The sequence below is a fragment of the Equus asinus genome, chromosome 16 (assembly GCF_041296235.1).
Source record: "Equus asinus isolate D_3611 breed Donkey chromosome 16, EquAss-T2T_v2, whole genome shotgun sequence".
In the NCBI taxonomy this organism is placed as follows: Eukaryota; Metazoa; Chordata; class Mammalia; order Perissodactyla; family Equidae; genus Equus; species Equus asinus.
In genome coordinates this window covers 23281927-23354015 of record NC_091805.1, presented here as the reverse complement: position 1 = coordinate 23354015, position 72089 = coordinate 23281927, and the positions used below count along the sequence as shown (strand labels likewise).

General features: G+C 40.0%; 1 long non-coding RNA gene and 1 pseudogene across 1 annotated transcript; both read right to left on the bottom strand.

Annotated features, from left to right (window-relative positions):
- Positions 1–28260: 28260 nt before the first annotated feature.
- Positions 28261–33564, bottom strand: LOC139040354 (pre-mRNA-processing-splicing factor 8 pseudogene; annotated as a pseudogene).
- Positions 33565–35378: 1814 nt separating this feature from the next.
- On the bottom strand, positions 35379–61626 carry LOC139040379 (uncharacterized). Its single transcript, XR_011494834.1, has 5 exons — positions 61493–61626; positions 59344–59805; positions 37099–37230; positions 36257–36363; positions 35379–35747 (listed from the first exon to the last, which is right to left on the bottom strand). It is a non-coding gene; the product is annotated as an uncharacterized lncRNA (long non-coding RNA).
- Positions 61627–72089: the final 10463 nt, after the last annotated feature.

Here is a 72089-nt window from a genome sequence, read left to right as displayed (position 1 = left end):
AAACTGTGAAGGAAAATATATTCCAAGGGGAATTCTGTACAAGGTCATGGAAACTTCAGGAAACTTGGTGAGAAATGCAAATAGTTTAGTGCTGATGGCAGAGTAGCAAGAGATAAAATTGGAAAGAAAGGCAGGAATCCAATCAAGAAGACAATTTGCCCTCAGGATAGAGTGGTGAAGGAGACAGATGAGCAGATCATAGAACAAGTATGCAGATAGTGCTTAATACGTGCCAGGCACTGGTGTAAGTGCTCTACACCTATTAACTCACTTATCCTACTTCTGAGATAGCTTCTATCATTATCCTCATTGTACAGATGAGGAAACTGAAGCACAAAGCGATTAAATAACTTTCCTACACAGTTAGCAAGTGGTGGAGCCAGGGCTGGAAGCCAGGCAGGGTAGCTCCAGAGCCCATCTGTGCCCTTACCTACCAACCCTAGAGCAGGAATCAGACCTGAGATGATGACAATTGAGATAAGTGTTGTGAAAGAAAAGAATAGGGGGCAGTGAGAACCATTTCTAGGATGGGGAAACCTTAGACGAATTGAGGGTAAACGATCTTCCCATGATCACACTTCATGAGCAGCTGAGCTGAGTTCTAAATCTGGATCTCCACACTCCCAGGTCAGTTCTGGACTCCCTTCTCTTCTCTGGTGTTGCAGTCTTCAAAAGCCTGAAATTGAAAGTCGAAAAAGGAGTTAACCATGAGTCGACTAACAGGGCCTTATTGTGGGAGAGAAAGAGTTCTCGCTGGAATTCCAGGCAAGAACTTTGGGTCCTGCCTCACTCATTAACCACTATGAGACCCCAGGTGGGTGGGTGGAATGCTGTGCCTCAGTTTTCCCCTTTGTAAAATGAGAGTATGGTACTAGATAAGTGCTGTGACCTTGACACCTCTCATGTTTTGTGGCCTTAATACCAGATCGGTCTTTCAATGGGGTTGTGAACACTTCCCTGAGCCTTTAAGACATTTGTCGGAGGCCACAAAACTACACTGCTTGAAAGAACAATGTATTTTAAGTGTATCTTATGCTCAAAAAATAGTTATCCTTTAAGGGATAAGCCTATATATCTGTAAATAGCAAAACCAATCCTGTTCAAATGAGGACAGCTATAGCAGAACACTCTAAACTATCAAAAACATTTGGCTTGACTGGAGGTAAGGCAAACCAATACCTCTTAGTGGGCAACTGTGCCCAGCACCACACCCAGCCATGTAGACACTTGAACAACTTTTATTTCCCTTCTCTGCTTGTCTCTTGGTGGCTGCTTTCTCATGAACTTGTTGTCCTACTTCTTCTTGTTTTTTATGACTGTGGGCAATCACAATTACCAATTGCCTCCCTTCAAAGTATATGAGCCACTTAGACTTTTTTTTTTGTATTTTGATGTGACTCCCCACTTCTGCAAAAAGACTTTTTACCAAGTACCAATATGCATACCTATCTGCAAATGGGCACATTTCTAAACATTTGTCAGGCAAATTAGCATTGGTTTGATTGAAGACCCCAGGTCCCAGGTCTCCAGCCTTTGGGAACATGAAAATGTTTGAGATAAAAATAGAAGCTAAGCTTCCCAGGACTGATTGGTGTGTCTTTAGACATCTAACACTCTTAGACATCAAATGCATCATCATTGTGACATTGGTGAATATAAATGGGCTGGCAAAATCTTTTAGATGAGGAAAAATTGAGATTTGATTGATCGACTCTCTCTGCAATATAGATGGACTCAAACGTAAATGTAAATTCATCCATCCTGGAAAGTTATAAAGGGATTCTCGGAGCATAGTCACGTCAAAAATAAACCAGCATTTATTGAGCACTAACTTTATGCCAGTGATACGCTAAGCATTCTATGTATTTTTTTACAGTTAATTCTTACAACGACTCTGTGAGGTTTGTATTATAATCTTCATTTTCCAAAGGAAGAAACTGAGATTTGGAGAATTTAGGTGACAACCAAGGAGTCACTGGGAAAAGACAGCTGATCCAAACGGATGACTGACACTGGAGGGCTTGAGTGAGGGGAGGTAAGGCTCTCCTCTCTGGGGTGGCTGCTGTAACAAATGACCACAAACTTGGGGACTTAAAACACAGAAAGTAATCCTGTCACAGCTCTGGAGGCCAGAAGCCCAAAATCAGTCTCAATGGGCTGAAGTCAAGGTTCAGCAGAGCTGTGCTCTCTCCCAAGACTCCAAGGGGCAATCCATCCTGGCCTCTTCGAGCTTCTGCTGACGGCCGGCATTTCTTGGTGTGCGGCTATCACTCCCATCTCCAAGGCCAGCATTCTCAAATCTCTCTCCGCTCTGCCTCCACATTGTGTTCTCCTCTTGTGTGTGTGTTACATCTTGCTCTGCTTCTGTCTTAAAAAATTACATGTGATTGCATTTAGGGCCCACCTGGATAACGTGGGATAATTTCCTCATCTTAAGATCCTCAATTTCATCACATTTTTTACCATATAAGATAATATTCACGAGTCCGGGGGTGAGGACCTATTATCTTTGGGGGCCATTATTCAGCCTACTACAAAGGGAAACAACGTTCTCCTCCACCTGAAACGTCCAGTTGTACCTGTCTCTCTCTTCTGGCCTTGACTGATGTTGCACAACAGTGGTATAGGGTCACAAACCCTTGTCCACAGTTCTGAAATCCTAAAAACTCTGAAAGCTGAAATATTTTTCCATAAATTTGGTACAAATTCAGTGGCAGTGAAAGCTGATGTAAACTGACATGAGACTCTTTATGCTCTCTGTTTATCCCCTTAGCACGACTATTCATACATTCACTATGGAAATATTAATTTCTTGTGTTACTGGATGTACTACTAGGGATATTATGTAATTTACATTATTACTATTCTAAAATCTAAGAAGATCTGAACTCTGAAATATCTTTGATCCCAAGAGTTTTAGATAAGGGATTGTGAACCTATGGTAAGATAGGAGCTAGAAATAACCCCAAAGGGTTTCAGAAATGGTGGAACCTGTAAGACAAACTGAAAATTTCTTAAGGACCCTAGAGTACAGCAGGAGCCTTCAGGGACGCAGGGAACCAACACATTTAGGAAGCCCTAAGGAAGCGGTTAAAAAATGATTTCTAGGAAGATAATAAGTGTCATAGATAAATATGCGAGTAATGGAAAGAAAGACAAGGTATTCAGAGTGTAACCCTTTCATCCCTTTATCTCCCAAATTGTTCGGATCTCCCAGACTCTCCCCAAGTACCAGGGTTGGAGCCCCAGTCCCTGACTCATAGGCAACATCTCCTGCTGTGCCCATGAGAGAAGGTGCCAACAACGGGGTGGCAGCTGGTCTGCCTGGCTTATGTCCTGAAACACCAGTGAGGCCACTGCCTCAGGCTCTGCACAAAGCCCATCAGAGAAGGGCTTCCCCTTGTCCACTTGAAGAGCCTCTTCCAAGCTCATAATGAGATCATGGTTGTTAGGGCCAGGAGAATCTCAGATTTTTACCACCTGATGGACTCATCCTTTCCCTGCTGCCATCACTACCACCACCGCCATCACCACCGCCACCACCAGCACCATTCTTTCCCTCTTGAATATTGTTCAGTCTCCCTTATACCTTCTAAAAATAGGCCCCAGTACACCTAGTTCCTTGCCTCCAAAACACACACACCTTGGAGAGGAGATGCCCTCAGCACCTTTGAGAGGATGGTCTCCTTGTAGATAATCACACAATCAAACACCCTCACTCACATTTACCTTCCTTGGAATAATCTAAATACAGAGCCTTAAAGGTTATTACCAACAAAAAAAAAACCTCTCATTTTTAATCTCTAGTGAGCTTCCTAACATTCTCTTCTTGGGTCAGCCATTTTGAAAATGCATAACCTTAGTCAAGGAGAACTTAGATGGCTGAAGAGAACGAATCCATCATGTCAGAAAGAAAAGAATCAGTCAAAAAATGTGAACTACTTTGGAAAGATGAAAAAAGTCTAGTAGCATCATTTCCCTTTGGAAAAGATAATATATTGTTTATGGAGATATCCAGAAGGAAATTATACTATCTCACTTGGTGATTCACTCAAGTTTGTCATAAACATTCTTCTCCTTCTGTTTCCACTTATCATCAATATAAATGACATCCCTTCATGGTCTGGATGTGATTTTAAGTTGGCCTCCAAACTCTTTATTGGTATTATAAAGGAATGAGAGATTCCACACAAGTAAAATTTTCAAAGAAGTGAAACATACTTTTGTAAAAGTCAAAAGTGGAAATAAAATTGTACTCATGTTAATGGAAATATTTGAGGCCCCTTTCACTGCTTTCATAAGGAAGGGATAGGTGGTGCTGGCTTCTGGTGATCTGACGTGCAGCAACTCCTAGTAATGGAGCTAGCTTGCTACACCCATAGGATCAGCCATTAGCAGAAAGAGCAGGACAGTGACAAACAAGTGGCCCCAAGTGATTCCAGCAGCAGCCTAAGAGGCTTCACAAGAGTTCCCTGAGTCTAGACTGAGACTCACACTCTGGCTCACGTATCCACAGACTCCCCCTGCAGATCTGCAACAGACAACAGATAGCAGCACTGAGCCCTTAGGGTCTGAGAGGAAGACCGTGGAGCTCAAAGTAACGAGAAAAGGTGGAAAATGTTGAGACCAAGGTTTCAGTGTGACTGAGAAAACACACCTAAAAACAAATTTTTGAAAAACATTTTGAGCAATTACACCAACATTTGAATAAGTGTACAGCATCCCAAGGGAATGGAAACTGCTTGTTAGAAGGGACAGCCTCTTGGGAAGAGCATCAGCTTAGGAGTTAGAGGACCTTGGTTCTTGTCCCTAGTTCTGTCCTTATTAACTGGATCTGTTGTTCAGGGAAAGACAGTCAATCTCATTGATCCTCAATCTTCAGCTGTAACAGTTAAAAAAAAATAATAATAGCCCTGCTATTATATATGACAGCACTTTGAAACTACAATGAGTTAATATATAGGAAGTGTTTTATACATTCCAAAGTACAACACACATAAATCTTTGCTATTATAAATAAGAAATGCTCATTGTGTATTAAAACAGCAGTCTCATTTCTTTATGATTGTATAGGACACACCTTCTCTAAAGTTTCCATTGGAAGGATAAAACCTCTAGTAATTGTTGAGATTCACTAAAACTTGCCACAGACCTGGATCAAATTTAATTTTGATAGAGTTTCCTACCATTTAAGTAATGCTTTGAGCCTCTGCTGACATTGTGAAGAGTAGCAAGATGAGAGAATCCACATTTTTAAATGTAACTTATATGTGGGTCAAAGTCTGTATTCCTTGAATAACCTCAGGGTGGAAGGGAAGGGTGAGATGGCAGGTCAGGAAAACAGAAAGCCTTTATTCTCGATGGTGGCTGGAAAGGCAACATCTTGGCCTCCATGACTTACTATGGAAACCATGATAAGAAAAAGAGGAGAACAAAAACATGGTCCATGAGCTCTTCGTAAAGACGGCACGCCACCCCACCAGCCTCCAAAGTCTTCTCAGAATGTCTGTGGAAACTTTTCCAAAGGATTCCTCCTGATTCTGTGACGCCAAAATTCCCCTCACTTGCCAATGCGAAAAAATGTCAAGAAATAAATTAATAACTTTGTTTAATATTTATGCTATTCCCTCATATTAAATATAATTTATGTGATTGGTTTTTGTATTGTCCCGTTTAATTATGTATACTTGAAGAGGCTTTATATTATACATGGTTATCATTTATAATTAATTAATTCAATATGGAGTTTGTGTTCATGCCTATAAAACATTGGGCACAAGGCCCTGTGTCAAGAACGTAATTCTCCTCTATATCATTCTCGCTGCAAGAAAATCAGGCTTAATTTACAGCATATTTTCTGGAAATATCTAATCCTAAATGCAAGCATACTTTCTTTGTTCTGAACATAATTTAATGTTTTCTTGATGAATTGGGGAGTTAGGAAAGAGCAGGTAAAATGTGGATAGGGTGTCACCAGTGCTGATTTTTGTAAGTCAGGCTACCTGAGGTTAGTTTTCTCATCAAACTGATGTCCTAAAGGTCACTAGTAAACTTCAAATTACGAAAACCAAGATTTTACTTCTTTTCTCATTCTGCTTAAGATTTCTATGATAACCTCTTCCTTCTTAAAAATATTCCCTCCCTTGCTCATGATACTGCTTGCTCATAGTCTTATGGGTATCCCTCTGGCTGCTCCTCCTCACTCTCCCACATTGGCTTTTCTTCCATCACTCACTCTTTCCTGTACCATGCTGGGCCAACCTGGGCCTGGTTCTCTTCTTACACTACATAATGTCTTTGAAAACTCCCAACCACTGTCATGGATTCAAGTATTCTCTATATGATAGCACCCAAAACTCTAGCTCTATCCTTAACTGCTCTCCACATACCCTTATTTGCACATCAGTAGGATATTTCAACCCAAATTTTCGATTTATCTAAAACACAAGCAATTAATCTCTCTCTTCCTGTGAACCACGGTTAACAGCTTCATTATCCCTTCCCTCCCAAGTGTCATCAACTTTGAAGTCTTCCTTATCCAATCAAATCCCAGTCATCCCATGCCTATAATATTTCATAGCATACTCTTCATTCCACTACTATTTCCTTTGTTCAGTCTCTTACCTATCAACTGAGAGAAGAGAAGGAACATTTTCAAGTGCTCACTAGACACTCTATATACATTTTCTATTCATTCCTTCAAGAACCATATAACACTGCTATTATTTTCATCATCATTTTTCTGTGGAAAAACTGAGTCTCAGAGAGATCCAAATGTTTGCTAAAGTTTACAGAGCTAAAATGGAACTGGAATGTAGGTCTGACTAGAAATCTCAGTGTCTCCCTACCTCCCATCTTGGCATTTCTTCATCTCAACCAGACTCCCCACCACTGGTCTCTCTTCTCCCCTAGACCAGTCTTTTCAAGCACTGGTCTCCAACCATTTTCGATGGAGCAGCTCAGTAGTCCAGAGGCCAGGTATAACTTTTATGCCCTCACAGTGTTTTGGTCAACATTCTAAAATTTACAAATCCTACCACTCCAACAAAAAACCCATAGTCTCTCTTTTATTTAAAATGTCAGACAGTCCTGGAATGCTAGGCCCAGTTTCTCACACAGTAATAATCGATTGATTCAACCTAAGTGCTGGCCTCAACCTTTTGACCTGGCTGTCACTCTCCAGTTCACCAGGCTCCATCACTCCCAGCTATCTGTCAAACATGGCCAGTATCAGTTTATTACTGAGTTTTCTTCATTAAGTTTATATTATTGCATTTCTAAGAACAAGTTGTTTCATTTAACGATGTTACTTCTGTCATTTGAGTTAGGAATCCCTAGTCTGTAAGTGTAGTAGTCAGCTCGAGCTGCCATAGCAAAATATCCCAGACTGGGTGGCTTAAACAACAGGAATTGATTTTCTCACAGTGCTGGAGGCTGGAAGCCCAAGACTGGGATGCCAGCATGGTCAGGTTCTGGTGAGAGCTCTCTTCCTAGCTTACAGATGGCCACCTTCTGGCTGAGTGCTCACACGGCCTGTCCTCAGTGCATGAATGTGGAGAGAGAGAGAGCTTTCTCTTCCTTTTCTTACAAAGTCACCAATCCTATTGAACTAGGACCCCACCCTTATAACCTTATCCAACCTTAATTACCTCCCAAATGCCTTATCTCCAAATAGTTACTTTAAGAGTAAGGAGTTTAACATATGAATTGGGGGCAGATAATTCAGTCCATATCAAAAAACTTAATAACAATAATTGTTGAGTACCTACTATGTACCAGACAGTGTTCTAAGTACTTCACATGTATTACTTCATTTAATCCTCACAATAATTCTATGAGATGGGTATTGTATATCATTTCCTCCATTTTCCAAATGGAGAGGAAGGAGGGAGAGGTCATGTAATTTCCCCAAATCCCAAAACTAGTAGATGGCAGAGCCAGAATTTGAACCCAGCTAGTCGTATTCTTAACTTCTATTTAGCGTTGCTTTTTTTAAACTCCCCAGACTTTAAAAGTGGAGCTTTCTTTCTCAACCCCAGCATTCACTGACTCCTCAGGTAAATGAAACGCTAGTCGTTTTCTGGTTGATCCTTATGGTTGTCATCCCTTCTCTTAGCTCATGCCCGTCCCTTCCCTGAGACCCTTCCCTCCCCTTCCCCTGAGGTTGTACAGACTTTTCCTCACCCTCCAAGATCCTCATCAAGTTCCATCTCCGCTGTGACCTTTACCTGACTTCTGAAACCTCTGACATATCTGCACTCTCTCCTCTCACTGCTCGCCAACCCTTGATTCTTTATTCCTGCTGTAAGTGTTACAACCCTGTTAATTCATAAGGGGTGTGTGTGTATGTTTCCAATCAATGGAAATGTATATGTATGTGAAAGCGAATCCAATGACTTTTCATCTTTGTCTCCCCAAGACTGACACACAGGGAGGGTTCGAGACATGTTTGTTATAGTAAATTGTATTGAAGTGTTTTTACATTTTCCCCCAGTTTTACTGAGACATAATTGACATACAACACTGTATTCATTTAAGGTGTTCAACACAATGATTTGATGTATGCAGTCACCAGATGACCCCTGAAATGCCCTCCAGTCTAAACCCTGTCCTTTTCAGATACATGTATATGAGGCATACGCCCCTCTGCTCAAAATGCCCTCATTCTGTTGAACTTTTATATGTCATTCTTTTTATCAATTTTTTTGATTTTTAAGTTGTTGTTTCTCCTCCTTTATAATCAGGGGAATCATTTTTCCATTTGATGTGGTTTTGATTTTGGGGGAGGATGGAGGTAGGCCTAAATAGGGCTCCTTTTTTCTGGATACTCTCATAATCTAGGTGCTTGAGCTTTCTGGAAGTCTTACTTTCACCTAGATGAGATATTGCTTGTCCTTAATTTTTTCTCATATCACTTTGGATTTTTCTTTTTTCACCTGTAATGGAAACAGAAGGCCAGAGCTGGCCTGGAGTGGATGCACTTACTGCAGAGACCTCACTCAATAAGGAGTATTATCCCGGCTGAGACAAAGTCCCATATTAAATAAACTAAGTCTATTTTGTTCAACAGTATCTAATGAATCAGCTTGTAAAGCGTGTTGGGCTGAAGGCTTCATGTAATGGAGTGCTTACCTGCCCTGGTCACAATTTCATATGTATTTCTCTCAGGGGGTGGATATGAGTATGCAATGAAAGGAGAGAAATCAGTATCTGGGGAGGAGGTAGAACAGCAGAAAAAAGGGAAAAGCCAAAGGTTTGTGCAATGTGTCAGCCATTTGTTTTAACTTGCAATTTCACCAAATGTCTCATCACATAATAACTGATGTTGGGTAACACTGCATTTTTCAGAGCGCTATCATGTACACTATGTAATTTCATCCTCAGTGTGAGTTTATAAAGTATCATTATTCTTATTAATGTCCTCATTTTATAGAATCTCAGAGAGGTTTAAAGACCCACCTGAGGTCACAGAGCCAATAAATAGTGGAGTCAGGATTTGAATCCAGATCCACGAACCTCAAACCCTAGACCTTCCCATGAGACTACAGCGTCTCAGATATACTCAGTCAGCTGGTTGGCATTTCATTGTCAGTTACACCCCTTGCTCTCCTACTGGCAGCAGGCCAACAGGACGAGCAACAGAAAGATTCAGATCATCCCCAAGCTGAAAAAAACCAGCATCTGAGGAATCCAGAGCTAACTGGGTAATAATCAGGGACAGTGGTGGCGACAACCAGAGAATTTTCCATTACAGTCTTACATGCTAGCATACTGGGATCTCTGCCCCTTTGAGAAGCCATCATTTGGATAATTCCTTTAATCCCACCCTGGTCATTGCACCTGGTGCTCTTGTAGGAGGATTTACACTGCCCACGACCTATGCATGCTCATGGACATGTGTAAAATCCAGTTGGAACATAGTATGTGAAGATGAAATGTGGTGCTTACTGGGTCAAACGATATCCTACAAGAAATATTAGCCTTCCACACTGACAAACTAGTCACTCAGTGCTGTGCCCCCTCCTGGCCCTTTTGTGTATATCTTATCTCCATTAGCTTTCACTACATTGTATTAAAACAAATATCTCAAGGCCTCTATTCTTCTCATGTGGTTTTTGATATCAGGGACTCATATTCATTTTTGTATTTCCATTGCCCAATTCACCACCTGCTATTGGAAAGAACCTTTATGTCTCCATACCTCCGGTTCCTATCAGGAGGAACGGCCATGAGTGCAGCACTCCAGGCTTCTGTCTGGCTCCTCATTGACTGCTTTTCCTCCTCCACGCCCACCTGGAAGAAGAGGGGGTAACTTCTCTAGTTGGCAAGTGTGATGGGTCATTTTATGTACCGACTTGACTGGGCCATGGGGTGCCCAGACATTTGGTCACACATTACTCTGAGTGTCTGTGCGAGCGTTTCTGGGTGAGATTGACATTTGGATCTCTAGACTGAGAAAAGCAGATTGCGCCCCCTAACGTGGGTGGGCCTCATCTTGTCAGCTGAAGAACTGAATAGAACAAAAGGCTGAGTGAAAAAGAACGCCTTCTGTCTGACTGTTGAGCTCGGACATTGGTCTTTTCCAGCCTTTAGACTCATTCTGAAATGTTGGCTCTTTTTGGGTCTCAGGCCCACTGGCGCTCATACTACCACTACACATCTGCTCTCCTGGGTATCCAGCTTGCCAACTGTAGATCTTGGGACTTCTTAGCCTCCATAATCATGTGAGCCGATTTCTTATAATGTCTTTTTATATGATTATGTATATGTATATGTATATATACATACGTATATATACACATCTCATAGCTTCTGTTCCTCTGGAGAACCCTGACTAACACAGCAAGTCTGGCAGACAATCATGGAATGCTTGGGAAGGAGTCAGCCTGCCTTCAGGAATCGATATTCTCTCTCTATGGTGTCGAAAGCTTAGTGAGCAAATTGGGCAACAAATTTAACTCAGAGAGTGGTGATTATGTCAGCAAGTCTATATGTCCATTTCTGCAATCAGCTTTCTCAGTAATAACGTTGATGTTTTGATCTGCATCTCTCTGACCGTGCGTCTATCTTTGAAATGTTCTAAACAAGAAGCAGGGAAGGGGGGTATTATTTATGGAGACTCTAAAACTCCAATGAAGGTGCTTAAGAAATGTTTCTGGATGAAAGAAATGAATGAATGTATAATAGAATGTCTGATCCATACCCTTCGTAAGGGTACATCTTTCATAGAGAAGATGGGTTTGCCTAGTGCTCCATGGGTACTGTCCTTAATGGTCAAGAACTTGTACGTTTGAGTCTCACAAGCATATATGTGGCATGTAGCTCTGTTAAAAACCCTTAGTGGGAGAAATAGAGGAGGCTTTGACCTTTAATGGGTAAGCATTACAGGCTATTCCATACGTATCCACACCTTTACTTTTCTGTATGTGTCAACGCTTGACTTATAGGTAGTCTTAGTCTATTATTTAATTATAAAATTTCCTTTGGAATGGCCATCTAGAAAAAATAGCCCTGCTTCTCCAGGAATGTGCTCTGACTTAGTAACATTATTTTTCGGTATATGTGTTTATGAGCAGGGAGAATGGAAAAGAAAAGAAAGAAAGAATATGCGCATGTAATCAGAAAACGTGAAAGTTTCCTGTGGATTCTTAGAGAGAGCTTAGTAGCTGACTCTGAGATAGAATTGCAGTAATTCTTGTTATCTGTCAGTTCCATTATAAAAAGGACAGTGATGGATATAAGGGGACCAAAACTCCCCTTCACCAAAAAATTTCCAGAATATGAGAGCTAAAGGATATCAGTGCCCCCCAGGAGCCAATGAGGATAGGGTACTGTAATGACAGTTTTTGGTTTACATCATCTGACCAGAAGGGAAAAGGAGGAAGGGAGATTGTGAAGGAAGCAGGGTGGGGCTACGTAAAACATACACATTACAGATAAAATCACTCTGCGCTATGAACACTTCACTCCCGGCTATTGAAATGGAATTTTAAGAATGATCGTTAAAGACTGTGACTCAAGAGTAAGGCTCCTTCCTTGCGTTGAAATGCAGGCTTCTCCTCCAGCGAGTCCCCCACTGACGGGCCTTGCCCCCCAGCACTAATGACAGCTTCCTCACCACGAGCATCGCTACAACTACAGCCGCTGCCAGAAATGTCTGGCACCAGATTCCTCTCCAACTCAGCTCCTAATGCCATTACATCTTCTACAACAGCTGCACTGATACCTCAGTGAGCCATTGGAGCACTTCGGAACAGATAAAGAACTGCCATTTACTTGTGCCCAACACTAATCCAAACATGGTCTTTCACAAAATGATCTAAAGAAAACAGCCAACTGGGCTGCTAACAAAAAGTTTACCAATGAGGCTTTCAAGCAGAACGTCTTCCCACCACCATGTGCAAAGATATGCTCCAGATATCACACGTGGAGGGGAGAACGGAGAGCAAGATGTCCTTACAGGTTCTCCCCCACGCACAATATAGAGGGTTTGCTTTCTTTCTCGTCTATGTGGTCACCTTCAGCTCAGTTCTTTCTAGTGGATAATCTGTGATTGAATGGTCAAACACAGTCACATACTCTCATCCACGAGCCGTCAGTATAACCTCCTCACCAACTACCTGGAGGACAGAGATAAATAGTAATATGCCCCTTCCTCTTCTTTAACAGTCTAGTTGGCAGTGAGATATTTACACGAAAACATGCAAACACACGTTTTAGACGCTCCGCCTGACCTCCGCTTGGGGCAAAGTGGGGTTTCAAAGGAGAAAGCAGGCATCTGCGTTTGGGAAGAGGCAGGGAAGGGAATGGTATGGATATCAACTTAAAGATGACCTGGTCCAGTGGTTTTGCAGCTGTGCTTCTCTGGGTGCTAGGGTGCCTCAGCAAAGGAGATGCTGGGCCTCGCTCGGGCAACTTCAAACAGAAAGCGTCACTCTTTGGCAATTCTATATATTGAAATGCTAAATGAGGCACTGTTAAAAAAAGTTATTGTCAACACCTGGCATACAAATTCTGCAAGATGGATATTTTATTAGGAAAAGTACAGGATTTGCTGTTTGGGAGGGAAAGTGAGACTGAAAGCTGGAGTCTGGAAGGCCGCAAAGAGAGGGCTCAATCTCTGCGTAAGAAATAGAAATCTGTGATGGTCAGAGAGGGAAAGAAGGGGCAGGGAGGGAGGAGTGCAGGGAGAAGAGGCAACATGACCAGAAGCTTAAGTGCAAGTTTTTAAAAAAGGACAAAACCGTTTAGCAGCATGAATAGCTAATAGGACATTTATTTGTTTGTGAACACCTTCATCTTCCCAAAATCATCATGAAATCTTCTATCCACTCAAAGAGTCATGTAACTGTTGTTGCTGTTGTTTTTAGTGGAAATGAAGATGAAGAGCTAAATTTTATGCTCGAGTCAATGAAGCACAGAACAGGCAAAGCACGACCCCCCCGCCGTGGCCGTGGGGCCCACAGGAGGAGGTCCGGGATTGTACTCCCACATAGTGTGGGCTGAAGCTTGAGTCATCTTTTCTAGATCTTAAAGGCCTAGGAGATCCTAACGTTGGAGCTGAATTTTTCCAAAATTTCATTGGAAAAAAAAAAAAGTATGTTAGGTTTGCAGCTAAAACAGGTTTGAAATCCATTTATCTAAGCCAATCCCTGATTTAATGATGCAAGACCACAGGCTCCAGTGAGCTGAAGGGGTCCGTGTGAGGTCAAGCTCCAGGCTCTTACAAGCAGAGCCGGGACTGGAACCCAGTTCCTCTGACCCAGGGGAAGCCAGGCCTCTGTCCGCTACTGTGTTGGCTTCAAGTTCAGCAATCTGCTTGCTGTGACCTCAGTGTTTCGAGGCAGCAGAAAGGTTAAATGCCAACAAGTCCTGGGCTCAATCCAGCAGCACAGCGTGGCACGGCAAAAAGAACACGGGCTTAGACTCAGAGAGGCTCCATGGATTTTGCTGTGCAATCTTGGGCGAGTGCTTTCATCTTGCTGAGCCTCCGGTTATCACCCATAAATGGAACAATAACGCTTCTCATGCAGGCGGGAGTTTTAAAAAATTTAATAAAGCTGTATATGTAAAGTATATGCCACATAGTAAGCAATGGATAAATGGAAGCAATTATTATTGCTATCAAATGGAGACCTTTACAAATGTACCACAAGATTTATTTTTAAACGCTTCTTGCTTAATTATAAGGCTAATACATTTTCATTATCAATAATTGAGAAAATATAAGGGAAATAAACTTTTTTAAAAAAAAGGCCTTTCCACATTCCTACTACCCTGTTAGCATGCTGGTGTGTTTCAACAGGAATGATTTAGAATGTGCCGTTTCTTGTGCCTTGTAACCTTCCAAGAGCACTCAATTTAGAATAAAAAATTGGCAGGAACGCAGTCTGTTCTAAAACCAATTTCTTGTTTGTTTTTTATTTTAAGGGGTAGTGGGAGGAGAGAAATTATACACAGATATAAACTATGTCAATACAAACATTATCACATTTTAAAATCATATTTTCATCCTTTTTTACAACTAGATTTGCAGAGTGCTTTATGGTCCATTAAAAAAGTGCTCATATCACATCTTTTTTGATGCTCTTAACAGCCCAGGGCAGTAGGAACTATTATTATACACATTTTACAGATGAGGAAATTGAGGATCAGGAAAGTTAAATGATTGACTCCACGTCTTTCAGGTGGTGAGAGCTTGGACCGAAGCCGAGGATTTCTGACTCAAAGCTGGTACCTCTCTGCTAATTATCCATACCAAAGAGAACTTTCTCTAATTAGCCTTACTCATCTGAATGGCCTCAAAGATAAACTAGGAAAGATCACAGAGAGCAAGTGAAAGCATGGAAGTGCAACTCAGGAGGTCTCCGTGAAGTGCCATTTTCATATCGGCAAATCGCTCACCCTTTCTCGTTTAAGCGTTCCTCAATGGTCCAATGAGAGGACGTGGCCTCTTGGGGGAAGGGCTGTACCTTCTAATGTTAAATTTTATCATTTTAAGGCACATGAAAAACTTACATCTTTCTAACTTGTGAAAACATGTTTGATATGATGCTTAAAAAAATATATCCCCTCTAAAAATCTAAAAGACTACAATAAGACACCTTCCACTTAAAATATTAAGAATCTCCAATCCGGCCCAAGTAACAGGATGTACCAGTTCAAGTCCCAGGCCTGGATCGCCCATAGCCCCTGGGAGGGGAGCTCTTTTTGAGAATCTACTGGGCTGTGGGCCCCAACTGGGCAGTGAGAACTCAGCCAAATATGAGGATCTCAAGTGGAATTCCAAATGCGCATAACTTTCTCCAAGAGTGTGATGCTCGCCCCATTGAGTCCTGAAGACTGTTTGGTGATGTGCTGTCTTGTTATTAGCCAGATATCAATTTGGGATTTTCAGAACATATATACTTTGGGGACCAGATTTTACGAGAGATGCTGAGATTGTCTAAATACCTTTTGTGGGGAGCTGGGGGAAGAATCACTGAATTTAGCTGGATTCTCTGGATCTTAACATGGGAGGCTGAATTCTTAATCCAAGAAACTCGTGTGTTGATGTAGTCGCCGGTATCCAGGACTGCCAGCCAGGTAAACTCAGACACCAGCCCCTGTTAAATACAGATGAACTGCCGCTCATGTCCTCCTGATCCTAAGACTTTGCTGACCTCAGGCTGTAGCAGCTTCTCCATTCCCAGAAGTCCCAGGAAGGACGTGGGCCCAGCTGTTGCATTGCAAAGGGAGGGGGATGTTGTAGCTCTCTGCTGTGCTGAAACAGCAAGGCCCTTCTTCTGACCACGTTCCATTTTCTAGAATGTTGAACACACTCAAAGAAGATGATTTTCTAAGCCACACACTAAACCAAATAACCATATTTTTCCTTTGGGTTGTATTTATATTTCTCAGGCGGCTTTCAAGGCCCCCACCCATCTAGATAACCTCTCCTACCATTCGTTTGCCCGGGATTGCCTATCCTGCCAGGTGAACTCTATTCCCCCCTCTTCACCCTCCTCACAATGGAAATAACTCGCACCTCTTTACCACCTAAAGGCCTTTACAGACTTCAAATCTCAAAAACAGTCACGTCTTCTCCAGGAAGTCTTCCCTGGTTAGCACGCTAACATCCATCGAGAGCTGCCACCTTAGATGCTTACAGCACCTATCATCGGTGCCATGCCTTGGTTCTTAATCATATTCATTACCCAGCTGTATCCTGTGTGTGCTGTGCAGCTCATCAGCTCAACCAGATTATCGTTTCCTTAAGAACAAGCACTCTGTCATTGAGTGATCCAGTGCACATTGAGAGAGGCATAAGGCTATGGAGTGGAGAGGCCAGGCTTTGTTGACAGATGCCTTGGTGTGAATCCAGCCATATCCCTTACTGGTATGTGACCTTGGTCAGGGACCTAATATCTCTGTGTACCCCTGTTTTCTCATCTGCAAAGTGGGGAATATGACAGTACCTGCCTCACAAGGTTGTCAGCAGGATTTTAGGAGTGTTTTCAGGTAACACGCTCAGAATAAGACCTGGCATGTCTTAAAGCATTCAGTGTTAGCCGTGGCATGTAGGAAGGGCTCAACCTACCTCCTGCTCCGTGCTGTGGGCCAGGGTACACATACGCACAAATTCCATCAAGGAATGGGGAGTGGAGACGGAGGGCAGACCTGGACTCAAATAATGAGACTACAACATGATCAGCACGATCGTAGAGGAAAGTACCAGAAACTGAGCATTCCCCAGTGCCTGACCCAGGGCGTTGCTGCATTAGGTGCACAGTCCACGAGGAACGATGATTTGATTTGAGCGGTGCTGCTGGAAATCTATTAAGTTAGTAATCACATACACAGTACCTCAAAAGAGTCCTTTAGTGGCTTTATAATGCAGAAACCACAGACGGGTTCAATTTGGCAGTGTTATTAAGCAAATAAATGGATTTTTAGATATTTAACTTCTAATCATATGTGAACTTCAGGAAGCTAAATGCTCCAATGACACTGCTAAATACCTCTTTGTTACGAAGCCACAGTTTGACTTTTGAGGCAAAGTTGAGGGCCTAAATCCAGCCCCATTAGTTCATATTTTGTCCAAAATGCAGTTTATAATGAAGCCAGCAAATTAGGTCCCTTGACCATAAACCTCACAGAAGGAAAGCAAACAGAGCATGAATCAAAAAAGGCTTTAGACAGCGGTTGGCTATTAGTAACATATAAATTCAGTGTAAAATCAAAGGCGGGGCTGGGGGGAGTAAATTCAGTGGTAACAGCGGCCACATAACAACACCGGCAAGCTGAATACAAATAATCATCATCATCATAATAATGTACTCTTTCATTATGTTTTTGACAAAATGACAAGCTCAGGAAGTTTGAGTGAGCCTCATTTTTAACTCACTGCCACTGTCCTTAACACGTCAGCAGCAGCTTGTACCGAGTTGTTACGGGCCGGGCCGTATGGTGTGGAAACATCACAAGCGCTCCGAGACCCTGTCTGTATTTCGGAACAATGGGGTGAGTCACGGTTAGCCACAAGTGCGATTCTGTTACCACTGGCGGTTTGTATGGCCAAACTTGCACAACTCTGCCTGAATCATGTTAATTAAGTTTTGAGTGCTGCTATTTAAAGGTATTTAATTCTCCCCTGGAGTTACATCAGTGGGAACTTGGCCCATGGCTTTCAAAGGAGTTTGAAAACTCACAGGCTGGCCCAACTGTTTTCCTACATATTTCGAGAGTGTTAGAACACACTGCTGTTTCTCCACGAATGTGGAAGCTTCTTCCCGGCCTCTGCGGTCTATTGGCTAAATTCATATTGACAGATACTTCAGAGCATGGATTATTGAGCTAATAGACCACAACGACTCACTATTGTGTACGTCAGAACTGTCACGCCCGTTTATAAGGCAGATCTGTTCCATGTGACTGAAAAGAAAGAGATATAACAGAGACTTCGTTCGAAAAGCCACCTTCCAAAACGCCGAGGATGTTAGTCTCAGAGAATCATCTGTCTAGAAAACCTGCAGTACTCCAAGAACACTCATGCCTCATAATGGCCTATAAATGTTTTTGTAAGAGTTCCAAAAAAGTACACAACCAGTGCATTTCTGTTTTCTATTTTGGTGCCTTAAAAAAAAGAGTAAAAATAGCCAAAGGGCTGGGGTTTTTTTTCCCCTTTGACAATTTGTGAAAAAAAAAGAAAAAGTTCACTCTAAGGCTGAAACTTCGCATGCCAAGTTTTTGCTTGGAACTAATTTTTATGGCAAAGTTATAAAGCCCCTGAAAAGGGGGGTTTCAAATGGAAATGCTGACACAGCTTTACTCTCTCGGTGGCAAGAAGGGGGGGGGTGGTAATGCCTGTTTGTACTTTGTTGACTTTGTCTCTTCAGAAGAGGAGCTGGCTGGCCCAGCTCCGGGCGTTATACACTGCTGACAAATGTATGCCTATTCACACCTTCTGACTATCTGGGTTTTGCAAAAAGTGTGCAAGGAACCCTCCTTTGAAATGAATCTGTCACCCATTGTGGGAGAGGACAGACTTTCTCCTACTTTTAATGGATTTTATTGTCCCAGAGACACACTTTCCCTGGATTTAACAGCAGTAACCACCAACAGAAAGCGGGGAGCGGTCCAAGCTTCCTCTTTAATTCTTCTTTAAATCTTCGTTTTTGACCATTGTCTGCAGGTAAAACTAGAAAAGCTGGTGATGAGTTGGTCGTGCAGCTTCAATGACCACGTGCATTACTTGGGGACAGGGATGTGGGAGGATCCGCACTACCTTTAGTCCCCATCGCTGCTAGTGTCTTAAGGTGGACGTCTAATGAACTTATTTTGATTTGAAGTAGAAAGGCTATAGCTGGGAGCTGTTGAGAGAAGCAAGATTCTTTTCATTTTTACCACCTGAGGGATGCTGTTCAAAAAAACACTCAGTTACCACTATAAAAAAACGGAACTTCAGACCCCTACAACCTGCTCATATTCTAAAAGAACAGCAACAGCAAGAAATTATTCATTAATGTCAAGAAGACCCATGAAATCTGTGGCAACTGCTGTCCAATGTTCCTGTGGATTCCATGTCATCATTCAAAATTCCTAAGTGTGGGCAGTACAGCCTTGTGTTATAATGATGTTGCTAAACTAAGGCAACCCAGTGGGTTCCTTAGATCCAGGTGCATTATGACTTTGCTAGGTAGGTTAAAACTACTAAACCACAGCTCACAAAAGTGTCATATTTAAAAAAAAAAAAGGAAAAGTCTTGTTTCATTTAATTTTTCCGGCGAGTCTCTATTCCATTAAATAAAAGAAGGGAAAAGGTTTCTCTGAACTTTAGTGTTTTGTAGCTTGGGCTTTATTTCCACCTTAAAATCTTTACCTGGCCATGATCTGTTGTTCCATTACTGGAGGGCAAAAATGGGAGGAATTGTCTGGGCTAAATTGCAATTAGGCAGCCCTGAGTGCGGCTGGCACCAGTTAACTTGGGATATTGGAGTGAAAAGGCCCGTAATCAGCCTTCGGTCATGTAGAACAATGCATAAAATTAAATTGACATTAATGAATAATTGTGTAATGAAAATGGAAGAGGAGAGTTAATTGCATGTTACAGTGAGTGTAATGCCTAGATAACCTTGCATTTAATGCTATTCTTAGCCCTGCTGCCAAGACTGCTACAGAACCTCTCTCAGCAGGAAGTCATTAAAGCTGTGAGTAGATAATGCAGGCTCAGTGAAACCTAAGTGGCAACAATATAACAAGAGTTTCTTTCAGACCTTAGTGTTTTCTGAAAAAAAGGGCATGTTGAGGTAATTTGTACACATCTGAATGAAAACAGGAAACTCCGAGCAATCTATTTGCAGTTTGTCCACTCCCGCAGATTTCCCAACTATCGTGGAGACCAAGGTCAGCTCCTATAATCAAAGACAAGCCTAAACCGCCAGGGCTTACAAGGCAATAAGCACCCAGCTGTCCACCAGCTACAACTTAGTTTTGATAATCACTTAGTGTGGCAGAGTCTGTGAAACGTTTGACCTCAGTCTTAAAAGACCAGGGGAATATGTCCTCGGGACCAGTTCATGGACGCCACCTGCTCAAACAGAGAATCATTTCAGGAGCCCTAATGTTCTCAAATACCCACTCTAAAAACTTTCATTTAAAGCTATGCGTACTTTGACTGACGGTGGCAAACAGATCTTTCTGGACCTGCATCTTAGGAGAAGAAAAGATTTCTCAAAATTTGCAAGAAGAAAAGCCACAAAATTTTGCTCCCCATTGTTTCTTTTTACTCCGGTATTTTCTATCTTTTAATCATTGCAAGGTATTTGTGGGTTTTATTTGTAGTACTTTTCTGCCTAATCTATGGACTGTCAAGAGAGAGTGTACTCTAACAAAAGGGCGCTTTTTCAGCCTGAAGGACGTGAAGTGAACAGCTTGCTGCTCTGTTGATCACTGTGGACTCACCCCTGGTCAGTGGTCCTGGGTGAAATATACATGCGGCGAGTGGACAGTGAAAAAGACTAGGTCAGGGCAGATCCCAGGACCGTGTTAGGAGGAGCTGGAAGAGTTTAAATATCTGCCATTTTGCATTTTTACAAAATGTAGCTTTAAACCTCGTTTGGAAAACAAAACTGAGTGTTAGCAACAGTGGCCAAGATTTATTAATTGAAAGGGGACTCTCACTCTTTTTCAGTATCATATTTCTGTTTGCAAAGCCAAGTGTCAGTACATGTTTCAACCAAAGTGATTTTTGATTGAGGAATTATTTTGTCCTTAGGGCTTTGTTTAGTTATTTTTTCATTTGTGCTGGAACCTGTTTTTCTCACATCGTTCAGGATAGATCTTCAGTGTAGCTTGATGGATGCCTTTCACTCCACAGTCTTCCGCTCATGTTCCCAAGTCTTGCTGGGCATGGACAGCATGTACAGCCTATGCTCTTAAGGACTCAAACAGTGAAAGATGTTTCTTCCATCAAGAAATTCTCAGAGAGGCTGGCCCCGTGGTCGAGGGGGTAAGTTCCCGTGCCCTGCTTCGGCAGCGAAGGGTTCGCTGGTTCAGATCCAAGGCATGGACAGACGCACCACTCACCAAGCCATCCTGTGGTGGCATCCCACATGGAGGAACTAGAATGACTTGCAACTAGAATATACAACTATGTACTGGGGCTTTGGGGAGAAGGAAATTAAAAAAAAGAGGAAGATTGGCAACAGATGTTAGCTCAGGGCCAATCTTCCTCACAAAAAAAGAAAGAAAGAAATTCTTAGAAATACTGAATCTCTGAGAAAAGGATAATCAGCCCAAATGGACCAGGTCCTAAGTATTGGGTAATGTTACACTATATGTGACATCAAATTCTATTGACCAAGTTAACACTCAAACACTTAACATTTTCAAATTAAAAATAAGAAGAAGAAACAGGAGAATCAGAAAGGGATGGGAAAGAAGGAAAAGAACCAGAAGAATTCTGTCTTAGAATAGACTCAAGCCATTGGCATTTTTGTTTTCAGAGCTTAATCTGTCAGAGAGTTCTGTCCCTTGCTTGCTCTGTGATTTTGGTGAATTCTTATCCTCTCTAAGGCCTTACCTCTAAGATAGTAATAACAGCATTTATATTACATATACAGGCATACCTGGGAGATATCACTGGTCAGTTCCAGACTACCACAGTAAAACAAGTCACACAAACATTTTGGTCTCCCAGTGCATGTAAAAGCTATATTTACACTAGTCTGTAGTCTATTAAGTACACAATAGCATGACATCTAAAAAACAATGTACATACCTTAATTTAAAATACTTTATTGATAAAAAATACTGTCATCTGAGCCTTCAGTGAATCATGATCTTTTTTGCTGGGGGAGGGTATTATTGCTTTGTTGGTGATAGCTCAGTGTGGTGGTTGATCAAGGTGAAGGCTGGGGTGGCGGTGGCAATTTCTTAAAATAAGACAATGATGGAGTTTGCTGCATTGATTGACTCTTCCTTTCATGAATGATTTCCCTGTAGCATGTGATGCTGTTTGATAGCATGTTACCTACAGTAGAACTTCTTTCAGAATTGGAGTCAATCCTCTCAAACCCTGCTGCTGCTTGATCAACTGAGTTTATGTCATATTCTAAATCCTTTGTTGTCATTTCAACAATCTTCACAGCATCTTCACCAGCAGTAGATTCCATCTTAAGACTCCATTTTCTTTACTCATCCACAAGAAGCAACTCCTCATCCATTAAAGTTTTATCATGAGATTGCAGCATTTCAGTCACATCTTCAGTCTCCACTGCTAATTCTAGCTCTCTTGCTATTTCCACCACCTCTGCAGTTGCTTCCTCCACTGAAGTCTTGAACCCCTCAAAGTCATCCATGAGGGTTAGAACAAACTCCCATTAATGTTGATATTTTGACCTCTTCCCACAAATCACGAATGTTCTTGATGGCATCTACAATGGTGAATCCTTTCCAGAAAATTTTCAGTTTACTTTGTCCAGATCCATCAGAGGAATTACTATCTATGGCAGCTATAACCTTGTGAAATATTTTTCTTAAATAATAAGATTTGAAAGTTGAAATTACTCATTATCCGTGGACTGCGGAATGGATGTTGTGTTAGCAGGCATGAAAACAACATCAATCTCATTGTGCATCTCCATCAGAGCTCTTGGGTGACCAGGTGCATTGTCAATGAGCAGTAATATTTTGAAAGGAATCTTTTTTTTCTGAGCTATAGGTCTCCACGGTGGGCTTAAAATATCCAGTAAACCACATTGTGAACAGAGGTGCTGTCATCCAGGCTTTGTTGTTTAACGTATAGAGCACAGGCAGAGCAGATTTAACATAATTCTTAAGGGCCCCAGGATTTTCAGAAGGTAAATGAGCGTTGGCTTCAACTAAAAGTCACCAACTGCATTAGCTCCTAACAAGAGAGCCAGGGTGTCTTTTGAAGCATTGAAGCCAGGCATTGACTGCTCCTCTTGAGCTATGAAAGTCCTAGATGCCATCTTCTTCCAATAGAAGGCTGTTTTGTCTACACTGAAAATCTGTTGTTTGGTGTAGCCAATAAAATAATTCATGAATTATTTTAGCTGGATCTTCTGGAGAACTTGCTGCAGCTTCTCCATCAGCACTTGCTGCTTCATCTTGACTTTCATGTTATGGAGACGGCTTCTTTCCTTAAACCTCGTGAACCAACCTCTGCTAGCTTCAGACTTTTCTTCTGCAGCTTCCTCACCTCTCTCAGCCTTCATAGAATTGAAGAGAGTTAGGGCCTTCCTCTGGATTAGGCTTTGGTTCAAGGGAATGTTGTGGCTGGTTTGATCTTCTGTCCAGACCACTAAAACTTTCTCCATATCAGCAATAAGGCTATTTCACTTTCTTATCATTCTTGTGTTCAGTGGAGAAGCACTTTTGACTTCCTTCGAGAACTTTTCCTTTGCATGCACAGCTTGGCTATTCAAGGCAAGAGGCTTAACTTTGGGCCTATCTTGGCTTTCAACATGCCTTCCTCACTAAGCCTAATCATTTCTATCTTTTGATTTACAGTGAGAGATGTGCGACTCTTCCTTTCACTTGAACACCTAGAGGCCATTGTAGGGTTTTTAATTGGCCTAATTTCAATATTGTTGTTTCTCAGGGAACAGGGAGGCCTGAGGAGATGGAATGGCCAGTCGGTGGAGCAGTCAGAATACACACAAGTTTATTGCTTATGTTTGTCATCTTACGTCGGTGCAATTCATGACTCCCAAAAACAATTACAATAATAGTATCAAAGATCACTGATCACAGATCACCATAACAAATATGGTAGTAATGAAAAGTTTGAAATATTGTGAGAATTACCAAAATGTGACACAGAGACACAAAGTGAGCAAATGCTGTTGGAAAAATGGCACCAATAGATATGATCAATGCAACAATTTGTAAAAAGTATAATATCAGCAAAGTGCAATAAAGCAAAACACAGTAAAACAAGGTATGCCTGTTATCTTTTTAATGAATTAATGTTACATAAATGTTAATATTACAAACAAGTGGTTACGGTTCAATTGTGGTCAAAAAGAAGAAGATGGGGAGAGGTGGAGAAAAAATGAGAAGGGGGAGGAAGAGAAAGAAAAAGGAGGAGGAGGAGAAAAAGAAGAAAAATGATCTGTATTCTTCAGAAGGAAGGTGAGAAGGACACCCATCTACGTCCCTCTTTTATGATGGCATTTCAATGCAGTTGAAGCTCACACAGAGCTTAGTTTCTAAAGTCTGTTATGCAAAATTATAATATTTCTAATTTCTCTTTGTACACTATACATGGTCTGGGGTTCACTAGCTCTTAATAACTTCTAAATAGTTTCCCTCTCAGTGTTGGAAAAGATTACTGTTATTGTTGTTTCAGAAGAGCATCAAGTGAATTTTGTGGTTTTCCTTTAGGAGCCAAATTACGTGAAGTAAATATGTTTTTAATTTTGTGTTTGTTAAACACCTATAGTTGAACCCACATAAGTTAAACGCCTATGTGATGTCATTCAACCGTACTTTACTGGTATAGGCAAGCTGGAATTCTAATCTAGCATACTGATAATTTCAACATTTACATGTTGTTGTTAATTGGGTGATCTGATCTTTCTCAGGAATATGAAATGTTAGTTCCAGAAGGGATTACAAACACATGGTATGTGCAACAAATATTTGCTGAGAGGAGAAAAAGATTCAGATGGGATCTTAGATATTATTAAGTCCAGTGGCTTTTGAGCATTTTTATTGCAATGCACAGTAAGAAATATATTTTATATTATATCCCACTAAACAAACACACACACACACACACACAGAGTACACCACTGAAACAAAAGTTATACAAAAGAGTACTTACCCTTACTACATACAATTAACTCTGATGGTTTCCATTCTAATCTATTCTACCCTGAGTTTTAAAAATGGCTAGTTGTTACCTACTAGGTTAATCTCATGACCCTCAAAAAGGCCATAAAACCTAGTTTGAGCAACACTCATCTACTCCACCCCTCAGATTTCATAATGAGGTAATTGAGCTTCGAACGGGACTAGAGAGAAGTATTTTGAAACGTAGTATGTGTTCATGTGTCTAGAATAAGCGAACATGAAGCTAGTTTTAAATGTACCTTGTCATTGGCATCTCCTTATATATTTTATCTTTACTCCTTCTCCTCAAACACCCACAGCCCATCATTTGTCAGGTATGTCACTCTGTCTAAAGAGATCAGATTAATCCAGTGGAATTTATTCCGAATAAGCTACATCGAGCAGTAGCTAATATCTTCTCCTTGTTTGCAAATCAATCTCTTGATGACTTTTCAAATTTTTCTAGGTATTAAAGTTAAATCTACATAGCTATCTTTTTTTTAATGTTGTCATAAAGCAACCAGCTACACAAAGCCGTCCCTGGATCTGTGAGTTTGCACATTTATTTCATTACCTAAGCTAGAATTGAAAAATGCTTTGATGTCTAAACAAAAGTTTGTGTTTGCGTTCTCTGATGAAGCCCATAACATATTGGCAAAACATCAGTTAAAAGAAAAAAAAAACCTAAACTCCATTTTTATATATTTATTTTTTACTTCCCACATGCATCTTTCCAGATCTGTGTCTAGATGGTTAGATTAACGGTTCACCACTCTTTCTAAAGAGTATCCAAAATACATTACTCTATGCTTAGCTTCTGAGATGATTTTTAGTTTAAATCCATATGTGAATCGAAATAACTCACCAATGGATTCTTTTTTTGTTACTGTTCTCATTAACATGATTATTATCAGCTATTATACTGCTATTTTTAATCAAATATAGATTAATTCTTTGCTTTCCAACTGCTTCAAAGAGTACAGAGCAAACGGGTAGTTTGTCACAGAGAAGGGAGGGAAATGTTCGCTGTTTGGAGACCTGCATGGCACCCGGGGTCCATTGATCCAGGGAAAAGGCATATCGCTGTTCCTCGACACTCTTGCACCAGAAGGAATGGCCACATCTAAAGGAAACAGTTCATGACTTGAAGAACTTTCAGTACTTGGCTCCCAAGGTAGGTCTTTTTTGAGGACAGGTACTGTTTTAGCATTTCTGTATCTTGTAAGATAACACATGCATAGTTATGTGCTTTCCACATAGTAGATGCTCAATAAATGTGTATTTAATTTTGCAACAACCTCAGAATACAGCCCAGAATTTAATATTTATTCTTTCCTAATCTCTTTGAGTCTCTTTTTTTACATCTATGTATCTCTAAACAATATTTTTTTGCTTTGAGTTGTATGGACTTTTATGAAAATGGCACTGGTATAATGCAGCCTGATTTTGTCACTCAAGTATGTTTGACAATTTATGCACGCAGCTAGAGTTCATCCATTTCGAATGCTGTATAATATTTCAGTTTATGGCTATACCACAAGTAATTTAATCATCCTCTGTGAGCTCACCCTCTACAAGCTGTATGAATGCCCTTTAAATATCTCCTGCTGCACATATGCCAGAAGTTCTCTCGGATGGTGCTTCCCAGTCTTCTCATCATGGCACTGTCAGACTGCACTGGCCTGACCTCACTTGAGACTAGTTTAAGGACTGCAGCTACTCTGGCCCCACTCAACAACCCCAACAGCACATCTGTGGCTTCTTAAGTCTACCACCACACACGGGCTAAACTTCTACTGTAGAGTATATTTTGTCTAGGTAAAGGATTGCCAGGTCTTAGGGTATGAGAACGTTTGATTTTACAATATAGTTTTCCAAAGCCGTCATGCCAATTTTAGTCTGAATAGCAAAATATGTCCATTGTGCCACATCTCACTAATGGTTGATATTATTAAAATTAAAATCACTAAAATTAAACTTCTTTAAAATATCCCTTCTATTTTAAATCCAAAAAAACAAAAATTTTGTCAAAAAAATAAATTAAAATAAGCTTATTAATTTTTGCCAGTTTAGTGTTATATCTGATCATGTTCTTAATTTGTATTACTAATGATTTTCAGCATTTTTTATATAATATTTGCCTTATGTGTTCCTTCTTTGTAATATGCCTTCAAATATTTTATCCGTTTTTAATTTGGTTGACTTTTTTCCTTGCTGACTTTTAAGAGTTCTTGATGTATTCAGGATGTTAATACTTTGTTGGTTATATGTGTCTTAGCCAGCTTGGGCTGTCATAACAAAATACCATAAACTGGCTAAAACAACAGAAAATTATTTCTCCCAGTTCTGGAGGCTGGCAGTCTGAGGTCAGGGGCCAGCACAGTCAGGTTCTGGTGAGAGCTGGCTTCCTGGGTTGCAGACAGTCACCTTCTCACCGTGTCCTCATGTGGCAGAGCAAGAGCACTTCTGCTGTGTTTTCAAGTATGGTAATTGTCTCAAGGAAAAGCACTTCTGTGGTTGTTGGAGTTGCCAGCTCAACTAGCCATTTCATCATAGAACAACATTTTAACTTTAAGAAACTAGACAAACCATGGGTACTCAGCATTGAATATTTAGCAGATCCTTTTTTCAAAGATGAATGAAATGAGCCTGAAAGTATTTATTACCAATGTTAAAATTTAAGCTTCCAAGTAAGGTTAGAATTTAGTATTGTATCTGTCACTGTGAGCTTGACAGCTTCCCGATACTTAAAGGCTGTTCTAATCAGATCAGTGGTGATATTAACAAGTATATTATTTTCATATAATATAATAAAAGATGTCAACATTTAGAAGATCTCTGTAATTCAGCGTACCCATAGTTTCCAGATTATCAATACATGATATATAAAATCATGCATGGGTAAAAGATCCATTCAAAGTGCAAGTCATGCCAATGGATCTTAGTGTAACAGACCATGGAAGATTCATTGATGTGGTTTCAGATTCCACATTGCAACTAACCTTTAAAAGATTAGCACTAGTGGAGATTTGGCATAACATCAAAGAAAAATTTTCACAATTATATAAAAAGGCTGTTAAAATGCTCTCCTTTTCCCAGTACATGTCTGTGTGAGGCCAGATAGCTTCACATACTTCAACGAAATGTATCATAGCAGATTGAATGCAGAAGCAGATATGAGATTCCAGCTCTCTTCTGTTAAGTCAGAAATTAAAGAGATTTGCAATAATGTAAAACAATTCCATGCTTCTCACTAAATTCCTTAGCTTAGGAAAATATTTTATATTAAAATGAAAGGTTAATATATAATGGGTTTATTATTATTTTTTAATTAACAAATATCTCAAAAATGTAATTTCTTATTCTGTAAATATTGGCAGTTATAACTCACATAAATAAAAACTTTTTGAGGCCCTTGGTAATTTTTAAGAGTATTACATGGTCCTACAATTTAAATGTTTGAGAATAATTGGTTCCTATTTATACAAAATTTATTATTATACTTCATTCAGGATTACAAGTCACAAGGAGGTCAACAACACAACAACAAGCACAAAATAAAGGAAAAAAGGGCCCAGTGGCTGAATGTCACCAGCCTGTCTGCAGGGGTAAAAGGCTGCAGCCCTTGGGGCATCTGAAGCAGGGGGCGGTGAGGAAAGAACGAGGCATAGAGCTCCTCTTGGTCTGCAGAGTAGATCTCACTCTCCTGCAGGAGGGCAAAGTTGAGGAAGTGGCATATGTGCAGCAGGAGGTCTGTGCACCTCGGGGTAGAAGTCTGTGGGGTTTGCCAGCTGCAGCTCATACTTCAGGCTGGGATCATGCTGGATACCCATAAAGTTGTAGTTCCATGAGAACGGGACAGGGACCATAAAGTAGACGAGGAAATGGTCTAACAAAAGCATCCGGATCCTCTTGTAGTGTGAGAGTAGGTAGCCCTTGGGGTTATTGCCCTCGCCTGTGTTCTGGTGGCCCCCTTCATAGCCACTCAGGGTCAGCTTGTAGGCTATCAATGTACAGGAGCCTAGTGTGAAGATGCAGTGATGATAATGGTCTTCTCACCATCCCAAGATGGGTTTTCAGCCATGATCTTGGTATGAGTGGGCAGATCTTGGGGTGATAACTGGAGAGACTCATTGGGCTGAGGGTGGATCCAACTTAAGGGTTCCACCTCCTTGAGGTCCTTATGCTGGGGCAGCTGGCTAGGCAGGTGCATGGTCTGGTGAGTGCCCCACTGTGGTACCATCACATTGCAGTGAATTGCCTTCACCTGGGTGTTGCCTGGTGGCCTCACCCTGTACATGTATCTTACTATTTGGGCCCAAAGATCAGATATGCAGATGAACTTCTTAAGCACGTTCTTGGGAAGGATATAGGTATAACCAGTATCCTTGATGTCATCAGATGAAACATAGATGAGAGTCGTCCTTAGGTGTAGGTTGGCCTCTTCAAAGACAGAGGTCTCTGTTTCCTGCCCTGAGATCCAAGGACTATATGTCTGTTTCTAATGGTGCCTGAGGCATTTTCTCATCCAGTGCACCGATGGTAGGCCTAAGCAAATGATCACCTATTAGGAGCAATTATTGCTCTTTCAAAAACTACACCGCACGATTTACTCCTCAATTTACTCCACAATTTCACCCTCACAATTTACTATCATCTTTATCTGCTTTGCCTCATTTTCCAAATCACTAACAAAGTCAAATGAATAAACAAATAAGGACTTACTACTGACTTTGAAACACATCTATAAAAAGCCTTCCTTTCCCCCTCCCAGTCAGATTTTCATTTATAAACGCTGACTGACATTTTGTTATGAGACAGACTGTGTGCTGGAAGCTTTCAGATACATTGTCTTACTGAGTCTTCACATCAACTCTTTGAAGATGTTTTGTTTTTCATATGTGTAACTGGGGCTCAGAGAAATAAATAAACTACGTAAGGTCACAGAGCCAATAAATGGTAGGCTCAGGATTTGAACTCGGTTTTTCTAGCTCCAAATCTAGCTCTTATTCCATCGTACAATCTGTACATATTAATTCCTGCTGTTTATTTTTAGCTTAGCTTCTTCAAATAGCCATATCTAAATCCTAGTTGAATTTGTTTTTTATCTACAATATGCCATCTATTGTCTTAGCTATGATACATAAGAATTTTTAATCACTTATCCTATTCTAAATGGAAGCGAATGAGCTTAGTTTAGGTTGTCTGGTTTTTCATCTTTTTAATCTTTCATTATTTTTTTTAACAAAGTCTATTTATTTAACACTCTGCTTATCTGGTGAGGTAGAATTTTAGAAACGATTTCGGTTGCTTCTCTGCCCACAGATGAAAACATCGAATAATTTGGGGACAGATTTTCAGCATCGTGAGAGGCTTCACTTGAGTGGGCCCCTCTTATTAAGAAGTGGGAGGGAGGAGTAAAGACTTATCACCACAGGGAAAAGCCCATCGTAGAACCCTAGAGTGACTTGAAAAAGATGGCACCTTCTGGGATCCTTTAGTATAAAGAGTTCTGGGAATGGAGTTGACCAATTTTTATAGGGAGATCTGGGCTCTCTGGTTCTCTAAGATTCAAGGTAATGGGTAGCTCTCATATTGGACGTAGTGCCCTGTCCAAGGTCCACTGATGGCAGAGTTCTCCAAAGACCCCCCCCCCCCCAAAAAAACCTGCCATTGAGTCCAGGGGGGCCTGGCTGGTGACTTAAAGTCAACACAGACACCTAAGGGTTGGGTTGGAGAATTGGTTCCAGCGCACCCTGTCCCCTTGTCTGGAAAGCCCTCTGGATCCAGCCACCCTGGAACGCTGTTGGAGTTTGAAGAAAAAAATGGCGAAGCAAATGAAGTTGAATTAAAAAGCTGCGATTTTGATTTCCCAGGAAAGGCATGCATGCCCCACTGCAGCCCTGCAAATGCAGGACCAGTCTTCAACAGCGACCTCTTGTGGCTGAGATGTGGAATAGTTCTGTCATTCTTCAGACAGTTCAACCTCCCACAGTTCCTGGACAATTCAGCAAGGGGTGGACCTCAAAAGTAAAATACTGAACTTCCTGAAGATAAATGCACATGGGATTTCAAGCAATTGATTGAAAAGTTAAAATGGATTTGTTATTGTACCCTAAGCTTGGAAAACGGTATTTCATGCAGGCACTGACTGTATTCTTGCTTCATTTTCATAGCTGCTTCTTAATGAGTCTCTTTGCCCCTCTTCTCTCCCTCTCTTTTCCAATTCTTTCTGCACACTTCTACAGAGTTAATCTTTCTAAACATCACTTTTACCCCAAAAGTCTGCAATGGCTTCTTATTGCCTACAAAACAGAATCCACACTCTTTACCCTGTCATTCAACGTGCTCAACAGTCTGACCTCTAAGCCCTCAAGGGATGTGGGAAGGAATAAATATTTGTTATCTATTACATGAGATACTTTATGTATGTTTGTCTCATTTAATTTCCTCTTCAACTTTACTTTCCACTACCCTCCTTTTAATTGAGGCATGAATTACATACAGTAAAGTGTAGAAATCTAAGTGTATAACTGAAGTGTACAAAAAAAGCATACATTTTTACATATGTATCTACCCAAGAAACCATTAGTGAAGTCAAGTTGCAGAACATTATCAGTCCTCCAGAAAGTTCTCTCATTCCTTTCCCAGAGTATAGTCTCCAAAGATTACCACTATCCTGACCAGGATCACCATAGATTCGTTCTGCCTGTTCTGAACTTCATATAAATGCAATCACACAGTGCATCTTTTTTGTGTCCAACTTCCTTCACTCAACACTATTCTTTCACTCAACATAAGGCGACACCACTATAGAGCTGACTGTTGCTTTTCAATGCACATAGTATTCCATCATGTGAATATACATAATTTGCTTACTCATTATTTTATTGAAGGATAAATGATTTCCCTTTTTTCCTGGCTATTATGAATAAAACTGCAATGAACATTCTTGTGCATGTCTTTTTGTAAACATAAGCACTCATTTCTCTTGGATATACTCCTAGGAGCAAAATTTCTGGGTTATAGGGTGTGTGAATATTCAGATGCACAGAAACTACCCAACAGTTCTCCAAAGTACTTGAAACAATTTATATTCCCACCAGTAAGTAACGTATGAGAATTCCATTTGTTCCACACATTTGCCAACACTTGATATTGTAAGACCTTTTAATTTTAGCTGTTCTGGAAGTGTGTAGTAGGATCTCAACATGATTTTCATTTTCCTGCCGCCTAATCATATTGACCACCTTTTCGTATGTATATTAAGCATTTGGATATTATTTTTTATGAAGTGCTCATTCAGGTCTTTTGATCATTTCTTTTATCGGGCAATTGTCTTTTTCGTATGTTTTGTAAAAGCTCTTTATATATTCTGGATACAAGTTTTTTCCCAGAATTTTACATATACTTTCAGTCTGCGGCTTGTCTTTTTAATGTCTTAATAACATCTTTTTTGATTGACAGAAGTAGTTCAATTTATCAGTCTTAAATGGCTTGAACTTTTTGCATCCTATTTAAGAATTCTTTCCCTTCCCCAAGATCATGACAATATGACGATATTTTCTCATGTTTTCATTTAGAAGTTTCATTACTTTATATTTCACTTTCAGGCTTATAATCTATCTTAAATTAATATCTTCTATTTGTGAGATCTCAGTACTCAGTTTTGCATTTCTCTACTCTAGGCAGATTTATAACCTCATTGCTATCTCCTAACCCCTCCTTTAAAAAAAGTAATAATATTGCACTATCCTACCTCTCTGCTCCTGCCTGGAATTCTCTGGTCTCCTATAACTGAGTCTTCAACTCTGGTCCCATCTGTGCTCTAGTCTCCTGAGCCTAAAGCGCACTCAGCATTTACTGCTTTACACTGTTATCTATTTTTAGATATGTGTGCCCTTGCTTCCAACTAGGTTGCATGCTTCTTGAGGGTAGGAATTGCCCACGAAGGTTAACCAACGCTCTGCACATCATGGCTGCCCCACAAATATGAGAGGGCAGATGAGAACATGTGCACCTTCTTTGAAACTGTCAGGTGGACCTGCTGAGGCCTGTCTGCCATTTCCGTGAGTGAGGCTGCTGTCATGATGACAAATGTGTTGAGTTGAATCGGACAATTTTTAATTTCATTAAGGTGGTATTGCCAGGCCTTTCGAGGAGTATTTTCCAGTTTTATCTCCATAGTCTTATAGATATTCACTATCTTGTTTCCACATTTAACATTTTTGCTTATTTGTGAAATTCCTCAGTTTTCATTAATGGCTTAACCAGTCTGTTTTATTTTATTTTGTCATTACAGTAGAAAGTACAGATAATTTTTTTATGTAATTCTTTAAAAAGAAAAAAAAGAACGTAAAGGAAGAGAAAGGATCAAACAGATTCAAAGCCTTCTCCACACTCCCTTTCTCACTCCTTACAGAGAGAAAGAATCCGTGGGTCTAAATTTGCCATCTGCCTTTTTTGACAGCCATCCTGTGTCTGTCATCTCGATCTGTTGATTTCCAAATGCGTCAATGTACCTGTTCAAAATTATTTTTCCTGCTTTGTGACTTTAACAGAGGTGTCAGTATTTTCGCATGCCCCTCATTTTAAAAGAGCTTACAAACAGAGTCTTCGCTCACTGATTCAGGTTCTAATATATTAGTGGCCTCGCTTGCTTCGCTTCCCACGTGAGGTACAATGCCTCTTCTTCAACTTAGCTGCTTTATTCAGCTTATTCATTCCGGTTTTTGTCATAATTATCATTTCCTCTTAAAAAAAAAAAGAATAGGTATTATGAGAAATTTCTCTAGGGTTCCCTCCCAATTTCCTCACTGCCGTTCTGGAGCCTCTGTCCCGTCAGTCGTGATCAGGCGGGGTGGATATTCTCACTCTTTGCGTGCTTCTTTTCTCAGAGCAATTGTAATCTGCTTTAATTATGGTGGATACTCCAGCAGCCCGCTCTTCTCCTGGGTTTTAGTATTCCCTCCTTCAATACCATACTCACTAGATTTTTTTTTTTAATTCCCCCAAATTAGCTCTCTTGAATTCTAATGCCCTGATAGGGCTGCTTGCATTCTGGTTAGGAGCACAATCCCACCAGGTTTCAGAAATGCCGACGAGGGCAAAGCTCTCTGCATTTCTGCGTACCTCTGGCTGCTTGCCTTTATTTCTCAGACTCCTTACAGGCCTCAGGCTTTGCCTTTCACTCTGCTTAAATTGCTGTGGCAGACGCTTTCCTCAGAGAAGAGGAGAAATGTTGTTTTAGATGTCGGAGATATGAGATGCCCCTTGATCCTCTTGTCTTTTTAAAAATCTCTCCAGTGAAAGAGATTTTTTAAATAGCTATTTATCTTTAAATATAATTTTTTAAAAAAATTTTTAATCCCACACACTCTAGTTTTTACTTAATTCTTCAACATAACTCAGATCCCCAATTAGTTGATCTTAAACTTCTGGCCAGGGCTGTAACCTTGGAAGCTTCCTCTCTGCTGCCCATTGGAATTTCACACGGTGAGGAATGGGTGGAGGCCAATGGCACATACTCACTCCAGCTCACCATGCCCTCCTCCGCCAGTATTTGTGTACACACACACCCCCCAGTGAACAGCTCTTCTTTCCCACAAAAACATTGGCTTTAATCATCTCAATACAACAAAACAAAAAAATATTTATACTCGTTCTTATGAGGGTAGAGATTTCAGGCTCCATGTTTATCTCTGAGAATAAAGCTGAGGATATCCACCCCCGGGTGAGGGAGATACCCCAGTTAACGCCATGCTCATGGTAAATTCACAGTTGACTCCCAGTCCCCTCTCCTACTCTATGACCACTCTGCCTTCTAGCTCTTATTACTGTATCAGTTGGGATGCATTCAATTATAGTTAAAGAAAACACAACTCAAACTGATCTAAACAAAAAAGAGAGATTTATAATCCAGAAATATGGCAACTATTCAGTGAGGCTTGATCCAGTCTCTCAACACTGTCACTAAGTCCCCCTTTCTTTTTCTCAGTTCTGCCTTCTGTGATGTCACTTCATCCTAAAGGTGACTTCTATTTGTGGTGCTAAAATGATACCACCAATCTGCTGGGCCTACATGCTTCCTCTTTCCGGTCCAGGAAGGAAAAGAGTGTTATTTCAGCATTTCTAGCAAGTCCTGATACTCCTCTGATTGGACCAGCTTTGGTCACATGGCCCCTCCAAGATCCCTGAGGCTGGTCAAAGGAATGCATTGACAGGCTTGGCCTGGATCGCATCCTCTAACCCTACAGTCAGCAAAGGAGTGTGTTTCCTAAGAAACACGTTTCACCGAATTGAAATTATAGCTACTCAGGAGGGAGAAGAGGAGGATGCATTCTGGAGTCAATGCAGATACTTGAATTCTAAAAACATCCTACCCCAAAACGTGTTGAGTTTACCAGATCTACACTGCAGCCCTGTTATAATAATGACAACAGAAAAGCCCTTCCTAATGTCTGCTCTCACCTTAAAAAGAGTCAGCACCCAAACAGGGCAAAAGATACCTCCTGGCTTCTAATACTTGGGCAAGTGGCTTAAAGTTTTTCTGCTTTTATTTCTCAAAGATTGAAAAGAAGATTGTTTCAGAGACAAATCCAGGTGATACAAAAAGTTGTCCAATTGTGGCCATATTTAGGCAGGGTTTGTTTTGTTTTGTTTTTTTAACTTCTACATCACAAAGAAAAGAGTTCCAAATATTTTGGTCAGATTAAGACAATGTCTGCACATGACCGTGGAGGCAAATGCTTTCCTGCTACGATGAGGAAACTTTCTTCTTTGGGATAATAAATTTATATAAATGCATAGCCTTCAAGGGGTTAAGAAGCAGGACGCAACCTGTTTGTCTTGCCTTGGATTATTAGTTCTTTGAAGTCCAGTTACAGGAGATGCATCCTTAGGAGCCCCTGCCAAACAAGAATGAGAAAGCTCAGGTGAGAACAAGGGTGGGAGAGGTGAGCTGTTCCATGGGGCGCGCTTCCCTCCCCAGGAAGATGAGTGCTGGGGAAATGGATACCACGTGGAGCCCTAGGGAGTCTGTAAATAAACAATTTTCTCTTTCTCTTTCTTTCTTTTTTTCTTCCTTCCCTCCTTCCTTTCTGTCTTTCTTTCTTTCGTCTCTCTTTCTTTCCTCTTCTTTCTTTCTTCCTTCCTTCCTTTCCTTCTTTCTTTCTTTCGTCTCTCTTTCTCTCTGCCCGCCTGCCCGCCTGCCTGCCTTCCCGCCTTCCTTCTTCTTTTATTCCTTTATCTGGAAAAAGAGTTGCTTTTTCTTTCCTTTCTAAATCTCTCTATCTTACCTTAGACATTTTGAGTCCAGACAGAGGATATGACTATCTAAGGCCCACACTAAGCCACACAGGGGCCTTGGAGACACTTTCTAGAGTCAACTGAGGCTCAAAGAAGTGGAGTGCCTTGCCTGGGTCACTCGAGTAAGACAGTAAGACGCTAGCTCGATGAACTCTGCCGTCAGGCCCCAGCTGGAGGAGCAGCACCTGTGAGTTCTCACTGACGTCACAAAGCTTGCTGAAAGTGAAGAGGCAGATGAAGTGAAACAAAAACTTCCCAGAGCTTAACAAGTGGTTTCTCTAAGAAGGACATGAATTTTCCTGAGCGCTTTTCAGAATTCTTCAGAATGTCAGCTATACCTCGCTGCTCTTTTTTTCCAGTTCGGTGTCCGAGATTGACTAGAACATTGACAAGGAGCTGTGCATATTTGCCCGACCTCCAGGGAGGAACTGCAGAAATGCTCTTTGGTTTTGTGACTCCTCCAAAGTCTCTCACTGGATAGCATTAATGTCAAATTTTTACCCTTCCCCAAAAGCTTATTATGAGATTTTCCTATTAGATTTTGAGCTAGGACAAAAAGAATTAACTAGCAATTTTTGAGAAGTTACCTGCATTTTCCTACGTACATTATAAATCATTCAAGATCGCTTACAGATGTCAATCTGAATGAACAGTTTACATTCTTCTAGTTCCTTCAAATGTATCCTAATACAGAAGGATTTTCCTTGGTAATCTCTAAAGAAGATATAGACATTCAGCCAAAAGTCTGGCACTCTCCAGTTCTGAATGTCCACAGGAAACTGTTTACTTTTCTATCTTGAAATTGAAAATAAAATCTATGTCCTTCTTGGTTCTTTACCACAAAGAGATTAACTAATAATAAAGAAATATTTGTTCTGAATATACTGTAATTTCTTATTCAGAGTGCAGTGCTTGGGATTTTTATGAGTTGCAAGACCAGTTGTGACCTACCTTCTGCCAGCAATCACTAGCAAATCTTTTGTTAGGGACTCTCGTTTCCACGGAGCTAAGTGTGGCTTTGACATTTTTTGAAGAATCTTGGGGCAGAGTCTTGTAACAGAGGTCTTGACAACACAAAGTTTTCTAGTAAAAAAAAAAAAAAAAAAACCTCTGTAAAAAGAATCTTGTAGAATTGCTCAGGGTAACTTGAAAGGAGTGGTAAGTCATGTGACCTTGCTGCAATTAACCTTGACTCTAAGGCCAGAGGTCAGGGCTAAGTCCTCCAGGTGTGGGGCTAGGAGGAAAAAGGTGACAATTTGGAGGACAATTTACAAGCCAGATATAATCATCTGAAGTGTTGATTCTGTGTCATCCTAAGAATTTACGGCAGCCGGAAGGAAAGCAAATATGTTGTGCTAATTCAAGCAGTTACAGCTTCCTTCCCTGTTACCCTGTACAGGAAAACTCCTACAGAAGTTGTAAATCTCACCTTTCTGCAAAACTAATGAGATGGTGTCACTATGTGGGGGCAATGACCTGGGGGCCCTATTAACAGGAGGCAGTATTAAAAGGGGCTTCCAAAAGTCTCACCTGGAAGCAGAAGAACTAACCAGAAAACTAGAACCAACCCCACGTCAATGAGTTATCCTTCATCAATGGAGGTAATACCTGAAAGCACAACTGGGAAAAGGAAAGTTGACGGATTTTCACACTACTAGTTTGTCTAATTATTTTGTAATAGATTTGGCTTGAGCCAGGAACAGATTTTTGTCTCTTTTTCTTTGTCTTTCACTGATTCATTTATTCGATAAACAATTATTGACCATCTAGACACTGTACCAGGCTCTAAGGAAACAAAAACAAGTGATACACAATCCCAAGGAGTCCATAGGTTGGTAAATACAGGAGCTATAAAAACAAATAAAACCAAGGCAATGAGACAAGAGCTAGAAGAGAGAAATGATGGCCTCACGACCGGTGGCAGGGTTTGCGAAATGGCTAATTGGAGTTCAGAACTTAAACTGTGTCCATGAAGCAGAATGATGCTGAGGGCCCCAAAAGTGATTAGACTGAAGACTATGACCTCATGTCTATAAAACTCAACTAACCACAGAGAAAACAGTTTAGGTGGTAAAAGAAAACCCTTCAGACCCACGCCCCTCTGTCCTAGGCCTGCTTTTCAAGGTCGTCTTGCCTGTGGTTGAATTACATTGACAAAAGCACTTGACTAGATGTAAGCTACTTACTTCACATGAAAGCTGAACCCCTGGGGGCTTCCTTGAACATATTGTTAATTAATTAATTTCTTCTTTCATTAAGCAATAGATCATAGATGAGGACTTCAGGATAACCAGAGAATGACACTTTTGGATCAATTATAAATGCTCAACTTGGGATGCTGGGTCATTGGGTGTGTGCACCACGGCTGGCCCACTCCCTCATCCCCCACCTACATATACGATCTCTGATGGCAACTATGTCCCTGCCATACTCAGACTCATCCGTAAGGAATGTTTGTCTTTGGAGGAAAATCACTACAGTATTTTCATAGAGAGAAAAGCAGGTGAAACTTCACTTTAGGGGCAATGTTGAAGGTTAAAAATTGATGTGGGTGGAATTGGAGTGGGTTGTTAGCAGCACATCACCCGCCATTACCTTGACAAAGATAACAGAGTTCCTGGCACGTGGAAGGACCTATACAAATATTAGATGAATAAAGAGACAAATAATAGCAGGGGCTAGATTGGGGAAAGAGATGTCCTTTTTGATTACTTATGTTTTACCTGGAACTACAAAAGGCAAACTATAAGAATGCTTTGCATATGTTATCTTATATAATATTGTCTATTTTGCGCAGATGTGGAAACAAGTTGAAGAAGTTTAAAACTTTCCAAAGGCTGTCCTCAAGACAACCTTGTTAGTAGCTACTGGGGCCAGACTTCAAATTCAGGTCTGAACTGATTTTTTTTCTGATATTTTTATTATGTCGTGGTAAGACCTCACCACTTACAGTTCCTGCTCAATGTGTGCAGGCTTTCTTTTGGGGATGATGAAAATGATCTGGATTTAGATGGTAGTGATGGTTGCATCACTCCGTGAACATACTGAAAACCACTGAGTTGTACTTTAAAATGGTTAAAATGGTGAGTTTTATGTTGTGTGAATTTTATCTCAAAGAAATTTGTTTTAATCCATAGAAAACTGAAAATAATTTGCCCAAAAGTTACAGTGATTGTGTTATGGCTATGAGATATTAGGGATTTTTTTCCCTCTTTTATGCAAATTTATGCTAATGTGGCTATAGGACTTATTCAACAAAAATAATTTTTCAAATAAAAATTTTAAATACAATTAAAAGATTTCCCTTTATCGTATTGTTCTTCCCAGTGTAGATAAAATGACTTTATGTTTGAGCACCCTTTTCCACCTGATATTGATGCATGAATAAGGAAAGGGAATGGATATTAGTGCGTGAGCAAGAAAGAAGGTGTCACTCTAGCTAAATGTGGCAAATGGCCATTTCTCCCCTGTACAGCTCCCCAGAAGTGAAATGCCCCCAATCCCTGAGGGTATGCTCCTTGAGAGTAACAGTGCACTTTCCGTATCCCCCCGGGTCTCTGTGGGAACACCTCAGCAGAGAGTGAGCACTGATTGCCCATTAGTGAAAGCAGTGTTGTTTAAGTTGTTGTCCTCAGATATCTTTAATTCTTAATGGAAATCTTAAGAAATCCCAGATTTTCTGGAAGCAGATTGAATATAATGCTATTGGGGGCTATTTGGGAATGGACAAAATTGTGATCTAGACTCACCTTTTCTGGGTTAGTCATGACCTTATCCTTGTCTTTGAGTTTTCCTGAGGTATTTATGCATCCTACAGAATAGTCTATCAGTTCTTCCCTTTATTGCATGGGAGTTAGTGGTTGATGTTGGAAGCCTCAGTCAGGGGTGATGTTCAAAATATTTGTCAATTATTTCTTAATATTTATTGATACACATTGGATCCAATTGGAATGGCTCACAGCTATGGACATCCAATACCGCTGTACCAGGACCTACCTCCTGAATGCCAGCTCTTCCTGAACTTAGAGGCAGATCAGTGTTCCCTCATTTCTGTGGAACGGAGATTAATCACAATGTAATAAGACACACACACACACACATGCACACACACACGCTCACCAGCCTGAACAAATACCTGAATTTTGTCCTTCAAATGAAACAATCACCTCAGGAGGATAATACATTTATTTAATGTGCTGTCATTGCTTGAAACACTTTTAAAACTCCTCTTGGAATTGCCTTCAGGGTCAGTTTATGAACCACAAAAGATAATTTCTCTCTCTTTTTTATAGTCACACCTCATTTTTGACAAATTTATAATATCTACCTTCATTACCCTTAATCAGAAATGACTCGAAATAACTTCTGGCTGTTTCCAAAAATCAACGCAACTTTCAAAAGACCAAGATTTTTTCCCAATTATGTCTCAACATGCAAATAAATGTGATACAGGCTATGGAAGAAACTAAAAAAGAGAGTAAAATCATATTTTTTCGTGTAAAATTTGGTTTCTCTTTAAATACATATACATAAGTATATATATATATAGCAAATGTTCCATAAAAAATGGTGGTCTTTTATTGCTCACCCTTTGAATTGATGTGCCTCCCTCACAGTCCCATCCACAGGAAAGCCTGTCCGTAGCCCATCTTACTTAGGCCACCACGTTTTGGACCATGTGACTGGACTACCCACACCCACCCCTCATGTACAGACCATTGGACCAGCGGTGTAAGCCTGATTCAAGACAACCAATCTGCAAGCTGGCCAATACATGTGGCCTGGTTCAAAAAGATGAGCTGGGCCAATCAGAATCTCAATGCTAACATATGAATTAGGAAAGATGAAATTAAATTACCAGCACTATGGAAACTGAAAGGGGAAAGTCATAATATGGATAGGTGGAAGTGGGAAGTAAGCAGATAGAGGTCATGACTGCCAAGTACAAAAGTTATGAAGGAAAGTAAACGTGGTAAACAAGAGAACAGACCAGTGGAGACAGGAGAACGGAGCAGGTGGCCAAGGAGAAGCAGATGTGCTTTGGGAGACCACAGTGAATACTCCTAGTTGTCTTCCCAGCATTGATTCTCTCCTTGGCAATGCTGATTTTGGTTTTGGCAACTACATGATTCGAGCATGTTAACATGGTAAAATAGTGACCCAAGCCAAGCCAAGAAGCATGTATACCAAACAACCACAGTGATTGGTTTAGGGTTGGGAATATGGTCCAAGCAATTATGATGCATATTAGGATGTTTGTTATGAATGCTAGAAAAGATATATTTCCCAGCTAGAAATAAGAAAGGTGTGTTTCTGAGACCATTTTGGAATCACAAAGTTGGCCAACCTTAGAATAAATCTGATACCACGGAAAGAATAGCAGAGACATAGATAAAAAGATACTGGATCTTTGGTGGTATTTAGGTTCTGCTGGATCAAGCCTCATCTGAAGCTATAGATCTGCCTCTTCTTTCTTTTTGAACTTAAACCACTCAGTCCTCTTCCTAGTTTAAGCTAGTTTGATTGTCTTTTTCTTACTTGCAAACAAAAGCATGCTGACACAGTGAGAAGACAAAAACCTGTCTCAGGAAACTCCTCAATTCCTAAAATTTCAGTTTAAATTCTAGTCTATGTTTATCTTCCAAGATAAACCCTCTTTTAAAAGCTGACCTAAGTGAATTTCTGCTTGTTTAACCCCAAGAGCAAATCTAGATGCATAATATGATTGATAAATCATTATAAAAGGATTACCTATATGGTTTCTAAGTGGGTTCTATTCTTATATTCAAATGTCTTAGATTGCTCATTTTAAGCCAGAATCTAATAATCTGAATGTCCTTTACTTTAGTAATTGGCACTTTTTTCATTATTTAAAATCTTATATCCTACGGCTAATGATATCAGAGACTTTAAAACTACAGGTTCCCATTGAATTTATTCTGTAAATCCTGAAAAATAAATATTTTAATAGTAAGCAGCACTCATTAAACAAAATCACTCAATACGAAAGGGTATAAAGTTGGAAAGGAAGTTCACTCCTCGGACCCTCCCTACCCACTTCACAGGTATTGTAACGTAAGTTTGTATTCTTCAATGCCCTTTGTCAATGCACACATGTAAATTTTAAACTAAAGTGAAAAGAGACTGTGCATGCTGTTCTTCAATTTGTTTTTTTTCACTCAGCAGTATATTTTGGGAATCTTTCCACATCATTCTCATTCATTTCCATGGCTGCCTTGTATTTCATGGCTGTGCCATACTTTAACTTTTCTCCTATTGATGAACATTTGGGTTGTCTCCAATATTTTTGTCATATAAATCATAGTACAGTGAGCATTCGGCACACATTTTCTTATATACTTGTGCAAATATCTTTGGCAGAATAATTCTTAAAAGGGAGGATTGTTGGTTCAAAAATATTCATATTTTACATCTTGATAGATTCTGCCTAATTGCCCTTCCAAAAAAGTCATGGCAATTCACACTCTCACCAATGGGATATGAGAATGTCCTCTTTGCCACACTCTCACTAACATTAATATTATCGATTCATCATTAGATCTCAGTCTTAAGGTGCAATAACAAGAGCAACATCTTGAATTGTAGGGAGAATCCCATAATGAATATGATAATATTAACCAAATAATTTTTTTCATGAAGTAAGAGAGATGTAATGGTTTTCTAGGGATTTTGGACAACATGTCAGAAACAATAATAAAAAGACAGTTATGGATACTCAAAGATGCCCTAATAAAAATTAGACAAATAATGCTAAAATAAGGTCTAGCTTTATAACAGACACTTGTCGTTCCTTCTATAAATTATCAAAGCCCTGGACGCTGTTGCCAATCTAAACCCAAAAGGTATTTATTTTAAATTCTACTTCCTTCTCTGGAAAAGTTTGGGAGTTCCAGTAGAAAAAATACTTTGCATGTAAAGTAGTTCTTTCAAAGGTGGATATTCTAATTAATGTAAAATGAAATCAGTAACACCAAATGAAGCAAATATTAATTGAAAGAATTTTAGGAGCACAAAACACTGTAATAGCTGTTCCAAATTGGGAGCATCTTGTAGTTCACGAATTCTCAAGGCAACGATGAGGATCAACAGGATATCAAAAGACATTATTTTGCCTCTAAGCAAGGATTATACTGTACTGACTGTTTAACTCCAGTGCCTTCAGTTTGAAAATGAAATAACTAATTGTGAGTAGATTCACTCTTGAAATCTTTATAGAGTTTATTCCCCACCCCAAGGCCCCAACAGCCGGGGAATGCCGGTATTTGGTGGAGTGGGCGAATGGGACACAGAAACTTATCTAATGCCATAACTTGATAAGGTAGCCAGAAGCTACAGCACTAACATACTTCTTTCTCTTGGTACCTGCTGAGTCTGTCTTTCTTAATCATCTCCCCCTGCTAGAAGGTTTAAAGCCAATCTTCAGGTCTTATGAATGTAACATGTCAGAACATCACCAATTTACTTGTCTTCCTTGATGCCTTGGCTTGGAAGACCTGAATCCCATCAAATATTGGCTGTTTATTGGAGACACCTGGGTGATATTATTTCACATAAACAAAGGAAGACAGAAGCACTAGAGTTTAGAAGCCAGACAAAACACTAAACTAGAAACTACAGGAAAAATGGTGTAAAAATCTTAGTGGAAGCAGCACTCTGGGAAATCTCTGCTTGCTTTTGACTTCAAAGGCTCATCTTAGTTCTTTTCTCACTCAGAGAATACAACATTCTGCAGAATACAACATACTAAGGTTCTTAGCCTGTATGGTATAAACCTGACTAGTATATGCTGGTGGTGACTGCTTGAGATTTTGGTAGAATGTGGCTGTCTTCAATAGAAGGCAAAAATAAAACCCCCCAAATCCTTTCAATGACCCTGATTATCCTATATTTCACCTATAGTGCATTTTATAGAGGGGCTAATCAAAAATCTAAATTCTCTATTTCATGTTTAAGTTGTAACTTTACATAGATAAGTGTAAATAAAAACAGTCTTAAAGCTCTAGTAATACTAGTTACATTCTTGTCTCTCAAAAAAATTAAATATCTAAAAGGGAACTGCCCCATTTTTATTTGAATCTCAAATATGTAACTTCATCTTTCCCTCTTTATAAAAGTACAAAAAAATCTAACAGAGAATATGATAGAACAATCCAAATTAGAATGAGGCAATCATAGCTTGGCAGTATGAAAGAAAATAAAGAAGAAAGGATTAGCATGATAAATTCGGTTTTGGAGTCCCATATCCTTTCTGATGACAGAAAGCGAGGAGTGGAGTACTATTGAAGCAAAAGCCTTGAATTAGTAACGGAGAAAATCTCTCTGGCTACTCCACTCCCATGACCCTGCCTCCAGCCCCCAGTGCACCCGCACTTCCCACCCAACACCACCCTTATCCTCTGCGCACAGCCAGACTTCAATGGGGAGAGCCACTGGATTATGAGCATTGATACACCGTCCAATGGAGGACGTTTCACTCTGACACAAAACCAGAGTTGAAGGTGATGTGAGGGAGGAGAGGGAGATGTGTCATTCAGAAAGACATAGTTTAGATGTAAGCCCGTTTGAACCAATAGAACAATTACAATGAAAGATGAACAAGAATATATCCCTTTACTCTGTTAAATCAGTAAGTCCCAGAAATATGGACTCCGTTGATGTGCTAAACATTGTCACGTGTACTGCTAAAGAATGTCTACGTCCTAGACAAACTATACTCTTGTTATGTATTGTTTATGACAGCACAATGAAATCTTGAAATACTTGAAATTTGAGCCCTTCAAAGCAAATAAGTAAAATCAAAGTCAATATGATTATTACTTTCGATAAAACACAACTTTGTTTCATTAAGGCACTTTAATGATACTTTATACCACAGTTTTCAAAAGATTGGTAGACTTTCCTCACAACTCATTTAGTCATTTGAAAAAATTTAAGAAAACAAAGTTCAATGTGTTTTTTTCTAAGGCAATTTTTTGAAAGCACCAGAATTTGAATTTGATACCTTTGGGATTTTATTTGTGGTGGAGAAACAAAAAAAAATTTAGATTTCGTATGAAACTGCATCCAAACTTAGAAGATTTCCCAAATTATCTGAACTTTGAAGGCATGGAAATGTAACAGGATCCAACTTTCTTGTAAGGTTTTCAGTATTTTCTGCTGGGCTTTGGGGGTCGCGGGGGAGGCTAGATTTATTTATTGAATGTTGACTAAGCTCAAAGAACCTTTGTACTTTAGTAGTCTTGTTTCTGTCTTTGATGAAAACAAAGTCTCTATTGTTATGTTTTTAAAAATATTATGTTTATGCAACTTGATTGTTTTTCAGAAATGCTGCAAGTGAGACCTGCGAGGAGTTTGAGTCAGGTTCCAGTGGGCCTGATTTATTTCTCTGTCCACCTGATCACACTTTGCCCAGATCTCTGAAACTCGACCACCCAGGTGACTGCTGTCACTGGGCTTGGGATAATCTCTTCTTTGGCTTTATGTCCTCCAATGAAGGCATTTAGAACAAATATTTGAAGGCATTTAGAACAAATTATATTCTCCCAAACTTGCCCTCTCCTAGAAAATAAATAATAAAATGCATCCAGACCAAAGCAGGAGGGGGCAGTGAAGGAGAGTAAATGAAACACTCAATGTGGAAGTTTTATTGAAAGATCCTTGCGGTATTTTGCTTTTGAAATGTGTTTAGCACAGACTTTAAGGGTTGGCAATTTGTTTAAAGAAATGGGTAAAATATTTAAAACCACCACTTTATTTAAACTATTGTGCCTCCTTCAGTAAACATTCAGTACATGATTGAACCCTGTATGAACTTGTGCTTGTGCTGGTTAAATAGAATCTAAGCTTAAAATGAAAGGGGGCTGCTATTGAGAAAGGGACAAAAAACTTACATGTGCATTTTTTTTTTTTTTGCCCACACACAAGCACTTACCCCCCAAAAATATCACGTGAGTGGGATCCTTTATTAAAATTCCCTAGTTTCCCCCCGCCCCTTGGCCTCAAAGTGCTAAACTGAAAGCAAGCTGTTAACAGAAATGAGTAATTATTGAAGCTCTAACAGGCAGCTTTCATTGAAGTTGATTACAGCAGCCATATAATCACTTTTACGGATGCTGTAATCACAGTAGCAGGGAATGCTTCACTTGGTTCTTATTGTTTTCACTGAGGGTGGAGGTAGGGGGCCTGCAAGAAGCCCGTTTTACCACCTCAGTACAATTTCTGCTGTAAAAGAAATCTACACAGCCCTGAATGGAGTCGGGAATCATTTATTCTTTCTTTATTAGCATTTTCCCCTCCCTCACACAAGAGGCGGTTGGAGTCAGGAAATTGCTGTTATTCAATATGCAAGCCAGAGGTTGTAATGACCGCTTGGAAGGGTATGACCAACAATTACAGCCCCTAATGAATAGGGGTAATCTAGTTGAGACTAAACACTAGTAGCAACTCTGGGCTGTCTCTGGTTAAATTAAAAGAACAGCAATGCAAAGGAAGTTAACAAGAATTAATTAGTTAGATCGAACTGAAAACCTACTCATTAGAGATGTTATAGGCAAAGGAAAAGCCTATCTTCAGTGCAATTAGGTAGACAAATGAATTGTACAACTGACTGACTCACACCTGCTAACAGCTAAGGGCTATGGCGCTATGTACGGGATCCACTTTTTCCAGTTCATGCATACTTGCATAGTTTAATGGATCTTACATTCTCGAATTAGACTCCATTCCTTCAGATTTTTACTTGGATGTTTGATCTAAATATGGGCAGGTTCACTGTGGCAGGAATTTAACAAGCGCTGACTAAAGAGGGGAGAGGATGTGTTTTGAGCTTCCTAAAGCAGAGTTGCCTTGCTTAAAAACAGCTCAGAGCAGGGGCTTCTCCTGACCACTTATCAAAGAAAAGAACTGCATCTTAAAGGGCATCTGTTTTCAGATAGGTCTGTGAGCTAATTATTTCATCTTAAATCATTAGAAGAAAGTCTATGGTCTCTGCATGTTAGAAGCAAATAAGTATTAAAAATAGGAGAGTCACTCCAGAAAGATTTATAACCCAGTTGTCTTTTTTAATGACACACAGGGTTGGGAGTTGTCATGATTGGGGGGAGACGCCAGGGCAAAGTGGTCTGCTTTGCTTTTTGGGGGTGTACCACAGATAAGGGAAAAGAATCCCTAGAAATCTTAAGCCAAGACCTTTCTGGGAGTTGTTATCATAATTATGCACTCTGGTATTTTTTCCAGATGTTTCTCTGGTTTTTTTCTACCTATTGCGTTTTGGCTTCCTTGCTTTCTTGCACAAAGTCCCTGAAAGCTTTCGCTGCCTGACATATTTGCTCCTGCACTCTAGTTTGAGATGGACATTCAGTTAAAGTAGGAGGAGTAGGCAAAGGAATTCTGGAAGCGGGGTCATCTGCTTATATTTATGTGTGGGGTGACAGGCTAGGGGTAACTTGGTTCATCCCAGTATGGCGTTGTAGATCAGGAATCAGGAGTCACAAGTTTATTTTCCAGTACTGCCCCGGTGTCTCAGGATGAACTTGGAATAACCTCTTTGTGGCCCATATTTTTGCCTTTTTAATAGAGGTGATCACCAAGGTTTCCAAAATTTATGGATCAGTCACAGGGGGAAAATTTCTACTAGTCCCCCTTTCACCACCTCTTAATCACTTCCCCACTACCAGCCAGATTGCTCTTTGCAGTGGTACCAGGAAGCTGTTTTGGCACCAGCCTCCCTTTCAATTTTCTTTCTTGTCAGTAGGGGCAGAGGACAGATCAGGCAAGCAGGAGTCCAGAACTGCTCCTCAACCCCTCTTCCCTCTCCACTTTAGTCCCTGTTAGGATGCCCCCTACTGGTGTGACAAAGAAAGAGGACTCCAGACAGGCTCTTAGAAGGCAAGAGTTAAGCAACTGCTGAAAGCAATTAGGTGAGTGGGTTTCTGAAGTCTTGGCCGTTGCTTCTAATTACCTTCTGAGAAGGGTGGGTCCATTTAGATTCACTACTTTGAGTTTCTAGAATGGGAGGGTCATGAATGCATGAGTTGCAGCCTTCCACTTGCATTATTTTGTGTTAATAGCAGTCACAAAACCCAGTGTAACTCAAGTGCCCTCCCGAGCCACCCTAACCTTTAACCCTCCACAGTGAAAGCCATTGAGCCAAAGCTTCTTTGACATTGTAGCCACTTCTGCTCATACACAATAAGCACGCAAGTAATTAGAGACTAGTTGAGTTTATTTAACACAACTCCTCCTTGCTCTGGGCCAAAGAAAGCCCTTATGATGCTGCCCAATTATAGGTCAGAAATAAATGACTAAGGCAACAATGTGGGGGAAAGGCTACAGAAAGACAAAGAAAAGAAATGCCCTCTTCAACTGAGAGCAAAGAGAACAAACCATGAACATGCTTAGAGGGTCAGAATACAAAGCAAGCTTGGAAACGTTCCCAGTCTTATGTGAGAGCCAGGCAGCAGGGGCAAGACAGTTGAGAGCATTTAGGGTTCTCACCCACAGGCAACTTGGAGACCCGTGGGAGAATCCCCTTGGGACAGGAGTGACAGTGTTGGATGCCCCACCGACTCTTTGTCCCATCATGTCGTTCCCCTTTCTACAGCAGTTGGACTTCTGACAGCTTTGGTCTTTTCTATGTGGTTCATTCTCTTCAACTTATCTAGGTCTTAAATTAACCCTCTCGTGAGTAACTTTCCATTCCTCCACAGCAGTCCCAGCAAGGATGGCTGAACACTCGACCAACTGTTCACCAGACAGCAAGCTTCCATTTCCAGATCTATCAGGCCACTCATATTTGCATATATCTAGATGGAGGGCACTCTCAGTTCTGGTTTACTGGCGGGACTTATAGTAGTTTCCTAGGGCTGCAGCAGGAACCAGTTCTGGGGGCTACAAGTCCAGAGGCTCTGGTGGAGAGTCCTCCCTTGCCTCTTCCAGCTTCTGTTGGCTCTCGCTTGCCTTGGCTCTTAGCAACATGGCTCCAACCTCTACTTCCACCTTCACAGAGCCTTCTTCTGTGTGTCTCAGTGTCTCAAATCTCCCTCTGCCTTCTCTTACAAGGGCGCTAGTCATTGGATTTAGGGCCCACCCTAAGTCCAGGATGATCTCATTTTAAGATCCTTACCTTAATTACATCTACATTTGGGTAGGTTCCAGATAAGGTCACATTCTGAAGTTCTGGGTAGACATATTTTTTGAGGACCACAGTTCAACCCACTACAGGACTATCATCAATGAAGTTGGTTCTTTAATCCAAGGTCTCACTTCACAAATGTCTTCTGTGAAAGCATTAGCCCCTTGAGATTCTTTGGACAACAACAACAAAAAAGAGGTAAGATGTTCTGTGATCAAGAAAGTTTGAAAAAGCTGCATTCCCTCTTAGAGGGAGTCACATATCACAGTGGCTCATTAAAGGTTTGAGATGTCCTGCAGTTAGGAAGCTGTTTAACTGTGTCAAAGTCATTGTTTCCCCAAACTTAATTGACCAAAAAGAGCTTCTTCTTGGCTTTTTTTTTTTAAGTAACACATTATTAATGGCCCATGGAATGCACTGAGAAATGCAGGACTAACAATATTTCAGTAAACAAACATGAGCCTCAGACCTCGAATCTCTATTATCTAGTCTTTCCTGGAGTTTTTCTTAGTATTCAACCGTAGTCCATGGCTAGCACCTTCCATCTCTTTTGTTTACCAAATTATAAACAAGCCCAGTTATAGCACAACCTTGTATCACATGGATTCAGGGAGACTGTAGGACTCCTGAAGCTGAACAAGTTTCACAACAATATGACCTTCTAAAGTCTTTTCAAGTGGTTTGGTCCAGTCTGAGTTTTATGAAAGAAAATAATTTTTCCATTATTTTTTGGTTTAAGGTTTTCTCTCTTTTGGTGTTTAAGCTTTGTGATACATGCCACCCTTTCACTTGAAATAGGATTAAGTGTCAAGGGAGTGAAGTTCTGATTTTGGTTCTACCAATAAAGACCTGAAAAGCTTTATGCAAATCACTTGATTTTACAGTGGGACCTCAGGTCCTCAATCTGAAAAATGGGTTTCATTTAGTCTAACAACCTCATAGGATTATTTTGAAGATCATATTTGAAAATAGATATGAAAACACTTTACCAGCTTTAAAAAACCATCTTCTCAGGGCTGGCCCTACAGTGTGGTGCTTGAGTTCAGTGTGCTTCACTTTGACAACTCAGGTTCGTGGGTTCGGATCCTGGGCATGGACATACACCACTTGTCAGCCATGCTGTGGCGGTAACCCACACACAAAATAGAGGAGGACTGGCACAGATCTTAGCTCAGGGATATCTTCCTCGAGCAAAAAACATAAAGAGGAGGATCGACAACAGATGTTAGCTCAGGGTGAATCTTCCTCAGCTAAAAAAAGCGAAAAATAAACCATCTTCTCTTAAGTGTTTTAATTGGTGTTATCAAATAGCTTTTAGAAGGAAAATTGGGAATATCTATATTTTGTGAATGAATTAAGACAAAACTTCTTAAAATAACAGTGTTCATGGGTAAATTTTACTTCAGCCAGTAATACCCATGAACAGTGCTTTAGAAACAGCAAAATTCTTAGTATACCTTGAGATATACATAGAAAGAAAGAGAAAAAGAAAGAAATAGAGAAAGAGAGAGGGAGAGAGCAAGAGGAGAGAGAGAGAAGAGAAGAGAAAAGAAGAAGAAAGGAAGGAAGGAAGAAAGGAAGAAAGAACAGGCTCTCTGGGCCTGACTTCATGGTCATGCAGCCTATGCAGTGACACAGGGCCCTTTGCTTAATGCTCTGCTGTAACCATCTTGAAGTTCTTAATTTTTGAACAAGGGGCCCTGCATTTTTGCTTTGCACTGGGCCCCTCAAATTACGTAGCCTGTCCTAGGCCCAACCCTTCTTCCCTCATAACCCTGTGAGAAAGTTATAGAGAGACACCCTCCCAGCTGAAGCTAGATGACATTCCAACTAAACTGATCCTGCAATTTCATTTCTGCAAGTAAAGCTTACCATTAAGGAACCTCATTCCAGTTCACCAAACACTAAAAACCAATCTTTGGAACTGCTCCAAGTCCTGAGTCCCTTCATATTTTAAGTTTATGCAATTTGAAAAAATCCAGGCCACAAAGCCAGCTAGAACATTTTAAATTATGGGTGTGGCCCAAGTGTTATTTTTAAGCCATTAAATGAATCCTTTCAAAGTTTGAACTCTCGCAAAGTTACTTCTGTGTCGAAAGCTTTTTAATGATCAGAAAATGGGAATTTGCAATAAAAATGTTGACACAAGCCCACTCCAGGGGCAGAGTTGCTCTGCTCTAAGCAGAGCATGTAGGCAATATGGTAATATGAGCAAGAATACAGAACTGACAAGAAGCAGAGTCTGCGAGGCACAGAGGTCAGAGTTGGTGAGTCTGTGAAGCTGGGATGGATTTTGTCACTGGACTTTGCTGAGAATTCTTGCCAATTCTCTTGGCCAGGACTGCCACATATTTATAACAACTAGGTATCTGCAAATTTTACTTATTTTATTATATTTACTTCAAGGTGTGAAAAAGAGTGTTGTTGGCTCTAACTTCTGTTTGCTCAGAGAAAGATAAAGCTTAAGAAAGAATACTGAGTGGATAGGCACTGATGTCCAGCAATCGTCATTTGTTTGCATAATAGAGTTTGTTCAGTCATTTTTAGGGACCACTGAGTTCTCTCTCTTTCCTTTTCCCTCTCTCATTGTTCCTTTTAATATTTAATATCTTGCAAATTTGGATGTGACTTTAATATTTTTTATGATTTTGTTCTTTCAGATTCGGAAAGCAAGTGCTGAGTGCTTTTCTCCCATTTCCAGCTTTGCATGGAGTTGAAATGGCATTGGTGCTTTCCTTTAATGGCAACAACAATGACTTAATTTATGTGGCACTGCATGTTGCCAAGCCATCTCAGTTTGTACCCCATCCACATCACCAATGATGGCACATCTCACAACAATACTTGTTAGCGCCTGGGACTGATTCAACAGATGGAGTCCAAAACAGTGTTTACACCAGTTCTATAAAAATAGTGGTTTTAACAACACATTGGCAATTTTATGGTAGATTGAAGAAGAAAAAAGAACCTACTTATCATTTAGATTAGTTTTCCCCATAAGATTGTGAAAATGTTAAGAGAGATTAATCTCAGACCAAAAAAGAAAAAAAAGGAAAGAAATATCTGATATGGATTAGAAAAAGTGGATATTCAAATGGAGAACTTCTCAGATAGATACAGAAGGTTGAATATGAGACGTTGGTTTAACCAAACTACACAGATTTACAGTAAAATCATAATGCTTCTTAGACACCAATTGACATCCTTGCCATCCATAAGAATTAGATAAGAACTATATCACCATTCTAATTTAAAAGGCAATTGAAAAAATTCACTATGGTTCAGGCCCACTGTATTTCAGAAGTTGAGCAGGTCCTGCATGTGACCACAAAAATCCTGGAATTTTAAAATTAAGGAAACTTAGGGGTCTTCTAGCCCAGCACTATTCCATTGAGCTTTCTGCAAAGCTGGGTATGCTCTAAATCTGCGCTAATACGATTGCCATTAGCCTCATGTGGCTAGTAGGCATTTGAAATGTGGCTAGTGCAACTAAGGAATTAAATTTTTAATTTCATTTAATTTAAATTAATTTAAACTTAAATGGCCGCATGTGGCTAGTGGCTACCATAGGCGCGAGCACAGCACGGATTCTAGTCCAACCCTCTAGTTTGCAAAGAGGAAGGGAGCCTGGAGAGCTTCAGGCCTTGTACAAAGTCTCACACCGACGCAATGGAAAATAATTAGTGTCGGAGCAAGGCTGACTCCCAGGCAGCTGCTCTGTCTGCTCAACAGTGGCTCCCAGTTCCTGGTCTGTGACAAAGCAGAGTAGCTCAAAGTGAAGAGAGGAAGATCAGGGCAGCATCTCATGTCTTCCATAAAGCTCAAATGAGTCAAGTTTTAACTTTTCATAGTTTTGTTATTGAGGTTGTACTTTTCCATGCTATTCTGCACAACTTCCAAATATAGTTTTTAAACTATTGAGTAGATGAGACAAGTTAAAAATTGACAACTCTGTGTTGGTCTCCCAATTTGTTTTCTTTTTTTAATTTTACTGGTCTGTGAAGCTAGTTTCAAAGTCTTAAAACCAGGTATTAAATTCCAAGTAGGCAGCTCGGCTGACAGGTGTACCCTCTAATTATGTCATAATTTCTCAGGAAGCAATCATTTCTTATACCTCTTTCAAAACCTCCACAATGTATACAAAATTGCTAGACACATAATAGACATTGAATAATTCTTCACTGAACAGAATTAAATTTAAAAAATGATGTCTTCTCTCATAATGCAAGCGTGCAAGTTATCCGAGAAGAGTAATATTTTAAGTGATTATCAGCCATTAACTCAAAACAGATTTTACTACAAGAAGTACTCTAAGTATATAGCATTTTCTAATTCATGAACCCACAGACCCACGTTCTCTCATTTAATCGTAACAATATCATGAGAAATAGAATAAAAAATTGCTACAGTTCTTGCATTGCAGTCAGAAACCAGATTCAGAAAGGTGAAGTGACTTGCTCATGGGGTCACAGGTAGTAAGTGTGGGTCCAGGGCTATCACAGCGTCCTCACTCTGTGGCCATTGTCTTTCTAGTGCATCTCAGAAAGAATGAGTGAGGAGATGAAAGCTGGGGATAGGACAGCAATGCAATTTCAATCAACTCAAATTTAATAAGCACACTCATTGAGTACTTTCTGTGTCCAGGTTCCAGATAGTGTAGAGAACACAAATATAAAAAAGTCAGAAATGCAGCTGTCAAAGAAATTCACCTGAAAAGCAGGCAGTGAGGAGAGAGGACTGGGACTGGCAAATTTGGGTCAGGGGTGGAAGGAGAGGCGCAATGAGTGGAGGCGTTCAGGGCATGAGGGGCTGTCCCAAGAGGAAAAGCCACAATGATGGGGAGGAAAAGCCACAATGATGGAGAGGAAAGCGGGTCTGATGTGCCCAAGGAAACAGGAAGGCATTGAATTCTGTTTTTTTCCAGATATATTGAGACATAATTGACACAACATCGTGTAAGTTTAAGGTGTACAGTGTGACGATTTGACATACAGTCATGCATCACTTAACCACAGGGATATGTTCTGAGAAATGTGTTGTTAGGTGATTTCGCCATTGTGGGAACATCAGAGTGCATTTACACAAACCTAGATGGTATAGCCTACTACGCACCTAGGCTATACGGTACTAATTTGATGGGACCACTGTCGTATATGTGGTCCATCATTGACCAAAACATTGTTTTGCAGTGCATGACTGTACATATATCACAAAATGATTATCACAAAAAGATCAGTTAACACATCACCTCACATATTTGCCTTTTTTTTGGTGAGAACTTTTAAGATGTACTCTCTTAGCAACTTGCAAGTATATAATACTGGACTTTTGACTATAGTCACCATGTTCTCTATCAGATCCCCAGAACTTATTTATCTTATAACTGGAAGTTTGTACCCTTTGACCAACATTTTCCCATTTCCTCCACCCCTTCACCCCTGACAATCACCAGTCTACTCTCTGTTTCTATGAGTTCAGGTTTTTTTAGATTCTACATATAAGTGAGATTATACAGTATTAGTCCTACTCTGACTGACTTATTTCACTTAGCATAATGCCCTCAAGTTTCATCCATCTTATCACAAATGGCAAGATCTCCTTCTTTCTCGTACTGAATAATATTCCATTGTATATATATGCCACATTTCCTTTATCCGTTCATCCATGATGGACACTTAGGTCATTTCCACATCTTGGCTATTATAAATAATGCTGCAATGAACACAGGAGTGCAGATATCTCTTCAAGATAGTGATTTCATTTCTTTCAGATATATACCCAAAACTGAGATTGCTGAATCATATGGTAGTTTCATTTTTAATTTTTTGAGGAACCTCCACAGGTTTCTCCACCATCTTCCATACTGGCTGCACCAATTTACATTCCTGGCATTGAATTCTTAAGAGTGGGGAGTGACAGCAGAAGGGGCCTAGGGGCACCAGTGGAGAATGCAAACTGAAGTCAACATCTCCTGTTGCCCACATACTCCCTTGGTTTCCATTGCTCAACTGTGGGAACTATGCTTATGCGTGCAAACAATGGAAGCAGCCCATTTCGCCTCCAGTCATTGTCTGAGTTGGTAGATGTCCCCCTCTAGGGAAGCTTCCACGTTGGGTGTGGCCCTCCCTAGCTGGTTAGCTCCTCCTGTGCTGCCAGCTCCTTCTGGGCTGTACCTGCCAAAGCCAAGCCCAGGGTGGTACTCCAGTCCTGGGCTGAGCAGACTGCTTGAGACACTTTTCACAAGCTCCATTGGTGAGCTGAGGCTGGGGCTGGTGTCCAGGCACAATGAGCCCAATTGCTGCATTCCCCCAAACAGCTGCCAAAGAATAAGGGTCTGGGGATACATATGAAAGAAATGGAAAGGTCAGACACATGCCAAGAGTGAGAAGGAAGAGAAAGAACAAAAATAAAGGTGAGGCTGTGGGGCAGGAAGCAAGCGACAAGAAGCCATAGATGATTCACAGAGCACTCCAAGAGGTCTTGAGAAACTCTAGATAGAGTACACCCACGTCCTGCCTCCAGGCTACAAAGATAAAAAAAATGCTTCGGAATTGATGAGACCTTTTCTCCTCTTTAAAATATTCGTAGATGGTGGGTACCATCTCCCTTAGCCAGTTGCTATGTCTTATCAAACTAATGGTTGAAGAAGTGCTTCCTTGTACTAATCAAAAGCCCTTTGTTTTAATGTTTCCTCTGGCTTAGTCATCTGGGGAACATGGGGCCACTGATGAGTGATAAAGCAGGCTCCCACCCTAAGATTAGTGGGCTCTTCCTAGTGATTTGTGACACACAGCATTTGCCGTGGTTCATTAATTCTTTCAACAAGCACTCAATAATTGCCTATGATATTTAAGTCACTCCTACTCAAAGTCAATGTTAATACTTCTCTCTTAGGCCAGTTGTTTGTAATATAACAAAGTATGTTACAAACAGAACTGCTTCTTACAGAACCAATGTTATACAGGTGAGTAACTAACATGAAAAGCACACACATGGACTCTGTCCTGCTAAAAGTAAGATGCCCTTTTTAGAGAATCTGTGTTCCAGATTCCTTGTGACCGTCCCTCTGGATCTAGTCTATCCCTGGACTGAGGACGTCTTTCCCCAAGTTCCTCTGTGACTCCACTAGATTATTCCTTATTCAAACAAAGCTTGCTTTCCTACAAACTCTACCAGGCACCTAAGAAAAAAAGAGGGTTTTGTTTTTTTTTTGTTTTCACTGCCCATCCTTTGCCTTCTCCCACCAGGTCCCATGTTCTGCCTGAGCTGAGCCCCATTCCTTTCTGAAGTGTTCTGACATCCCAAACAAGATGCCATTTCTGGTGCCCAGCTCCTGCAAGAACTAATTCTTTTCTTGGTTTCTATACCTGGCCTTCGTCTCCCACAGAGACATCAAGGTGTCTGTTTCCTGTGCTTCACGGTTTCATTCCAGACCCTGAAGCCAGCCTGTCCCCTGATGGAACCAAAGGCATCTCTTGTCTGTCCATTGCCAATGAGCTCTTAGCAGCAAGACCTAGTCAGTTTATAATTGTTCATTCATTCCTTCAAAAATATTTGTTGGGGACAGCCCCATGGCCTAGTGGTTAAGTTCCGTGTGCTCTGCTTCGGCAGCAGGATTCGGTTCCTGGGCACGGACCTACAGCACTTGGTGGCAGCCATGCTATGGCAGCAACCCCCATACAAAATAAAGGAAGACTGGCACAGATGTTAGGTCAGGGTGAATCTTCTTCAGAAAAAAAAATAAATTTGTTGATTATCTCCTCTGTATCAGACACTATAGATACTAGGGCAATAAAAGAAGGAAGGGAGGGAAAGAGGAGGAAAATATTGAGTCCTTGTACGCTAGGAGTTTACAGTCCAGTGGAAGACAAAGGAACAGATAATTCTAATACACCATGATTAGTACTATAATAAGAGAAAACACGGCTTGCCAAACAAGCGTGAAGACCATCCAACTCACACTCAGATCCCACCCAAGAGATAACACACAGAGGCCGATGGGGTTGAAATGTCAATATTAACAGAATCTTTTTATCCCACAGTATTTTTTTAAAACGTCCTTATTTCCTTCCTCTTGAGTTTGGGCCATAATGCACCAAAATGATCATACCTATTGGTAAATCGCCACTTCCCTGATTGCCCCATGCCTTTCCTGCTCTGCCACACTGTCCCCTTCCCAAGGCACCATCGATCCTTTGCTCCCTAAGCTGGTGCCTGGCATGGCAGGGACTCCACATCCTGCTCTGTACTGGTTGTTCAACATGCTCAGTGTCACCTTTGTGCTGTCATGTTTATCGCTCTTCTCTGAATCTTTCTACACAAGTGACAGAGATCACACTGAGAATAAATTGATGGAGAGATACATGCAATATTTGCTTTAAGAGTAATTTTAAATTTGTATTACAAATTCTCTTTTTACAATACAGAAATTTCACATTGGAGTCAATGTTCTAATATTTGGGGGGTTGGTGATCTCCAACTAGTGTATAAAATCTGATTTGCTAAACCTCCCTTTGTCCACCCAAACACGTCCAGCGAGCCTACCGTGGTATAAAAGGGATCCACTCCATGCTTGTACTGCTAGCTTCAGTACGGTTAGAAAGGGAATTGAGCAGAATTGGGGTTGAAGGGTTTGCATTGATACCTTAACAAGAAAAAAGTTGCAAGAGACCCTGTTTGTTGTTTTTCTGCAGAAAAACTCTGGGAAGTTGGCTAGGGCTGTTCCTGGGCCACCACTACTTAAACCCAGAGTGTACACAGAGGAAAATTTCAAAGTGAAAAATCAAGCCCTCAAAATACAAATTTGTATTTGATGTAAAGACCTTTTCAAATTAGGATATCTGATCCTAAGACTGTGCCTGAGACCAAAGGTATGGAACTTGTACCTTGGCCCCAAGACTTAAAGCTTCTGAAGAAGATCCTATTTGGTTTGGCCCTCTCATCAGGTCAGGTTACCCCAGGAGTCCTGCTTGGTTCTTATAATAGTGCTTCTTAAACTTCAGCGTGAATCAGAATCATCTGGAAGCCTTGTTAGGTTATAGCTTGCTGGGCTCCACACTCAGAGTTCCTGATTCAGTACGTCTGTGGTGGAGCCCATGGAATTCATTTCGAATATGTTCCCAGGTGCAGATACTGTTGGTCCAGGGACCACACTTTGATGACCACTGCCTTACAAAAGCCACAGTACAACTCATTGCCAGTTTACAATGCCCATCATTTTTATTGTCATATATTGAGTTTTTCTAGACTGTGTAGAACTTAACTGAGTAAATCAAAGAGAAAATATAATTTGGCAGTGACACAATTACTAAAAGGTTTACAATTCTATATATCCTTCCAACAGCTGTGTTCTGTATCCTCTTCCTTCCCGATGGATTTGAAAAATTCCATAAACATCCTTAAAGTCTTACTGATCCCCGATGTTTGCATGGGCCTCACCACCCCATGTTTCATTGGGGTCACCCCGGCCTAAACCATCACTTCCTGTAAATGCTCTCACAATAAAGGAGTACATATGTCAGCCTCGCAGGAGTCTAACTCAGAACTTCTCCGTCAACACAGACTTCTGAAGGAGAAGAAAACTAAGAGAAGCAAAGTAGAACATCTCTTTTGGATGGATTGCCTGATTCCCTCTAAGCCCAGAAGAATTTTTTGCAGCCTGGGGCTTATGAAAATCTGCTTATTTGCATGATTTTACTGGGCAAGCTTTTGAAAGCACATCCTTTCCTGACGAAGCCATCCCTTTGTCCGCCTTCTCTCATCTTACGAGTGCTTGCTCTCTCAGTGAAATTCAAAACACTTGACAAGCTTTATATGTTCACTGGCTTTAAGGGCTGAAGGCACAAATATTTGACTTCTGCATGTGCTTGTTTATTAATTATAGGTTAATTTTTATTTGAATCACGATCTATCTGCCTACACAACAACAAGCATGTACATTCATTGTGATCACTGTTTGCATCAGAGAGCTATTAATCAATCATTAAAAGTTGCTTCATATCATGCACAGAAGATTATTAATGTCTTAGTGTTGAAAAGCTTACCTGAGCTGATGTTTTCAAAGCTGAAACAGTTCATCACATTTGGCATATTTTGGGTTTTGCTTAATACACAAGGCTATCTTGTCCAAATGAAAGTATCAATGACAAAGATCATGCCAGGAATATACTGATGGAGAGATAGATGCACAGAGAACGCGTCTGGTTGAAAGCATCCAAATATGTTTTCATCGGAGAGAATCAGTAATGAAGACGTGTATTTAAAAGAAGCTGGGATAGTTTCATTTTCAAATTTAGTGTTTAAGCCAAGATATTTCTATTTTTAAAAATCCCTATGAATATTTTTCATTTCCTATTTTGCTGTTTGTTCATAGTTTCACAGCTTTTCAGTGTCTTGGATGGTTCCAGGTGGGAGATATTTTCCAAGTTCTAACAATATGCAGCATTCAACCTTCTAAGGAAGACTTATTAAATTTTTTTCATCCGTCTGTCTCTTCAGCAGTCTCTCTGTGCCATAAAAATAAAATAAACCATCATTTTAAAAACCGTGAGCCACGTCCACAGCCTCAGAGGAAGCCTTATCTGGTTGTTAGAGCAGGAGACTGGCTCTCCAGAGCCCTGGGTACAACGTTTTGCTCCACCACACGCTCTGAATTTGTCACCTACACTTCCTGTGCCCCACTTTTCCCATCAGCAAAATGAGGACAATATTATTTCTTAAAAGTGCGACAGGAATGAATATGTGTTGGTAAAGTGTTTTGAAGTCCTCTGATGAAAACAGATAATGTGGAACCAGCTCTTTGGCCAGATCCCTGTTCCCTGGAGCCCACTGGGGATTAAGGAAGTATCTGCTTTCAGAGGACTGTGAAGGGCGAGACCCTGGCCTCTTATTATGATATTTCTCCTGCAAAAGGAAACAGATCCTTAAGTCTTTGTGTTGTGTTGTTTTTCTTTGTGTTTGTTTTTACCTCACTAGCAAAAAGGAAAATTCTGGAAGATCTATGGGCTGCAATTATATACTCTCTGGTCAAGAAAGTAAAGCACACTAGCATATCATCTCTGCCACACAGTGGGAGAATTTCCAGATCTTGTCAATTTGTTAACATGGGAACATAGTCTTTTATAAAGAATTGAGCAGCATAAGGAAGGTCTGGAAGAATTAAGTTGAAAAAAATCTTTTCCATTTCCCCATTGAGAATGTTGGGGCTGCAGAAATACGCTCAAGACTGAAGGGGACTGGAGAGCACGTAGCTTATTCTAGATACACACACGCACATCTCTACTCATGGAAGTAAAGGAAATAAGAATTAGGAAAAAGAGAAGCACTCTTACTGTGAAAATCTGTTTTCTATGATGTTTTTGGAAATAGGGAAGGCAAAGACCTTCAGGAAACATTTTAATGTTAAACAATATCCTATCTATTGTCTAGAGGCAATTTGACAGCTGGGAATTGAAAAGACCCAAGTTCAATTCCTCATGCACTGTCCTTACTGATGACAGTCAGCGAGCGTCATGACCCAGTTTATCCTGCAAACCTAAGATTGTAATGATTTAATGAGTAGATATCAGCAAAAGTGTTATTTTTGTTAACCTTTGTTCCACAAAAAATAGGCAGTGAGAAACTTGGAAAGAGGGTAAATCTTTAAAAGTCTTGGTATATGGAGGGAAAAAAGGCAAAAGTTTATGAAATACTCACTAAAGCCGTAGAAGTTGAAAGAAAAAAATAATAGTTCTACTACAGAGCATAAGTAACGTACAAAATATTGATTTAGGATTCTCCTAATTGTCAATATATCATAATGTAGAAAAACAAAACAAAGTCAGTGAATCACAAACTGTTAGCTTTTGGATGGAACCCTAGCAATCATCTAATTTAATGCTCTAATTTTACCAATGAAAAAAATAAAGCCCAGAAAGTGACTTGCCTAAGGTCACTCAAGTAATTAGTAGCAGATGGGAGAAAACAATTCAGATTTTATGAATCTGGATCTATTGCTTTTCCCACCATACCACACCACCCCTTTAAAGATCATTCCTTCTAAGAGAGTCAGAAAACATAACTACATAGTCTTAGCTCTGAAATTCTGGTGTGCCACGAATACAGGAATGTTCACTCTCAGATCTTCTATTAAAGTTTTTTCATTAAAGAGTTCCTGTTATTTACTTTGATGTAACAAAAAATAAGCACAGTTACCTTTAATAAAAAGGCTGTCCTTGTTCTTCAGGGCACAAAGCTCGGAGACATTTCCCATCCGTCCTTGCAGTTACACATGCCCACGTGCTTGACTTCCAGCCGACAAAATGTGACAAGTGATGCATGCCAGCTCCCAGCCTGATCTGCAAAACCTCCCACTAGCTGTCCGTCATGTTCTTGCAACATTCACCACCTTGATGCAAGTGAGGATTGTGACCTTAACAATCACAAGTTGAAGGTGGTAGAGCCACAAGATACACGGAGTCTGGATCCCTGAAGCCTGACTATGAGAGAGCCACCTCACTCATCATCAACATTCATTTTAGACTTCACATAGGAGAGCAATTAACTCCCTTCAGGATTAGCCACTTAGATATGGGGATGTGTGCACTGTATCAGCTAATGGTACCTTCACTAATATACAAACTCAAGCACAACATATTTACCCAGTTTGCAAGTGCTTGGATAGCCTTCTTCCATCTGCGGTGGGCATGTGGCATTCTTCATAAAACCGTGATAAAAGCCATATAGATTTAACATTATCTTTTAAGAGAGCTCAGCACAACATGAAAATAATTCTATTGTTGATGGCAATGAGATACATATCTAAATATAAGACATGGATGATTCAAATGAAAGGAGCAAAAGTTTTAGGATGTGTAGATAGTTTTAAATCAGCTAGAGCTGCCGTATGGTTGCCTCATGCTTTGTATTTCTAATTACATTTACAAGGAAATTTGGTCGTCGAATTAGGTTTTGATCTGACAATTCCAAAGTCAGATGAATTAGTGGACTAAGCAAGAGTTCACAGCATCTGGATGATTTGAAATGATGTGTGCTGCAAACGGAAATATGCCATTTGCCAATGCCCATTTGAATAAAAAGCTCTATATCTTCTACAATCAAAGATATTGCAAAGATAAGCCTAAATATAGAAATACAGAGACATATGTGTGACTTCAGACACAGGAGGGTGGATTTTTGTGACATGTGTGAATTGTCTGTTGGAAGCCTTTTTGTTTTCTTTTTCTTACTTTTATCTTCTGCCTTCCCTGTGGCAGCTCTGCTGTTGGGATATGAACAGTAGCCATGTTTCTCACTCTTTAGACATGTTTTCTTTGGGTCCAAGGTTCATTCTTCAGCCTTAATAACTGGGAGAATTCTTAACCTAGACCACAAAATTGTATTATTACCCTATGAGGTTAAAGTCCCCTTGTAGCCATGCAGACTTAACTTCTGACCTTAAAGAGATTTTACATATGTAAAACTCTCGACAGGGGAGTCTGAAATCATCCTCAAACTAATCTATGCTGTATTAACAAATTGGAATAGATATTTAGAAAGTACAGTGGCAAAATTTCAACTCTGTGGCTATTAAACCTAATTTGTCCTAAATCCCTGCTGGTGGATTTACATCTCCTGTCTCTTTGGAATCAAAAGCTTCTCCAGAGGATAAACTAAAAGAAGCTGAATAAACATCACCAGACTGAATGGATGGCCTGTTGCAATTCTGTCCTTACTGAGGTATCAAGCAGAAGGCAAACTTTGAGAATGAAAAGTGCATCACCAAGAATTACTTCAGGGAAGCTTATAATAAATTCACTGTGGTGTCTCCTTATAGTTATTTTATGACAGTAAGAATCACATCATACAAACATACTGTGGCGAATTAGCGTCTTCTTTAGTATTTAGTGGGATGCTTTATTTGAAGACATGAGGTGAGTTTACCTAAATAGAAAATTGGCCCTGTGTCAAATGGATGAGAATCTCAAGGACTGAGTTTTCAGTGCTTCTGTTCAGTATCTCCCAGGAAGCTGTGGGACTTTATTTAGGAAACCCTGATTGCTCCTAACTTTGGTCTTCCTTTGCAAGGTGAGTACCTGATTACATTTCAGAGAAGAATGTGGCAAAAAATTCAAGCTTGTTTGGAACAGACAATTTTACTTTCTCAACCAAAGGTTTATATTCCCCCCAAAAAAGGTTTCTGAAGGTCCAAGTGTCTTTGAGGCATACACAACCTATAAACAAAGGATTCTTCTACAAGGGAGCCCCAAAATTGCCCACGATGAGAATATCAGAAATACCATGACCACAGAGTTAATTTTCCATAAAGAGTTGTTGGGCCCTATCAGAATTTCTCCTTGTGGTTCATTGTTTATCAAATCTTCATTTAATCTATTGGAAAAATAAAAAAGCACAGCTGCATACTCTGGCTACCCAGAAACTGTATATCCGTAGCTATTTACTAGAAGTTTTAGATGATTATAATCGGTATACTTTCTGCTGCTTAAAAACTGAATCTGTCACAAAAACACACGGCACCATGATGGTATTTTTGGTCAAGGAGCTAGACCACTGGGCTGGACGGCTGCCCACATGGACAGTTACGTGTGACTGATGAAAGCACAGCTTTCCTGCTGTTCTGAGTGTCAGAAACAGGATCCCAGACAGGAGCCATCCTGAAAGGATATATCAGAGCTGATACTGGGTACTCTGGGGAAAAGGAAGAATGTCTACTTCACTGAAAGAAAGGGGTATTCATTCCTACTGTCTAGAATTTATAAGTTAAGAACTGTGTGGCTACCTCAGTCTAATTCTAAAGAGATGGATGTAAAATCAACTGCCTTTTTTCTCATTTGCTAGACATTATCAAGTCCTTCTAAGTCAAGTTTTCATAGCCAAGTCTACCTTCAGCAATGCCCCCTTAAGAGAAGGAATATATGAAAATCCACTGTATTTATATATATTTTAGAAGCAAAAAACTAGAAAATCAACTTTAAAATTACATTTAAAATAACATTACGACCTAAAATACTTGGGAATAAATTTAACAAAAGATCTGCAAGAACACTATTCTGAAAATTATAAAATATTGCTGAGGGAAACTAAAGAAGACCTAAATAAATGAAGAGATATAACCTAGTAGCTGGGAACTGAATTATGTCCTCCCAAAATTCAAATGTTGAAGGCCTAACATCCAATACGACTGTATTTGGAAATAGGGCCCATAGGAGGTAATTAAGGTTAAATAAGCCATAGAGGTGGGGCCCTAATCTGGTAGGGTAGGTGCCTCAAAAGAAGAGAAAGAGACAGTGGAGTTCTCTCTCTCTGCCATGTGAGGACACAGCAACAGTAGCCTTCCCCAAACCAAGAAGACAGACTTCAGCCAACACCTTAATGTTGGACTTCCCAGCCTCCAGCACTGTGAGAAAATACATTTGTATTGTTTAAGCCACCCAGTCTGTGGTATTTTGCTGTGGCAGCTTGAGCTGACTAAGACAGTAGTCTTGAATTTAAAAATTCAATATTATTTTCAATACTATCAATATTATTATATTGAATATTAATATTACAAGATGTCAATTCTCCCCAAAATCTCTTAGAAGTTCTGTGAAATCACAGTCAAATACGTTTTCATTGGCAAGAAAAGGATTTTTTTCCAGAAGTTGACAAGTTGATCTAAAATTTACCTGATGACAGAACCTAGAAAAGACCGAGTGATCTTGAAAAAGAAAAGCAAGTTGAAGGACTCCCCTTCTCTACTGATTTAAAGATTTTCTCTAAAGTTACAGCAATCAAGACAGGGTGGTATTGATGAAAGGGTGGACAAGTAGGTCAATGCTACAAAATAGAGAGCCCAGAAGTAGATCCGCAGATACCGGGTCAATTGGGTTTTGACAAAGGTGGTAAAGCAACTCAGTGGGTAAAGAAAATTGGTGCTAGAACACCTGAATACCACACGAAAGCAAAAAATGGACATTGACCACTACTTCACACCACACACATTAGTGATTTGAGATGGATCATAGACCTAACCATGAAAACCAAAACCATAAATTTTCTAGAAGCAAATGTAGGAGAGTATCTTCATGACCTTCATATCTAGAAAACAACTTTTTAGAAAGGACACAAAAAGCACCAATCAGGAAAGAAAAGAATGATAAATTGGACTTCATCAAAAATAAAAACATCTGCTCATTAAAAGGCACTGTTAAAAAAATTATTCTCTCAACAGTCTCTCCTTCCCCCAATCCCACCGTATGTGTGTGTGTGTGTGTGTGTGTGTGTATCTGGCAACATTTATCCAGCATATATAAAAAATTCTTACAACTCAATAACAGGCAAACCATTCAATTAAAAAAAAACAGAAAAAAAGATTTGACCAGATACTTCACAAAAATTCAGTAAGCACATGAAAAGGTGTTCAACATCACTCACTAGTCATCAAAGCAATGCAAGTTAAATCTCAATGAGATTCCTCTTCATACCCACTACAATGGCTAAATTAAAAAGACTGATAACACTAAATGTTGGCAAGAATGTGGTATAACTCAAATTCTCATTCATTGCTGATGAGAGTATAAAATGGTACAATCATTTTGGGAAAATGTGTGGGAGTCCTTATAGAGTTAAACATAAACTTACCTAGCAATTCCATTCTTAGAAATTTGCCAAAGAGAAATAAAAGCATATGCTTGCAAAGAGACTTGTACATGAATGTTTATAGCTGATTTACTCATAACAACTGAAAATTGTAAACAACCCAAATGTCATCACATAAGAGAATAGATAAACAAACTGTTGTATATTCATACAGGATAATTGTATGCAGCAATTAGAAGGAACAAACTACTGATGCATACAATAATGTGGATGAATTGCATAACCATTATGTTGACTCACAAGCAAGACACAAATGAATACATACTGGATAGTTCCATTTATATGAAGTTCAGGAAGAGACCAAACTAATCTATGGTATCAGAAATCAGAACAGTGGTTGCCTATGGGGATGAGGATTGATTGGAAAAGAACACAAGGGAAATTTCTGGAATGTTAGAAACATTCTATTTCTTGATAAGGATGTTTGTTGCATGTGTGTGTATATTTGTCAAAATTCATAGAATTGTGCACTTAAGATCTGTGAATTCCAATGCACATATATTTTATCTCAAAATAAATGCAAAAGAGAAAAACAGTGAAGGAAATGTACACTAGAGAAGACCTAAGCTGCTCCAAACTGTAAAATATGTCAATTCTGCCCTGTAAATATCCTCTGAGCTCACTAAATATTTCTTCTTCCCCCTCATCTCAGGGGTCTATGTAGTCTCCAAAAAGCAAGCCTATCTATGACACATTAAGGTTACAGAGAAAAAACACAAAGGCCAGGAAGAGAGGAAATATTTCGTTCTAACATTGGTCCCTCCTCCTTGCAAATATTTAACATTTTTCAGGATTAGGCGTATCTCTTACCAGGTGATGATGACTAATGATGATGATAAGTCATTAATATTTGTATAGTGATTTATAATTGACATAGTATTTCTAGCATGTGAGAGTAAGTATGCCTCAGTGCTGTACTAAAATCTACACCCTTCATTCATTCATGCTCTTCTCTAGGTGTTTTAGCCTGGTTGGACTGCTAATATTTCCAGCTAATGAGTGAACATTAAAGAATGATTTAAGAATGATTTGCTTATCCATATACTTGTATCTAAGAATCGAAAGAATTATTTCCACTTTCACTTTTACAATCACAAAAATCAATTCTTCCTCAGTTCTTGGATTCTAAACTTTAGAATTCGGTGAGTTGAATCATACCAGATGGTTCGGTACTTTAGGCTCCTTTTTGTTACTCATTTATTCATTGAACAATTATGTGTCCACCAAGTACTGTGTGCTGGGCATTTTCTAGATGTTGGAGTGTCATAGTAAATAAATCCAGAGTCCTTGCTCTCAAGGACAGTCTTGTAACAGAAATTTAAATAATGCAATACAAGGACAAAAGTGTAAATACGAGCATTTCAAAACGTCATGAGAGTCCAAATGAAGGAGGTGTTAACTGGCCATACCTACCTTGAATCTCTTTGGAATGAAGTAAGGCTTAAATAAACAAGGAAAATTACACATATTGAGGTAGGGCATCATAGAAAGCATCAGAGACATTACATTCAAGTCATTCTTGAAGAAAAGCATAAGTTAGCCAGGATAAGGGTTATGTAAGATAGGAAGGAGATTAGGGTAAAAAAACTACAGGCAGAAGAAGGGACATGAGCAAAGGCACGGTAGCATAAAGGACTAGGGGAAGTCCATTCTCCAAAAGCACTGGGTGAATAGTGGCAAAGTGCTCAGTGTAAGAGAGTATATGCCAAGAAAAGGAATGGGGTTGAAGCATGAGGGACTTAAATGCCAGGCAAAAGAGCCTGGAAGTTATTCTGCAAGCTAAGAGGAGCTGCTGCGAGTTTAAGCAGGATACTGATGTGATCAGAGGAGCACATTAAAAAGATGCCACTGGCCTCAGCATACAGCAGTGATTCTCAGTCAAGGTGTTTCTGCACAGAAGTTGCATCAAAAACAACTTTTGTTAATTGCAGTCACATTGATGCAGTTTTGAGTGACATACTATTTTTATATATGTATTAGAATAAACTTAAGATTATCACTCATTCACTTGTTTCTCATTCATTCAGCTTTATAACATGGATGCTGAGATCTTCCATGCTCTCCACCCTTCTCCACCCTACTCTGTGCCCTGCAAGGCTGATCTTTGTGGACTGTAGACCACGTTCATGTGCTCCCTTGTTTTCTGGCTTTCAGCTGGGTTAGCACAATAGGGGCATGGGCAGGGAATTGGAGAACAAGATGAGAACGAGGTCAGGATGTTTTTTTCCCTCCCACCCTTCCGTGCCAGGTTGGTTGCCAGCGCAGGCTGGCTGCATCCCTCTACTGAAGGCCTCAGCTCCTGTCAGGTGGTTCTCTCACACAGCTTTCCTTCCAAGTTCCAGCCACTGTTCCAGTAATTGTTCCATCCTTTACCCACTCAGCCAAAGGGTGGTAAGTGTTCCCAATTCTTGCCAGTCTGAGATCCCATGTGACCCTTTGCTCCTTTTCCTAAATTTTACCCATACCCTAGTAAATAGTCCCTTTTTTAAATCTTCCTAACTCACTCAGTTTAAGTGTGCCTTCTATTTCTGCAAGGATGCTGACTAATACACACACATTTCACACTTAATATGAGCCAAGAAGTCTTCTCAGCCTTGTGAAACAGCAGTGAAGAAGACACAGTCTCTCATGTCTTGAAGCTTAAATAGAAAAGACATTCAGTGAAAACTAAACACATAAACATAACTTAATGCTTAGAGATTTACGTTCTGAAAAGAAAGGTAAAAAGAGTAAGCAGTTGTGAACCACAGGGGTTGGGTTTAGGGACTGGCTTGGGGTCCTTCTTTGGATGGAGACCTGAGTCAAGTTGATGTTTTTCCCTACTAATCTTAAACCCGCCCATATTCCTGGCACGCTTTCATGATTGAGGGTGGAAAATAAAGAGAAAGGAACAGACACAGGATATAATTAGAATGCAAATCTCACAGAGCTTGAGACCTACCTCTGTCGAAAGCTGATTTCTAGTCAGGATTGTTGGATGGTGGCATTGTTAATTCAGGGAGAAAGCAAATGGAAAAGTTGATTTGGTGGGAAGATGATAAGTTCAGTTTGGGATATAATTGAGTTCAAGTTTGATAGTCCAATGAATATATCCATTTGTCAGTTGAAACTATAGACATGGAGCTAAGGGGGGAAATTGGGACCAATGGTATGAATATGCATTCATCTTCAGCAATAAGTGGTAGGTGACTCTTTGAAAGGAAAGAAGACTGTACTGGGAGAGTGCTCCAAGGAGAAATGGGCCGAAACCAAAGTAACATTTAAATGTGTGAAGAAAAAGAATGAACCAGTAAAACAGAGTGAGAAAGAATGCCATGAGGTGCAGGAGGAGAAAGAGGAAAGAAAAGAGTCTCTGGAAACACAGAAGAAATTTCAAAGGTGTCAAAACTGTCTGGAGATATGGTAACGTAAAGAAAGAACAGTGTCCATCAGATTGAATATCTGGAAGAGTTCTTGTTGCACTAATCAGAGCAATTTCAACAGAAAGATGGGAACAGAAGTTGGGTTACTTTTTAACCTGAGACTGAGAATTTGAAAGTAAAAGTTTGTCCCTGTAATTTGAAGAGCTGTGGCATTGGAGTCAGATAGCTGGCTTTGAGTTCCTATCCTATCTGTCCTCTCAGTGAGTGGTTTAAGCAAGTCACTTAATCCCCCAGGGTCTAAGCTCCTTCCTCAGCTGAAAAACAGAAGTAAGACATTTTCCCCCACCCACCTCGTGTAGTTTCAGAGTCAAATGAGTTAGGTTGGTAAAAGCACATTGTTAACTGTAAATTGTGTTCTGTAATGGGAGTTGTCTCACTTTTTGCAGTGAGCGATTTCCTGAAAAGTTGCACAAGTCAAATAGTAGTCAATGTTTCAAATTAGTTTGCTATTTAAAGAAACCTATGGTGAATCTTTTGGAAAGTAACAAACCCTTTTTAATGTGAACAATCATTCTGCAATATTTTCTTTCTTTCTCTCTTTCTTCTTCTTTCCTGTCCTTTTTTCATTCTTCCTTCCTTCCTTTCTTTCTCTGTTTCCTTCTCTTTTTCTTCATTTTACCTGTATGGTTTCTTATCTTAGGAAATGCAGAACACAAATAATACAAAGAACTAGTGTCTCTTAGAAAGGAAATTGTAATAAATCGAGATGGGATAGGACAAAGAATACAGACTGAGACAAGCTTAGAAAAAGAGAGAATACCTACAACTATAAAGAGAAATAAACTGTTCTTCAATTGTCACCCCTACCAATGCCACAGTGGCACACAAGGGTAACAGCCTTTGAAGTGAGGGGCCATGAACTGGCTAAGAAACAGTCGTAGGCATCAGTAGGGGACCTCAAATATCAATAAGGGAAAAGTAGAAAAACAGAGGAAAGAGTCTGAAAAGAAAATCAGATAATAGAAACATAAATGGGAAAGAGATTGGAAGAAAAGGAGAGGAAAAGTGAAGAAAACACAGCGAATGAAATTGGAAGAGGAAGCCATAAACTTTGGAGGTCAACTGGAATGGGAATCGTGACTCTGCCACCTCCCAGATTTTTGTCCTTGAACAAATTATGCAACCATTCTGAGCTTCTTTCCTCGTCCCTTAATGTAGATAGACATACACACTTTATCATGTGGTTGTGAGAATCAAACGAGAAAGTCAGTGCCTAGGAGATGGTCTGAGACACCGTACGGATGCACAAACAAGTAGATGTTAAGATTTTCTGATTAGAGGTCTTTGTTTCCCCAGTCTCACGTTGCACACTGAACAGATACACCAGAATGAAAGAAGTCTTATGGATGCAATGCAGCCAGCAGCGTGCCTTACACTACAACTCTTGGGGTATTTGCCCAGCCGTGAGGGGGACTCATTCAAATATCTAGCATTCGTTTTCTTCTAGTCCCCTTCTCTACCTTTACTAGAAATTAGCAACTCTTTCCACTGCATCTGGTTTAGAGACTGAATACTGTATGCACTGAAAGCTACAGTCATAAACCGCTAAAAATTACCACATTATTTATTCAGAATCGTCAGCTTCCCTGCCTCTGATGACCCCACATTATCACACTCTGAAATTAGAAACCTGCATTTGCAATTTGACTGTGTTGGATCTGGGTTTTCACAACATGTGGTTTGCACTGTAATAATACTTATAGATCTTTCATTTTTCTACAGAAATTAATTGCCTAAACCACAATGATTTATAGTCACACTGAACATGATTATTAATTTTCCTGATGATTATACCTGTGGGCGGCAACAAATCTACTTGTGATAGACCTGCCTTTGAATTGCTGCTAAAACTAAAATGTCCATAAGGTAATAACAACTAATTTTTACCTTAATCAACTTACACTTAAAAGAATTTAATATAGGGCACTTGTGCCTTGTGGGGAAACTTGTTTGAAATATAAGGTGCTGAGTTATTTATGAGAATAATTATATATTTGTTACTCTAGTTTGTACTGGGAAATCAGGATCTGAAATGAGTCTGAGATACATTAAAAAATATAATGAACTCAGAGGAGTTGTACACGGTAAAGAGCTTTTGCACTAAGGTAAATCTATAACCTGGCATAGCTACTCTGGTTATGAAGAAAAAGATTATTAAAGTTCTCGGAACTATGCTGTCTTTTTTTTCTTCTCTTATCCTACTAGTATCTTGAAGTGCTATCACTGTTAACAAGAAAAGTAAGACATTTTATACCTAAGAAAACAGTCTTGTTCTTCCTTCCTCATTATTCATCCTAAAATTATTTTCAAAAGGCCTTGCTCTTGTATTCCAATGAGCACAGGTTCCCATCAATTACTCACAATGCAGGAAAAGAGCATTGGTTTGAGGAAATTGAACCCAGATCATGCAGCCTTGTGTCTTACAAGCACACCCCGCTTCATTTCACAGTACTGGGGTGGTTCATTCATTTCTGTAGATTTGTTTCTCTCTATTGGGATACAAGTTACAAAAAAGAGAAGGCGCTGATTATTGGTTGATATGCATACCCTATATACTTCTGTATGTTCAGATCCCAGAAATATTTAAGGCTTTTTTCCTGATTGGTGGCATTATGCAGTTATGTAAATAATCTGTTATATCTAGGCACATTATGCCGTTATGTAAATGATCTATTTCATTTATATTTCTCACAGAGTAATGGGGTAAAGAAGAAGTGCTCTCCTGCATTTCC